The sequence below is a fragment of the Sceloporus occidentalis genome, unplaced genomic scaffold, assembly GCF_023333645.1.
Source record: "Sceloporus occidentalis isolate IW3139 unplaced genomic scaffold, rSceOcc1.0.p SCAF_7, whole genome shotgun sequence".
NCBI classification, from domain to species: domain Eukaryota; kingdom Metazoa; phylum Chordata; class Lepidosauria; order Squamata; family Phrynosomatidae; genus Sceloporus; species Sceloporus occidentalis.
In genome coordinates, this window is record NW_028316987.1 from 50194269 (window position 1) to 50266357 (window position 72089).

General features: G+C 39.5%; 1 protein-coding gene across 3 annotated transcripts; it reads right to left on the reverse strand.

Moving 5' to 3' along the window:
* Window positions 1-2549: 2549 nt before the first annotated feature.
* LRRC3B (leucine rich repeat containing 3B) lies at window positions 2550-58564 on the reverse strand. 3 transcript variants are annotated; one of them, XM_089531324.1, is made up of 4 exons: window positions 57697-58564; window positions 23483-23532; window positions 8629-8791; window positions 2550-3768 (listed from the first exon to the last, which is right to left on the reverse strand). In XM_089531324.1, exon 4 carries the CDS (start codon window positions 3609-3611, stop codon window positions 2835-2837), a length of 777 nt encoding a protein of 258 aa, XP_089387450.1. In that variant the 5' UTR covers window positions 3612-3768; window positions 8629-8791; window positions 23483-23532; window positions 57697-58564; the 3' UTR covers window positions 2550-2834. The 3 variants fall into 3 exon arrangements, with proteins under 3 accessions (XP_089387450.1, XP_089387451.1, XP_089387449.1); XM_089531325.1 differs by lacking the exon at window positions 23483-23532 and having other exon boundaries at window positions 57805-58564; XM_089531323.1 differs by lacking the exon at window positions 23483-23532.
* Window positions 58565-72089: the final 13525 nt, after the last annotated feature.

Below are 72089 nucleotides of genomic sequence, written 5' to 3' on the forward strand. Positions count from 1 at the left end.
TCAGCAAATACTATTATGGTTCCTTCAATACAGTCACTCATTTTTTTCACAACTCAAATATATTTCAGTAACAGTCTTCTAAGACACAGCACACAGTTTTTATACAAGGATTTAAACTTACTCAAAAACTGAAGCAAAAAACACCACCACCATGTTGAAACATGCTTTTTACCATACAGTAGAAGTGCTGAAAGAAAACTGAGTAACTTTTTGAAAACTTGATTATAAGGATTTCAGGCACAGGTAACAGCATAATTTGTAACTGTTTCAAGCCTTTGGCTAAAAAGGCAAATCTTTCTGGACCACAGAGTATGACTGTAAACAACACACACAGACACAGAGTCTACTCATATTTCAATAGACACATCCAGACACCCAACAAATGGAAACATTGGGTGGGAGAGGATGAGCTTGATTCAGTCCCCCACCTTCCAAAGATGATGTGCTAGGTAAGTAGTATTGCTACTGATCACCTGGCTGGGAATAGCTCTAAATCAAGTGTAAGTAATCACAGACACAGACATAACACTCACACATATGGTAAATCCAGAGTTCCTGTATACCAAAAAAGCAAAAACACCCCCAACACACTCACACAGCTAAATTCTGTGCATATTGTTGAGCAGATATATGCCTGAAACCCACCTGCATGTACAATTCATTTTATTGCATGGCAGTTGTCAATTAAATGTACAAAGTATTTAAAAAATACACACCCTAAAACTGAAATTGGAAAAACTTGTAAATTTTGAAAAAGCCAAGAGGGACAATTTCTGCATCAATAATATCTGATGTGCATTAGTCAAGCTAAATGCAGTGTGAATGGAAAGCCACAGGCATGAACAAATTCAATCTCCTTCAAAACGGAGCTACAGCAAGGTATTGAAAGATCAGATGAAGACTTTGAAGGCCTGCACCCCACACCTCAACCACCTTCTGGAGGATATGGGGGCAGATTCACCACATTTTTAGGCTTTACCTGGCCATTTTAGTCCCAGAGGATGACTCTTTTTAACACATGAAGTGAGGATGTTACTTGCTCTTCACTTGTTTCAAAAAAGGCCTCTCCTAGGTTTAAATTAACCTAGGACATCTGGGGGCATTTTGAGGGGAATCCATCTACCTACTGCTGTTTATTTTGGTGCAGGAGACTATTCAGAGATATTAGACAAGGAAACAAAATCTATGGGATGAAAGTTTTAAAAGAACAATATAAACTGAGAATTTATGTGGATAACCTTGTGATAATGACATAAAATCCACTGGACTCAATGGATACTCTTTTGGAAAAAAAAATTAAGAAGCTTGGGACATCTTCTGGATTTAAAGTGAATTGTAAAAAAATAAAACTGCTGCCTAAAAATATGACTTTAGAAAATGACAATAAACCAATTGCTCTTTTAAATTTTATAGAGTGGAAAAACAGGGAATTAAATATTTGGAAGTTAAAGTTATGAAGAACAACAGCTTATTATTTAAAAGCAGCTATGACAAAGTCTGGAAAGAAATTGACCCATACTTCATTGACCCAAGGATAAGTCCACTCAGGTTTGGGGTTATTTTTTGATTAAAATTTCTACACTTATACATGAGTATACACAGTACATCACAGGGACTTCAGTATGATTGAATGTGTAAGTGGACCTTTATTACTGAATTCTCTGATTACATTTTCTGACTATACTCAAATGGGAACCTTTAGCTTACCAGTATCTGGACTATATTTTCCAGAGGTTAAAATAAAGCTGCTTTGGGTCAATACAGACAGGGTAAAATAAATCTGCTTTGGGTCATTTTGGAGGTATGCTGTTTAAATGATGCATGCATCCTAAGAGTCCAGAAGCCACACCAAAGCCACACTCCAGTCCAAGAAGAAGTTTGTAAAGGCAGTAGTTGGGGAGTTACTTGGAGTCTTGAGGTTTATGGCGGTTCAATTTGTGGTCACTTCAAAAGGGGTTTCCACAAGAGAGTCTCTGAATCTTCTGTAGAAGCTAAGCAAATAACATTTCTAATATTTGTTAGAAAATCCATTTGACAACATTTTATATTGCAAAAAGCGCCTTACGATTTCTGGAACAGCAGCCAAGCAAGGATCAGAACATGCATTCAATAATAACAATCAATGCCCTTTTACAATTAATACAGCACTTACCTTTTATGTAAGTTCATGTCCATCCTTAATGGCCTTCAGATTCCATGTACTTGCATCAAATACTGCTTCAAAATTATCATGAACTCTTTAGAAGGGGAGCTTGCAAAGAAGCAGGAAGAGGGGCATTCAAACTGATATGACTCCAGTTACATTATGTGCAGTTGATGCACTATAAGGCACATTTTTCGCTTAAAGTTTTTCAGGTGTTTCCCCCCCACAAGCTTACATCTGATAGGATTTTTCAGGGTGAGTAAATCTGTTCTTTATCATAGAATTTCTATGAGACTCCTTTGCTATAGCCCCCACCCCCCACCTCCCAAGTTAACTGATCAGGCAAGGCTTCGGGTCAATAAATTACCCAGTATTTACATGGTTCAAAGTTAAGCTTTTATTCGGTTTTAAATTAAAAAAATAAATTTCATTATTAAAGAGTGGAATGGGTCTAAACTAATGTTTACATATTAGTTTACTTGGTTTAGAATATCACCAGAGAAACAATAAAGGTGTACTGTATCACCCCAAACAGAAATCATGTTTGTTAGAAAGTTCGACAGTGGTAGAATTCAGTTTAATTGGAAAAAGTCTTACAGGTTTACAACGAATGCTAGAAGTAAACATCTGGCATCTGTGCCAACCACTTCTAATTTCCATCTCAAGTGAGCCAATCCTTTTGTTCTGCGCACTATACGACAGTGCTAATATCATCTGCTTCATCTGGTTTCTTTTGCCTGCTTGGCAGGGATTTCAAGTACTCAAGGTGCCTGCGTGCATCCTCTTGATTTTGCCGCACATAGTAAACTACATAAGAGATCACCATGGTGAACCAGCCAAACATGGTGACAAGCATGGCATAATCAGTAGTCTTTTTAGGAAGGTTGCAGAGGTCAGCATCGGCAGCATTAAGGAATGGCCTCCCAGCATGTTCATCTAAATCTGAAGTCTTACAGATGACACTATTGGCTGTTTCATGGTTGGAGGCCATGCTCCTCAAGACCTGCTGCAGTGTGCAGTCACAGTGCCAAGGATTGTTTGCAATTCTAGCCCTACCCTTGAGGTTGTTAAAAGCATTTTTGTGCACACTTTTGATCCGGTTGTCAGATAGGTCCAGCGTCTGCAAGGTTTCTGCCACCCCTTTGAAGGAGTGTTCATCAATGAACTCAATAATGTTTTTGGACAAGTTGAGGACTTTCAGTTGGTGCAAATCCTTGAAAATTTCATTGGGGATGGATGTAATCTGATTGGAGTCTAAATAAAGTAAGACAGTCTCCGGAGGAAGATCTCTGGGTATTTCCTTGAGGTTTGCATTGCTGCAACTGACATTTAAGCCTCCAGAATGGGAACAAAGGCAACCTTTGGGGCACATACTGGCAGAATGAAAGCACAGTATCATGAGGACAAAGCTTTGTAAGAGCAGACACATGGAGAGGGAGCGAGTTAACCACAGGTCTACCAGATGCATACTGGGATGTCAGCATAATCACACAACCACTTCTCATTTACCCAACAATGGTGGCAAAGGATCTCAGGCACAAAACTCTAACTTCACTTTCTTCAGCAATGTCATTGAAAGATGTGTAGACTTCCTCATAGTCAGTTTTCTTTTTAAAAGAACATCCCTGAAAAATTAAAACAAAGAAGTAAAAAGACTGTTATCAGACTTGAAAAGCGAAATTAAGTACAGTGGCCCTACACATTTGCTGGGGTTAGGGATGCAGGACCCCCATGAAAGTGGGGGGAAATCCAAATAAAAAACTGCTATTTTGTTTTTAATCTAACTGCTGGTGAAAGATTGCCATGAAATCACACTGAAGGACCTAGAGATTCCTAGAGGGAACATAGTAAAAAATCTGTGACTAATCAAAGCAGCTGAAGTCAAAGCCACAAAGGTGGAGGGCTGACTGTACAATTTATAATATGGGTCTATAGGGGTCAAGAGACCTCAGCTGGCCTTACTCCCAGATAAACATGTATAGTGCTGGAGATCTCATTATAAAGGTCTATAATTTTATTAATGTTTGAGTGGAATCTTACCAATCGGCATTTCATACATATACCCTTAAGAGAACAAACACCATCCCAATCTAATATGACAATTCGTGGGGGAATCTTTCTTTTTTTAACACAGGTTTTCTAGAACAATAGTAATAAAACCTAAGTGCTTTATTTCTTATACAGTAGCAGACACATTAATAAGATTTACAGTGGGATTTCAGCAGCACTAACAAATTGGGCAAGCACTTTTGTGGTTAATGTCCTTGCAACAAAGTATTCTTAACTGCTTTAAATCCAAATTAAACTATTTCTGAGAGGAAGCATTTTTAGTAAAATAATACACTAATTATCAAGAGAAACCAGATATTTCTGGATTTTATGGCAGAAGCACAACTCTCTCCCAACTCCAGTTCATTGCCAGTTTCTTTTTGTTTTTGACCATGCATATGTGCTGGCATAGCAAGATATTTTGTTACATGTTTGCAGCGGGGGATTTGGAAATAATATTTCATAAGATTTCAAATATCAACAGCTATCAAAGATGGGATATACTATTGTAAATACATTAACTAATAAACCAAACAAAACAGAACATTATCTAAAATGTCACTGTATCCAAAGCACGAGAATTTAAGTAGTTCTTCCCCCTCCATTAAGTTTAAACGTAACAAAAAGACAGACTGTGGAACACTAAAGTGCAAGATTTAGCAACACAATCTCTTTAATTTTCTTCCTTATTAAGAACCACAATCCATTTTTATACTCTTGGCAGGTCCATTTATCTTAATATACATTTTCTTTCATTTAGAAGCAGAGATATTTGCATACCCTTCCAGGTTGTATTTACATATAAATGAATCTTATTTTAACATTAAAAGAAGTTAATGCTGATTAAATTCTCATAATGCGAGATGCAAAATTCCACAGAAAAAGAATGAAATCTGAATCACTTCAAGTTTGGGTCAGTGGACTATGGGAGGGACAATTTATTCATCATTTGTCCTTTTAATTTAAGAAATGGTCTACTGCATGAGAAATCTCTGTCTGAGAACATCACAAAGACAGGGACATAAATTTGTAGCACCTTTGATAAAAAGAAATTCCTAGCAGAAACTCTCAGGGATTACAGTTCATCAGGTACACAAAGCTTATGCTAGAAATTTCTTTTTTCTAGTTTGTCTCCTAAGTACTGCTGCATTCCTTTACTTCTTTATATGCTAAAACAGACTGAATATGGCCATATCTTTGAAAGTTCAGCCATAAATGAGTTTTAGCATTACAACATTTAAGCCTTAGTTTTTCATATGGGAAACAACTAATAGCCCCACTGTATAAAATATGAGTCAAAATTTCACAATATTTATTTATTTAATTTTTATCCTGCCATTCTCCCAAAGTGGGACCCAAGGTGGCCAACAACATATATAAAACACAATAATTAAAATTGTACAATTAAAATTGTAAAAAAATATAAAATATTACAAATATAAAATTTTAAACATACAAAGTTAAAATTAATAATTAAAACCAACCCTCTCATCCCCTAATAAAACCAAGCCTAACAGATCTTAAAAGGGCTGTTTAAATAAAATGTTAGTATAGTCAGCCTTCTGTATCCACGGATTCTGCGTCCATGGATTCAATGACCTACAGGTTGAAAACGTTCCAACAAAGAAAAAGAAATCCAAAAAGCAAACCTTGATTACCATTGTATATAATGGAACTTGAGCAGCCATGAATTTTGGTTTCCAAGAGGGGTCGTGGAACTAAACCACAGTGGGTACCAAAGGACCATTATAGTACTGAAGATGTAATCCAGAGTCTGGAAATGTAATCATAACTCATAGAATCTTTTCCAGTGGCCATACTGGCTGTTGGATTTGGTTATAGGGCCCTTTCACACCACACAATTATAGTGCTACATTCATAGTTAAGGCGCCAGTTCTGACTATTGGAAGGTTGGCAATTTGAGGCCTAAGTGCTACATGTCATTAGTCCCAGCTTTTACCAGTCTAGCAGTATGAAAGCATGCAAATGGAAGTAGATAAATGGGTACAAAAAGAAAAAGCATTTTAACACTAAAACCAGAAAAAAGAAACACGAATTTAGGAGAACGGGTGCTTGAACATCAGGAGGTTAAGAACTTTTGAAACATTACATATTCAAACAGACGAAATGTGTCAGATGCTGCAACTTTTGCAGACGTTCATAAACAAAGTGTAAGGTCTTTTTGTCTAGAAATGTGAAATATACTGGGGTACACAGAAGAAATGAGTCACAACCATAACATGTTTATGCATACTCCACAACATATGCAGATGAGTGGACAAATCTGATTTTCTGGGTGAAAACCCGTCACAAATTAAGAATACAGTGGGACCTCATTATCTACAGGCTTATCATCTACGGATTTGAGCATCCATGGACAGCAATCCTCACTGTTCCAAATGGTGGCTCGTGCATGCATTAGGGACAACAGGACCTCTGTGTATACGAAGGTCTGAGTGTACAAGGGATTCTGAATTCTTGTTTTAAGAAATATGACACTGAATACCAAAAGCACAGAACACCACCGGATAATGAGAGGGAGTGGGTAGCAGTGGCAATGATGGCTGGTGCTCTTTCCTCATGATGTCAAAGGAGATTACCACATGGGGGATGAGACGTCATTGTCCCATCTCATCCTTTCCCAGTCCCATCCTTTCCACACGATAGCGGGAAGGACTTTCAAATGATGTAGTGCTTATCCAGACATTATCCCATTCAGAAAGCATGAGTGACAGGGTTCATGCGAAAGCCTTTCAAACGGCACTGTGCTGATTCTGTCATTGTCCCACCACTGAAGTGGCATTGCCAGGCATTTTGCTTTTACAGGAGTTAATGTTAATGCAATGCTGCTTCAATGACAGGATAATGACAGGATGAGCACTACGTTTTGAAAGTCTTTTGCATGATTGTTGTCATGGATGGGATAGGAGGAGTGATCCAGTCCCTATCCTGTCTGTGTCTGATAATCTCCTAAAGCTGTTCTGTGCACATTCACACAGCAGCTTCAGGCTTCAGGAGGGGGTTAGTTGTGGTGACTGTATTCATGGCTTTCCCACTTTTGCAGGGGATCCTGTGCCCCTAACCCCTATGAATATGGAGGGCCAATTGTATAGTGCTCCATTGTTATCCATGGGGAATTTGGTTCTGCCCCCCCCCCAACACATACATTACAAAAAATGTGCACGCTCAAGCCCCATTACAGTCAATGGGCAGCAATGTGTGTGCTGTTACTGACAATGATGGGGCAGGATGACCCATAGACACTTGATTCTGCAGATGGCTACCCAACAATACAGCAGGCCCACTGTACTATTTAATTTACAACCATACATGTACCATGGCAGATCTTGATAAAAATCCTTGATATTCATTAAACTCACTGGTTGATCATGGAAAACTTATTATATATTTCATGTGAGTCTACTTTTTTCTAACTTCCCTTGTAGGCAAAGGGATATTATAGCACCTTTGAGACTAAGAGAAAGAAGTTGGTAGTGCAAGCTTTTGTAGACTTAAGTCTCCTTTATCTAATGCCTGGAATGAAGTGCCACTCCATGTATCTGATGAAGTAAATTTAAATCTATGAAAACTTATGCTACCAACCATTTGTTTCAGTTAATTTCAGAGGTGCTGTAAGATCCCTTTTAACACTGATTCAGACTAACATGGCCATGCCTTTGAAATCCCTTGTAGAATTTCTGTAGGGATAAAAATAAGGAAATTCAAAGTAAGCTGGGAATTCCAGCCTAAGTGTGTTACTATACATATACTATATGTATGTTTCACAAAACTGTCTACCAGATTCTGTCATCACTTTGCAGGATATGAAGTCAAACAGCAATTTCAGCATCTGGCCAAGGATCAGATTGGGTGATACAATGTAAGCATAAATTTAAAAATGGTGGCATTCATGTCCCCCACTGCTGGCAGATGTAGTTTTGGTTTTTTATCCAATGCTTCCTATTCAGAAGACCAGATCAGAGAGAGGGCAGGATGTATTGTTTATTTCTCCCTCCTTCACTCTGATCTGATTTCAGGGCAGTGTCCCACATTTAATAGCACTGACAGTCACAACTACCATGCTACCACATCAAGTTGTGGAAGTGAAATGGTGAAAGAGAAATGCTTTGATTGGCTTTTTTCCCCACTCTGTCCCACAACTCCCTCATTTTAATTTAGAAACTTCTCAAAACAACTTTTGGTTCAGCCCTAATGTTTAAAAATATTTTAAATAATAGCATAATTGAAATGATGATGTACATAAAAATCAATACATTCACATTACTGTTTCTCACACTAACAAAATAATTAAAATACTTGGACTTTGGACATAGGTTTTGCGATGCAACACACAACTCATTTAAAGAAATGTTTAAAAAGTAGTATTAGGTTCAAATAAAATCAGAGATACAATGTTGAATAAAAAACAAAAGAACCTGTCAAATTAGGGCTGCTCTGATGTTTTGGTGAGGGGCTTTGGAAGTTGTCAGGTATCTTCATAGGTATCCTTGTAAGATGCTCCTTTTCTCTGTCAAAGAGGTAGAACGATATCTTGCTGAATGAATCACATGATGCCATCTCATATTTTATGTTATAGGTCTTTGGGACAAAAAGAAAGAAAATGTTTGTTGACAAGGTTGTGCAAAATTGGTTCATGTCATGCTCTGGAATGTAAAATAACAATTAATAAATCATACATGGAATCCTATCCCAGTCTTAATAAAGAACTGTACACTAGTTAGTTCCAAAAATTTTAAATGGGAAAGGCAGCAGGATCAATAAGCATTTGAACAAATAATTAAAAAATGACTGAAATGAACAGAAAATACTTAATTGTTCCACAAGATATCAAAGAGAAAAGAAGGGTTTGTATTTAGAATTTTCAATAGAACATATTTTGGTAATAACTTTAAATAACATTAAAATATAGTCCCCCCCCCCCCGGCAAAAAAATTGTTTATCTTAAAACAGCAATCTGTATTCTGAAGGAACGAAGACAAAATTTTCACTGTATGGGATTCCGCCCCCCCCCCCCCCCCCAGTTTTCACAATAACATTTTTTGTTGTTCTGCAAAGTATAAAGTTTAGTTTTATAAAGAAATATTATACTGAGGCTTAAAACTGCTATCATCAAGATTTTTATTAATATTAAAATTAAATACTAAATGATAAAAGAGCAGTAAAACAATTTATTTATTTTCTTACTAAAAATGATTTCCCATTAACCCTCATGCCAGTATCCCAGGTTCACTCCATAGGTATACATTTTTTTAATGAAAGCAAAAGAATTTTAGAGATCTTAATCCTCATAACAAAATTTGCTTGTATGAGATAACATAGTACTAGGCCCTTTAAGGTGTTGTCAGCAGCAACAACAAAATGTTTTTCTGTTACTTTACTGAAGTTCTAGCCATTTATCAGCATGTGAGTTTCAGAGATCAACTCTTTTCAGCATTGAAAAGGTATGTTTCAGAGGTCAACTCTTCAGCAACCAATATACACACACTGGCCTTCTCCCTGGCTTCAGTTTCACATTCCTAAATTTTAAATTTATTCAGCAAGCCAGAAAAATAATAATCTAACTCCTACTTATAGAAACTGGACCACTTAATGATCAATCACATGAGATTTTAAATAATCTCTGAAGCCTTTTCAGATTTGTTATTGTGTGCCTTCAAATTGCTTTCAACTTATGGCAGACCTAAGGTGAACCTATAATGTGGTTTTCTTGGCAAGATTTGTTCAGTGAAGGTTTTGCTTTTGTCTTTCTCTGAAGCTGAGAGAGTGTGATTTGCCAAGGGACACCCACTGAGTTTCCATGACTCAACAAGGATTCGAACGCTGGTCTCTAGAGTTGTGGTCCAGCATTCAAATGCCTACACCATGCTGGCAAACTAGTCCTTTCCTAAGCATAATACTTAGAAGAGAAAAAATGCACAAGAATGTACAAATCACATTTTGCTATGTTCAGAAACAGCCCAAACTGCTGTATATTTATTATAACTTATAGCCAAGAAGCCAGACATTGCTTTGAACAAAAGACCCTACAAGCAAGCATGGACTCAAAGAACTGTTCGCTGACTGTTTTGGTCTTAACATCAAGTGAGGGGCCATATTGATAGGATAAAAGGGAAAAGGTTAAATGTTTCTTACTTTAAATAAAAAGTCAGACTTTACTGGAAAACAATCCTTCACCAAGACATGAAAAGAACCTCCAAGTTAATAAGGGCCCAGATACAGTGACAAAACAATTAAATTAAGTCAGGAAAATTGGAAAGCTTAGTTCTATTATTCAGCATCATGAAATCATTAGAATTAATAAGGAATACATAAACTGTATAGTCAAGAGAGAGTAGCTTGTTCTCTTAAAGAAAACAGAACTACATGAGAGAAAGACTAACTAAAAGAAGAAATTGGCAGCATGAGTTTTCATATACTTGAATCTCCTTCCTCAGATGCTGAGGAAGTAGATTTTTCAATGAAAGCTCATGCTGCCAACTTTTTTTCAGTTAGTTTCAAAGGTACTACGAGATCTCTTTACATACTGATTCTACAGACTGACATGGCTATATTACTGAATTCTACATGAGAGAAAGTGTTCCATCACAAAATCATACCAGGGATGGGTATTATTAATGTTATTTTTAATGCATAGAAACACAACAGTGTTAAATTGATTACATTTTTAATTTTAACTCTGTATGTTTTAAAAATTTTCTATTTGTAATTTTTATATTTTTATGATTTTAATTGTACAATTTTAACTTATGTTTATATAAGTTCGCTGCCTTGGGTCCCATTTTGGGAGAAAGGTGGGATAAAAATAAAAGTTCATCAGGCAGGGTCCAGCTCCATCAGGACTAGCGTGGAAGAGCCCTCCCTCCAATCCATCTGCCTTGATCCAGGCCTCAGAGGGAGAGAAGAACCACTGGACCTCATCCCCTTTCCCTCCATCATTCCCTTCTCCTTTTGTTTCGTGTCTTTTAGATTGTAAGCTTGAGGGCAGGGAACTGTCTGATTAAAAATATTAATTGTAAGCCGTCCTGAGAGCCATTAGGGCTGAAGGGCGGGATATAAATACCCCAATAAATAAATAAATAAATAAAGTATAGCAATAGGAACATAGAGTGGCATCATCTAAACGCAATGATGGCTCTGAAATGTTAAGGAACATCAGGATAGTTAAAATTGCAGAAAGTACAATTAGGATGAGAAATTTCAAGTTATCACAATGTTCACTATAAATTGTATTAATTGTTGTTACTGTTGTAATGTTGTTGTTGTTATTCGTCACCATCATCATCCCACTTTTCCCTCAGTAATAGAAGACAATTTGGCTTATGACTATAACTTGGGAGTATGCAATTATATGGCCAGCAAACAAAGAATAAAGTAAGACAAGTCTATCTTTAACATAAAGATCTCCAAAGGAGGTAACTGGAACTAAACTGCTAGTAACAATTGCTTGGATGCAATTAAATGTAATACCCCCATAGGAAGCAAACAGCAAAACAAACAACCCAAAAGTAAGACATAATTTCAGAAGGGAACAATAAACGAATTGTTACATAGTCTCAAATTACCACTTAGAAAGCAGCTAATATGAGCAGACAAACACATTCAAACTGCAAAAAGATTGGTTAAAACTACTTAACACAGGGACTTGGGGAGAATGTATGTCCCAAATTCATTTATTTTATTTTTAAGTATGCCATCTGCCATATTATGAGGCCAGCTTGCAGTGTTCTGAAAACTGTTACATTGCAATTTTTTAAAATATATATTTTATTTCCAAAGTCAACAAATAAGACTTCAGACAAATTACAATGGAGTCATTCTAGTTACCTCCATTTAGCGTCTTCTGGACTCATGAGGAAAGATCGGGGCTATTCAAAGCTTAAAACTGATTCAATCTACTGATTTACATGGGGGTGGGGAGATGCACCTCTCTGTTCAAGGCCTTAATAGTCTAAAGGTATCAGATCCTGTCTGATTTGAAAGCTAAGCAGGTCAGCCCTGGTTAGTATTTGGATGGGCACCAACTAATACCAGGTGCTGTCAGCTATATTTCAGAGGAAGTAACTAGCATGCCATCTCTCAGTATTCCTTGCCTAAGAAAACTGATGAAAAGTGCCACCAGTGAATGAGGATGAGCAGGAGGAAGAGTGAGGAAGAGCAGTGGTGGTGGTGGCAGGGGAAGAGAAGGAGGGAGGAAAAGGAAGAGCAGAGGCAGAGGCAGGGAGAGGAGGAGGAGGAGGCAAGGAAGAGGAGGAGGCAGCCCCCTACTGCAGTGAGAGCAGCAAGGTGGCAAAGTCCCATTGTCTCCAATCCCCCCCAGATACCAAGGACCTACTGTGTTAAGAACTTTACAGGCGGACTGAAAGTGACCTTAGCTCATCTTAGATTATAAATCTGTAAAATCGGATCCCATAGTTGCTTACATGATGAAAATTTTTTTTCACTATGGACAACACATCATCTTAATGTTTCAGGGCCACTTCCAATTCCTAGCACTAAGTAGAAACTAATTTATAAAAAAAAATGTAAATAGAAGCCAGAACATGTAAGTTGCAAACAAGATATATGGGAAATCCTGCTATTTAATGTATTTCACTGTTGTGTTTCTATGCATTAAAAATAACATTAAATGTAATTTCTTGGCCAGAAGATAAGCTAACTCCTTTTGCATCTTCTAAGCCCAATACAGCATCCACAGTTCCAAAAATGAAACAATGACTATGTTGATATATATATATATATATATATATATATATATATATATTGGAAAGTGAAAATCAGCAGTGACATAATTACCACGATGCTCCGTTGATACAGTGTAAATAAATTAGATATGGTAGAGAATCAAAAGATGGCTCTTATGCCATAATCTATTATGTAAACAAGACCAGAATCTATGTGAGAAAGTTTGTGCTGCAGTTAATGGAAAGCCAGTAGAAACTACTGTATAACCAGGATAACTTTCACTGAGATAAGCATCAATATTGCTACAGTTTTTAAAAAATATTACTAGTGTTGCTTTTTAACATTTTTAATCATATCTTTAAAATTACTTTTAATATTGTTAATAGGTTTATTCTGTGTTACTGTCAAGCTCTTGTATTTTTTAACTGTATTGCCTTTTGTCAGAACAAACCAAGTTAGAAATAATAACTGATGGTAGAATGGCCACCATCTAAAATGTGATACTAATCGTCACTAGCTTTTGCCAGAAAATATTCACAGTGTAATCAGATTCCAGAATATGTCCAGAAGAGCAGTGGAATAACTCTGAGTGAATGAATTGGTGAGGAAAGTTATGGGCACAAAGTTTTATATGATTCATCTTAGGAGTGTTTCAGATATTTGCATCTTGTCTTAATATTCTGGAACAAAATGAAATATTAAACCAACCACAGTTTCATATTGAACCTTCTTCTGAAGCTGTTAATCATAGTTTTCTGTTCTGACAAAACAAAACCTATTTTACGTCCACCTGGCTTGGATGAAGGACATGTACAGAAGCTCACAAAGTCTGTTCATGTACCAGCTCATTAAGACAAGATATGAATGTCCAAATGTGACCAAAATAACAGATCCAATCAGTGCCTTTTTAAGAGATCCCTTTTGCTGCAAAATGGCTTTTTCTTTTTTTATTACCATTGTTTAGCATCCTCCTCTAGTGATAAAATTAGTTTTATTATCTTTCTGCAGATAAACTGAATGTCTACACTCTAGCTATTATTTCATACTGCTCCAGTGAGAAGATCTGAGACTAATAAAATTGCTGGTTCAACCCCACAGATGATCTTTCAGTTCTTGTGACACAAAGTTATTTATGCAGTATAAATAAGGGCCGCATCTAAAGCAGACCCATATCCTTGTGAATTACATGCCTGGAAGTTTCTGTACTATATAGGAACAAAGGCTTAAGCTTGCATACTTTTTCAGTCTGCAAAACCTAAGGGCTGAAGCAGATGGCATGGAAGGAGCAGCCTCTGGCCTCTCTGTCCCTGATTGGCCTGGGACCATGATGATCAGGCAGCTTGTTCCCAAAGTGGACCACCACTGCAATCCCAAATGGGTCACCAGCAGGAGCAATTTAATCTGCTTCTGAAAAGTCCAGCTCCTGCCACCTTGGCACAGCTTCGGCGCAGCTTCCAGCGACTTTGGGGGTGTGCATCATCTGAGCGCCATGGCCCCAAAGTGGCTGGAAGCCACTTCTTTTTGCCTGTTTGGGCCTAGGTTATATGTATTTGCTTCTTCATTTCCTTGCCTCATTAGAATGTGTAGCACAAACAAGCTGTAAAATGTGCTAGAGAGGACATTGTTCATTGGTCCAATAGCTGAATGCAAAATATGGCCAACTGCATGGAGAGCAAGGGAAAATGTTTCACTCTCACAGCCCCTTTCACAACCCCATGGCAACATGTCTGTGTGCACTGGAACTAACATTAAATCACTTCCTGACACAATTTTTGGCTCATCCATCACTGAAAATGAGGGGATTTCAGGAGTAGCTGCTATTTTTTTTAGTGTTTTAAGAAAACTGACCAATGGTTTCTTAATCTGGGTGCTCAGGAGACCGATGGGAGCATGGGGGCTCTGTGTGGCCTGCAGTCTGTACTTTCTCCACAGATAATCATACTATAGTATTCATCTTATGGGTTCATATAGATCTGCACAGTCAATTACACATCAGCAAAGGAAACCACTGCTATCCAAGTTAGACCCTACATTTTTAAAGCATATTGATATGCATATACAGTTGTTTATTTGGCATGCTATACTGAAAAAAACACAAACCTAAAATTATCTTTTGTATACAACTGGATGTCTATTCATATCAGGAAGTGTCTGAATTAGGAAATGAACATTATGAACAATTGGAAAGTGTTCTGGCTACCAAGAGATATGTCACAGTTTATGTATGTTGTTATTTGGCTACTGTTTACAAGCGAGAAATAATTAAAATTGAAATGATTCATGAGAAAATTCATATGCCTAATAAGATGGCTCTTTCTGAGGTTGAAGCAAAGCTCTGCAGCATGGCTATTCCATGCCTAATGTAATTTGAGAAGGCTGCATATCCATCCATACAAACAAGTTCATCAGAATTTGAACTACAACTAAGATGCATCATAACTAAGCTGAAATACATCTATTCACACACACACACACACACACACCTTCACAGCTGGTATGAATGTGTTCATTCTACTGAATATTTTTATCCACTGAGGACTAAGCCAAAGACTGATTCCCATTCTTTATAACTAGTTTTCCAGTTTTCCACAATGCAGTGTTTATAGACAACATGGTGATCTCCCTCAGCTACATCAATGGGGGAGAGGGAAGAGGGAGAAGCAATAAACCAATTTACAATTACACAGAAATTTTTGTGAAACAACTGAATGGTAGATTCACCTCACAAAGCAGAGATCATAATTTCAGGTTCCAAAATTAAATGTATGCTATTTCCCTTTGTAATTTCCAAACATCTTCAAAATCATACTTTTGTCTGCATTTACAGAAGTAATAAATAAAACCATTGTTAAAAATTCTCAACATGATATAAAATTTGTAAAGGAATGAAATTTCTGAAATATTAAAATGCAACTCACATAGAATCTCACTCTTGATTTTTTTAGCCCCTGTAAAATTTTCATTTTCACAGTGAGCTTTAAGTAAAACCTAACAGCAAGCAGACAAATGGAACTGGTTATCACTTTATGCTCACACGATATTAAAAACAACCCTGGGCACCGGAACCCACAAAGTGCAAGCATGCTTAATACATTCCTTGATGTCCAATCAACTTAGGGTTTGACAGATGGCCATTCAGCCTTTGTTTAAAAACCTCTAAAGGAGATTCCACCACAATCCGAGGCTGTGTATTCCACTGTGAAAAAAACTCTTACTATCAGAAAGTTCTTCCTAATTTTTTGGTGGAATCTCTTTTCCTGTAGTTTGAATCCACTGCTCCATATCCCTGTCTCTGCAGCAGCTGAAAACAAGCTTGCTCCTACTTGAACATGACATCCTTTCAAATATTTAAACATGGTTTTCATGCAACCTCTCAGCCTTCTCTTCTCCAGGCCAAACATACCCATCTCCCTAAGCTGCTCCTCATAGGGCATGGTTTCCAGTCAAGTAATCACACAGTACCATGGTTGGTCACCTGTATTCTGATTTAATTACTCATGCATATAATGTACAGAAGAACCAGAAATACTGCACTTACTTCATTTTAAGAGTTTCCATGGTGCACTTTAGCAAACAAGGTGCCCAAAGAAATTTTTTCAAAATGAAATCCTATTAATACCCCTTTCAAATACTGTTACTATCTATACATAGCTTAGAACAGTCAAGTCATCTTTCCCATATACTGTTTTCCTATACAAAAGTAAGGGCAGCACTCAAAATTATCATTTGTCTTTGTAATAATAATAATAATAATAATAATAATAATAATAATAATTTATTTACGTTTCCCCGCCTCTCCCGGTTGGATTGAAGTGGGGTTACAGACTAAGTAAAATCACAATATATGCACTAAAATTCTCTAAACCTCTGTATCCCCATAGATTCTTTATCCATGGCTTGAACACACACACACTTTGATCAATGACCATAAATTATATATATATATATATATATATATATATATTCCAAAAAACAAAGCTTAATTTTTCCATTTTACATAAAATACACAAGACATCATTTTACTACATACCATTATATTTAAAGGGAGTTGAGTATCCACAGATTTTGGTATCCATGGGGGAACCTGGAACCAAACCCCAGCGGATACCAAGGGCCCAGTGTAGTGCAATTCACAAAAGTCTTCCTACTTGATCAGAGCTGGGGAAAGTTACCCTTTTCAGACTACAACTCCCAGAATTCCATGGCCCGCACATCCAGAAAAGTATCTTTCCTAAGGTTTGTACTTGAGTCTATGGAACATATAACCTTGTTGTGACAGTTTGATAAGATTGATGGTAGTCTGGCTTAGAGTCAGGCATTCACTTGTATCTCTGTTTGGAGTAGCAGTCTACAAAGTACTAAGTGCCATCAACTTCTAATGAATGACCATAACACCTTGAAGGACAGAACATTAATGAAATAAAGGAAGTAATTTTTTAAAAGCGAACAGGCGATTAGGCAGAAAGGAAAAAGTTCAAGAGATCAGTTATTCATTGAATAATAGAGTTGTCATAATTAATCAGTAAGCCTTGCTTTCAAATTATACAAGTCATTATTTAAGGAAATAACCCAAAACATTCCAGTATAAGGGTCACATTTAGGAAGGACACCTTTCAAGCCAAGAGATTTCCTTAGAAAATTTCTGGAAATTCTTCTGTATTGACAATATTTTCATTTTCTGGAAAGTTTAATGGTAGGAAAGAATTAATGACCTCACATCACAAATTGTTAGCTCCAACAATTATGGAATTATAAAATGATATGGAGATCCTACATGAACATTTAGAGCTGTAATTATAGCTTGACTGCATGATCATGGAATACATTGCAGATAAAAGACTTACTTATACTTTGTGTAGAAGTGAATCAGGACTTTCCAATCGATGAGTTCACTTCATCTTTTAAAAAGCATTTGGTTTTTTTCTCTACTTCTCAAGTTATTAATTATTTTATAAATGTTACTTAACAATTAACTAAATCTTCAAACACACACAATAAACAGCTCTCATGCAGGGGAAGGGTATTAAAAGTTCTCCTTTCTTTTCTCTTTTCTTCTACTTCAAAGTAAGTTGTAAATAAACACACACAGTTAATGGTTTTTATTCAGAAAATCTAAAGTAAGCAGAAATAAAGAGAAGCATTCAAGGATTTTCTCTTAAAATAAAATCACCACTAAAAAAAAGCCACCTTTTAAAATTTTAAACTTCCATTGCCATTCAGTTTCTAAAAGATCTGCACTGCCACTTCCTCCTCCTGTCTTTCCCATTTCTGCCTACAGTCAGCCTTCCATATCCACAGATTCTGCACCTAAAGATACAACCATTTAGGGCTTGAAAAATATTTTTAAAAATCAAAAAAGCAAAGCTTGATTTTGCTTTTTTATGTAAGGGATACCATTTTACTACCTCACTGTATATAATGAGACCTGCGCATCCATGCATTTTGGTGTCCATGGGGGCTCCTGGAACAAAACCGCAGAAGGAAAACTTGTACTTTAAAATAGAATGTCTGGAATTAGTGATAACTAAATAGTGACCATGACTGCACCATGAATTCAAGAGTCATACTCTCAGGGGGGTTACATGTAGAGCTGGAGTGAGACTGTCTACTGGTGACCTTGAACAAGGCTCACTCGCTCGGCCTCAGAGGAAGGAAATAGCAAATCTCCTCTAAATAAATCTTGCCAAGAAAACACTGTGATAAGTTACCCTTAGAGATGCCTTAACTTAGAAATAACTTTAAGGAACCCAACAAGAAACACACACAATTTACCTTTCTCATAGTGGGCATATGTGGTAAGCAAGAAAGTGCTTGCATAGGTTGTTATTTTTAAACAAATAATAAAAAAGCAATTTTCTAATGCTCTGGTTGGATAGAATGGTTCGTTTTTAACTGCTTTAAAACAAGCTAGGGTTATATATTTCCTGTCTGAATATATCTGATTTTCTATTTGGCTCTGACTGGCTAAAAACAGTACCTGCAATGTGCTAATTACCTCAAAGTGATTTACACAGGGAGGGGATGAAGTTCTGTTATAAAATCAGAACTTCACTTTCTGTCCATATCTAACTTACTACACAGAACATGTTGCATCATACTGTTTATGCATCACTAACCTACAAGTTTTTCAAGCTATGTCATACCATATGCTATATAATGAGATAGTGAAAATGAGAACATTTCCGTTTTTAAAATTTCCATTTAAAAACAAATGAACAAACCCTACAGGAACAGTAGTTGCCCACTGGGATGTGGGAATGCCAATGCAGTTTGTCACAGGTTTAAGCTTGGCTTGATATAGCATTTGACAAAGTTGGCTGCAAGTCTCAGTAGGCTGGATCTGAGTCTTAAGGCATGCTTAATGTAGATATATTAGAATCAACTGGATGTGTGTTAGTCAAGAGAAACTTAAGTCCAAAAATTTCAGTGAATCTACTCTAATAAGACTAAGCCTAGAGCCAGTCCACAGAAAATAAAATAATTTTGCAAATTCTGTCATGACTATTGACATGTTTCTATAAGTACATTCCAGCTAACACTTATTAAAATATCAGAGACACTATGACTCTGGTGGAGAGCTCAAGGTGGAGGATACAGCTGCATTCAAGTCTTCTTGGTGGGCTTTCCAATGGCAACTGACTGGCCACTGTGAAAAAAAGAATATTGGCCCAGAAAGGCCTTTGGTCTGTTCCAACATGCTTTTTCCTATATTATACCATTCTACTTCTTAAACCTTTTTTTAAAAAAAACAACTGTTTACTTGACTCCATAAGTAGAAGAATTTTAGGTATTGGCTCAGTAGTCCACTGTACTACAGTTTCTTCCTCTAGTACTGTATGAGATATCTTTTATCTAAGTAACATGGAGGGATAAAGGAAGTTTGCTTGCAGAGCAGCAGGTCATTAAAAACCTACCTCTTCCAACAAGCCTACCCTCCCAATTCTCTCTGAGATTGTACTCCCCTATCTGGTAATTTTATCTAACTGTGTTATTCTTAGATGATTTATTGAATTGTTAATATTTTAACTGTGATTTTAATTGTATTTCTAACTGTTTTTACATTGTATTATGGCTTCGGTCATAATTTTAATTGCTGTAAACCGCTTTGATCTCCAGGAAAAGCGGTATATAAATAAATGGTTTATTATATTATTATTATTATTATTATTATTATTATTATTAATCCTTCAGGAATTTGCTTTTCTATTCACAAAGCTGGAGAGGACCAAGACAGATGGACAATAGGTAGACTAGGGGTGCTTGAGGAATTCCATATCTGAGAACTCTAACATAAGCTTGTTTGATCCAAAGGAATATAGTCTGGAAATGAATTATTAATCTATATGCCCAGATGGACTTCTCAACTCAACTCAAAAATTGTAATGTACATTTTGAAAGGAGAAATTATAAATAGTTTTAATTGCAATTTTCTTTGTATGAATTTTTTTATTTTCAAGATTATTTAAAAATAGGATGGAAGAGAATTATAAGTGAAATGATATGAAAGTAACATGAAGTAGAAATAGACTGATCTGCCTTTTGAATAATGCAGAACATAGCGTTGGTAGTTTTGTTCTCATATTTCCCCATTCCTAACTTTCATGTTTACAGAGAAAGAAAAATAAGTAGAGACACTAACATTTATTATGCTCTTCATCCTGCTAGATGGAGCTAGCTCATTTTTTGCAATTAGCAATTTCAGATTATGCTTGCCACAAGCAGAAGTTTCGCTTCTGCACAGCACTGCTCAACGTATATTGAGGAAGACAGAGACGACAATTCAAAACTGCTGTTTTTGTTTCAAATAGTTTGTAATGTTAGCTTCTAACCTGGCTCTGTCATTCATGTTTATTGTCAATATTATGGTACTCATAAATTCAGGGTGTATTCATAAATACCTGATGAGTGAATCCTTGCTACAAAGTGTAATTTTAATTGTATGTAGTTATAACGTGCCACCTCCTCCTAACCTCTTCAGATGAAAACAAGAAAAAATCTGAGGGATTTTAAGAACTTTTCTCCCTGGGACCAGAATGAGCAATCTGCCATCCTCTGCAAGGAATTACTCCACTCCTCTGGGGGAAATCTATCTATTTAAAGTAGGGGGGAGAAAAAGAAGAGGTTAGCAGAAAAAGATTGAAAATAGAGGGTGGGGCCTGGCTACTTTTGGTTTTGGCTCTACTCAGCTCCAGCACCAATTGCATCAACCTGCATGTACCCCTGACACATTATGGCCCCTAGAAGGGGAAAAAGAGTTTCACCAACCAATAGCATCACTAGACAGGATGGCACTCAGTGCGGAGAGTGTCATCCAGGAAGGGTTTATGTTTGTCCTTCTGCACTTCTATCACTGAACCTCTGCCCCATAGACACAGTGCAGTGACGGAGCAGCTGGCAAGAGTGAGTATTCATCCCCCTTCTCCATTACCAGGCTTCATCCCCAGGAACAAAGCCTCTCAATGGAGCAAATGGGAAGGTCAAGGGTTCACACACCCCTCCATCACTGGGCTTCCTCCCCAGGGAGGCAGCCAGGTGAAAGAGCAGCTAGGAAGGGTGAGTGTTTGCCCCTTCTGCATCAAATGAGGAAGAGAGGCGCACCAGGTGTCACCCCACCTCTTTGGTGTGGCCTGGTGCAGTCAGCACCCCAGGCGCCCCTCTAGAAATTCCACTGCCACCAACCTTGTTTTATGGGCACATGTTTTCTTTCTTATCTGGTCACCTTTTGTCTTCCTTTATATCCCAAATTGTGAACTGTTATATCGAACTATGAATACAGAGTACAGGAAAAATGGCAGAATCTCTAATATAAACTGGATAAAGTGGGGTGCAGCCAGTGCCTCACTTGCTTTTTCAGATTAAACTGAAATAGAAGTCAGAATTAAATCCTACCATAGCCTGTAGTGACTCACAAAAACAATTGACAGTTGTGCAACATTAAGGAAAATGTATAAAGCAGCAAACCCAGGAAAGTAATAAGATGGAAGTGAAGCACTTCAGCACCTGCTAGCCTATCCTAATTAGCACATGTTTTATACAGCGCAAGTGTCTGGAAGGAATAATGAATGAGTTGCACATACCAGTAACTAAGAACAGGAAACACTGAAGAAAGCACCACTGTAATTAGGCTAAGAAAGGTATGTTGATAATAAAGTCAGTGAGGTGGAAAAGACGTAAACACCAGAGGGATCTATTCAGCAAGGAACACATTAGTACATAGTACCTGGGAAACCTGGCTCACTGTGGTAGCACAAATCGTTCAAGTAAGATGACTACACCAGCCATCAGAGGATCCCCTGCAAACAGGGAATTCAGGATAGCGCAAGAGGAAAAATGAAATGGAGGTGGCTGTCTAAAGAAAGGCTAAAATGGAACTACATCTATAGTGGCATCCCTGAATCAAATATCATAACTCTAGGGGCTTATTACTTTGCTGGGCTTGTCTATGAACAGCTGACACATATTCAAGTACACAAGGCTACCATCCCGTGCATGCAAAACCCACTAGTTTACTTCTAAATAAAAATGCATAATTTCTTGACCTGTAATTTAGGAAGAGTAACCTAAACCTGTAATTTAGGAAGCTCCATTTTTAACATTTACATTGAAAAGTCACTTGCCTCAGCCGGTAGCCACCAACACAAAACAAGCAATCACCACTCTAGGCAATACACTTTACTGATTGAGAGCTAACCTTCTGAAAACCTGGAAGGGCGAAACCAATTTAGACAGAAGGGAGGCCCTTTTTGCACTCTCCTCCTTCACAGGTACATCTGGTAGGAACATGGAAAGAGGACTTTTTAATGGCTGCTCCCAGACTTTGGAACATCCTCTCAAGTATGCCTTCCTCCTTGCTGGAAGCTTTTTTTTTTAATTTCAAAACGCTTTTAGGAACTGGCTACAAAGACTTTTGAAGGTGTGCTGTTTTACTGACCTTTCTTCTGATTTTTCTTAAATAATGTCTTATAAATATTCCTAATTCTGAAGATACTTTGAATGCATTTTAATAATAATTGTTTGTTACATTTTTCTAATGTCTTGCAGGTTCTCTTATCTGTATACATTTTAATTTTTGAAACCCATATTGGTGAAAAGGTTGAATATAAATGAATTATTAATTACAACAAGTAAAACAACATGATGCCTTAAATGAGACTCAAAGCTAGACACCAGCAGCTTGCAGTCTGAGTGTCCTTTTGGGGTATGATACCTCATTTCAGGGTAAAGTACTGCCTGTCCCTAGTTGGACATTAACTTGCCCCAGGAACTAGAATGATGAAGAATGGATTACTCTGTAAAAATTCATGACTTTCCTATAAAAAGAAAGAAGCTTAAAAGAAAGATGTCATACAAAAAACAAACAAACCATGAAAAAAACCTACAGCCTGGAAAGGATATTGCAGAAAGAAACTATGGCCTGTAAAGCCCAGAAGGAGGCAAGGGAAGCTGAGGCCTGAAGGATCCTAAAGACCAGCACTTACCATCCACCGGCATCACCCTTCTGCTCTGCTTTAAAAACCTTGCAGGCAGAAGAGACTAAAGGAGGCAAGGGAAGCTGAGGCTTGAAGGCTCCTAGAGACCAGCACTTACCATCCATTCGCCTGGCCTCACCCTTCGGCTCTGCTTGCAGGCAGAAGAGACTGTAAGGAGACAAAGAGAGAAAAGCACTGCTGATTTTTTAATTATTATTATTAGTCTTTAATGTTTAATGATTATTGTATTTTAGTTAAGGGATGAGAGATGGAATTTTAATTGTATATATTATGTTTTGTTTAGATATTTTATTTGTTTATGCAAATCATTTATGTATTTTATGTAATTGTTTATGTAATTTTGTTTAATATTTAATGATGGTTGTATTTAGTTAAGGGTAGAGGGATGGAATTTTAGTTTGTATGTGTTATATACTGTTTAGGTATTTTATTTATTTGCTTATGTAAATCATTTATGTATTTTATGTGTTTTTATGTAATTTTGTAAACTGCTTTGATCTTTTTGGAAAGGTTTATAAATAAATTTCATTATTATTATTATTATTATTATTATTCAGGTTTGAATCCAACATCTGGGCTGAATGTGTATATCCCAATAGGGACTAAGAGTTGGAGTTAAGCCAGTGCCTGCTAGATTGTTTCACAGTATTGTTTCTTCTACTTCCCCATCTAATAGAAGAGTGTGATGTTTTTATAAAGTTATGTCTTCATTTTCCCTTTCTTATAATGGCCTCTACAGACTGTGGGTGGAGTCAGGGCTGATCATCCCCATGCTCACCGCCCTTATGACATCACCAGGGTGCCATTTTGGCATGTGCTGTTCCACATGGTGTGCGCCATGATGATGCCCCTTCAGCGCTGCGTCCAAACGGCGCAGCACCAAAGGGGCGTCGTCATGCTGCCCCGTCGCAGCTATGACACCCTTTCGAGGGCACAAAAAGGAGCCGGGTTTTCCAGCTTCTTTTTGCACTCTCTAGAGGCCAGATTGATTACTTGTTTTACTTTACTTGGCATGCAGTGACACACTGGTAATCTCTCGCTTAGATTTCTGTAATGCACTCTACATGTGGCTACCCTTATTCCAAGTTCGGAAGCTTCATTTGATCCAAAATGTGGCAGTCAGAGTGGTCACTGGTACATCGAGGTTTGACCACATAACAACAGTGTTAAAATCTCTTCACTGGCTGCCAATCAGCTTCTGGACACAGTATAAGGTGTAGGTTATTACCTTTAAAGCCGTACATGGCTTGGGCCTGAGTTACTTGAGGGTACGCCTCTCCCTACATAATCTGCCCCGCACTCTCAGAACATCAGGGAAGAACCTATTAGAATATCAAAAGGTTAAACTAACAATGATTTCCTATAGAGCTTTTACTGCTGCCACTCCCAAACTGTGTAACAACCTACTGGAAAAGATCCGTCTTATTATTACCTTGGATGCTTTCAAGAATGCACTTAAGATGGATCTCTTCCAGCGGGCTTACCCACCTGACTTTGTATAAGAGTTCTATTAAAATGAAATGCTTCACTTACTAGATCATGACTATTATGGTGCTATACTTTAAAAACATGTGTGTACATGTTTTATGTGTGGGGGGGGAGGGTTGGGATGTGGGATTGTTTCAATTGCAAATTTATATTTTTATGATATTTACTGTTATATTTCTGTTGTAATCCACCTTGGTTCCCCTGGGAAAAGGCGGAATCTAAATAAATAATAATAATAATTATTATTATTACTACTACTACTACTACTACTACTTGTGGTTGTGTACCTTGAAGTTGTTATGACTGAGAGCCCGAGGTCACCCAGTGGGTTTTTACGGCCAAGCAAGTAATCAAGCCCTGTTTTCCAGAGTCCTATTCTATGCTCAAACCACTGCACATGTCGGCTAACATGATTACTACTCCTGATTAAAAAAAAAAAAAAGAGGAAGGAACCTAAAAAATCAAAGGGACTCGGCCCATATTTTATTTCTAATTCAAAATGAACATTCACCATGAAAAAAGTTTGTATCTTTAATTTATGTGGTAACATGACTACATAGTCAAAATACATAATTACCATTTGTATAATTATAAAGTCCAGTTGCATATCCATCATACCATTCTTCAAATGCTCTTGTATAATTAAAAAAATTAATTCAGTGGTCTATTCAATGTAATTGTCACAGGAGGCTGGGCCAAGTTTTTGCACACTGACTTTACATGCTCATTTGGTTGGACAAGCTGTTACAATGTTCTTTCTAAATTCACACTGTTAATTGAGACAAAAGCAAATCGTATAACGTTTATATTTCACAACATGCAAATTCATTCTGTATGTAATTCACAGACATTTATTAAGGACTTTTTTTATTCATCAGAAGCAATTTTTCCACTGTACTTCAAAAGCAATCCTGCCAAAATTTAAGATCTATGGAGAGTTTTCTCTCAGTCCCATCACCACCACTGGCATGTTTGGAGTAGATACGGGAAACAGCCTTCTCTGTAGCTACTCCCAAGCTGTGAAACTCTGGGCTGAAACAGATTGGCCCAAAAAGTGGGCCGCAACTGTTCCGGCACAATTCATGCTGGAGCTGTAGCAACCACATATGCCTGGCCCTGATGTGGGCCAGCAAAAGGAGTGGTATTTTACTGCTCTTTTTTTGGCACAGTTCTATGAAAAGGCACGGCCTCAGCATGCATTATCTAAATGCTATGCCCTGAATGCGGCCGGAAACCGGTTTATTTGGCCTGTTTCGGGTTTTCCTTCCCTGGGAGATCCGGTGGTCCACCTCCCTACTATCTTTCCTCTAGCAAGATCCTTTTTTATTTAGAGAGGTATTTGGTTTTTAATATGTTGTGGTAGACAGAGCTTTTAATTAGGAGGGGTGTTTCTATTTTATCATGTTTTAAATGTATTCCAAAAACTGTTTTAACATGTATTTTTAACTTGTTTAGTTTAAAACAGAACTGTAGTTTAATTGTATTTTAACATTTCTGTTAATAATTTTTAGTTGCACTGTATTTTTTTAAAATGTGCTGGGAGAAAGGTAGGAAAATAAATAAATCCTACCTTGCAGGGTTGTCATAAAGATAAATTAGATAGGGATATAAAATACATAATACTGGTTACAAGGAAAAGTTTCCTAAACATCAGAACTAGGTCAGTTCCACTGGGATCATTGCACTCAGTGACTCTTACAAATCTTTTTCAATATGAATTACAAGAATTCCTATTCCTTCTAGCATATATATATATATAGAGAGAGAGAGAGAGGGAGGGAGAGAGGGAGAGAGAGAACGTTTATCTGAAGCCAACTGACCTGAAAAATGTTCTCTTTCCTATGACACACATCTTAAATACCAGGATAGTTAGATCCCGACTTGAGTCAGTATACTTAAAATTGTCCACAATCTGAAGTTTAATTCTTATTCTACAAAGATGAATACCCTGTACTACCTTGTGAAGCCTGAAAGAGGTTATATATGTTTATCAAATAAGGAGTTTCTGGCCATGGCTCTTAGTATTAAATGCAACCATAATTTGCACTTAGACCAAAAGGGCATCATTTTAAATTTGGCTCAATAAATTGTGCAGAGAAAAAAATATTAAACCTTCACCCTTGTGCCACTTTTCCTATCAAAAATAAGTCAAAAATGGTCCTGAACATGCATGGAAGGAAAATATAGGCAACCAAAGAACGAACAACAGCTTTGGGCCTTCATATATCAGGAAAAGAGCAGGAGAAAGAGGTACACAGCCCCTTTCCAATATCACAACTCCTATCAAATTTGCTTTATGTTCCCAGTTGCTCTTGCTATGCGCCCTCAAATCAATTTAAACTTTTGGTGACCCTCCCATAGGGTTTTTGTCATTGCCTTCGTCTGAAGCTGAGAGAGTCTGAATTGCCCAGGATCACCTAGGATTCTTCTGATGACTGAGTGTGGGTTCAAACTAGGACTTCCAGAATCCCAGTCCAACACTCAAGCTACAACATAATGATGGCTCTCTCTGTTCCCATATGCTACAGTCAGCCCTATTACCCATTTGCAGCTTTGACATCTGCGGCTTTGATTATCTCCGAGTTTGAAATGTTCTCTCTAGGAATCTCTAGTTCATCCAGTGCAACTCTGCTCCACATTGACCATACAGTCACACTCAGAGTGACCTGATGCCCTCCTTTTCCAGGACATGTCCTACATTTCAACCTTCTGTCCAGGAAGAATTCCAAAATGTCCTCTATTCCGAGCATGGCTAAAAACATTTATTTTAGTGTTTTTAGCTTTTATTTTGTAATGTCCTTCATTTTTCTTGAACGCCCTACATTTTGCAGTGCCTTGTTCTCCTTTGCGGTTAGGACATTTGGTCACTCTGGTCACACTGGGTCCAGAGAAAACAGTTTTCTAAGCATCTGTAGGTCCTCCAGTGTGATTCTATGGTCAACCTCTGCTGGATGTTGATCACAAAGAGGACCTAGAGGTATTATCTCAGATAAAAGAACAGTGGAGTTTTTTTATTTGAAGTTTTCCCACTTTCATGGGGGTCCTCCATCTCTAATCCCAGCGAATGCGGAGGGCGCATTTTACTTTAAATTAAAAATGATTTTCTGACAGCCTATATACTGTGCAAATTGCCCCTTATAAAACCATTTAAAACATATGAAGATGCATGAAAATATACTAGTGAGAAGGATATGAATGATTCCATGTAATCTAACAATCAACCACAATTAACTAGTAACTTAGAAAAAGAAGCTTTTACACACACACACACACACACACACACACACACACACTGTATATACTCATGTATAAGTCTAGAGATATAGGTTTAAAAACTGACCCTAAAAAACAGTCGACTTATCCATGGGTCAATGTAAGTACTGTACTGTAACTCATATGTATATGTATATAAAACCATCCCCTGGTGAAAGGCAAGAGTTTAATCTGCCCTAGAAGCACTGACCCTCTTCTATTCTCTCATCCATCCAGCCTTTAGTATGTGCACAAATAGTTATGTCTGTTGGAATTTTGTAAGTTCTTTAGTATTGTTTCCCTCTTCTTCGTCCTTTACATCATTCATTACGTGGCCCTAAGGTTTACCCTCAACTTTTCCACAGGGCATATCAAAATCCTCAAAACTAGCCCTTGAGTTATATATGAGGTCAACTTATAGTCATATATATATATATATATATATATATATATATATATAGTGTGTGTGTGTGTGTGTGTGTGTGTGTGTGTGTATGTGCTGTAGTAGTAATAGTAGTAGTAGGAGGATCCCAGTTTCTCCCAAAATTGGCACTCAACGCGACTTAAAAATAAGATGCATTACTAAAATATACCATCTTAATTTCCATTTAGTGCTGAATGGCTCAACTGGCCATAGGGATGCTCTTTAAGACTGGCTTTACTGATAGGTAGATGAGGTTCCTTCTTAAGAGCTCAGGTCACTACCTCGCCAAACATCTAGTTTGAGAGAAAAGAGACTTTATATACTATACAGAAGATCACCATTAACCTTATTGCTACAGAAATCTCCCAACATAAAAACATTGTAGCCCTACATGTGTACCTCTGATGCCCTCTGCACTTTGAATTTAATAAGAATCAATACCACAGGTGTTATGTGTGCAAGCTGTCTGCTGCTCTCCATGGGGGACAGTAAATGTACCACATTTTGTGGTGCTTGAAGTATAAGCCTCCAGAAAAGCATTCACACTCCTGAAGCCCCAGGATCACAAAACCATTTTATTCCTTATTCTTTATCACTCCCAATTTCAAAGAAGATCTCTGCCAACAGCCACCCAGTTTTCCAGTATGCTATAACATAAGTACATTTAGGCCATATTTATTGAGCAAACAATGATAACAAAGAGCGAGTTCACACCATGCAGCTCAACAGTTGTGAGTGTGCATCAGCAGCCATCACAGGAGGCTGGCCATCTGACACCACTAGGAGAAATCTAAAAACTAATAAATAATACTGAAACAAAACTCATGGAGCAACACTTGCAATATCAAACAGGCAAAGCTACAAAGCAGTGCTGAGCAAGGAAACAAAATTAAAATTTACTGAAGCAAGTAATGTGAATTATTTTGATCCTTCAATTAAGTCTCTTCCAAAACATTTCCTTTTGCCTGTAGGTCTATACATCAAAAATGCAAACATAAAAAATGAACTAGTATTAACAAAAATGTTCCTTTACATGGTTTAGCCATGCATGGCTTTACAAAATAAATAAGGTTGGTTGCTCTTTTTTAGCTTAAATAATGAAGTGTGAAATCATTTTTCATGCAAATAGCATCTAGTGAGCATGCACTTCTTTGTCTTCAAAAACCAGGTCCTCATGGAAGACTGCTTATCCTACTCTGTAATTTATAATCTTCCTTGCAATAAAAAGAACTTTAAAAGAACAACAATGTAATCCTGTATGTGTCTACTCAGAAAAGCAAGTTCTACATAGTTCAAAGTCTCATACTTGGTCGATATAGGATTGCAGTAGTTTCTATATAGTTTGGAGAAACTCCAACTAAATACAGATCTTAATTCTGATTTAAGCATGCACAAACGCACACTAGGCATCTACAATCCTGTTCAAACAGAGCCAAATTGTAAGGTGACAACAGTAGACTAGTTATTGGGGCATATTTGCCCGAAAAAGCTATACAGTGCAGGCTGAGAGTCTAGTTTCAAGATCAACGCAAAAACATAGGTAGAGGTTGCCAGTTTCTTGCCCCTGTGGTCTCATCCAACTCTATGATCCTATGATTCTCTGCATACAGATTACCTCATCCCAAATTGTCCCCGATGAACTTTTCTTTGAAGCTCTAATATTACATGTGTGAATCGTTGGGGATAAGCATTTAGGAGAGATAGTATGGAAGAGTAAGTAGCATTGACAGGGAGATTTCAGCACTTCTCATTCATCTACCTTTTTGCTCTCAACACTGAATTCCCTGTCCTTTTTAGATGCAACTGGAAATGACCTGCAGGACTTCTGCCCCTCCACTGTTATTTCTTCCACCACATCATGGACAGGAAAGCCTGCTAGAGGCTCTCCACGATAAAAGAGAAGGGTAGAAAATCAGCACTCTCAATGGGGTGGAGCCTTCACAGAGATATATAGTTTTCCTGTTATGAAAGTGATCTTCCATGTGAGGAGAGCAATGGAATCAATACTGGAAGGATGCAACTTGCATGCACCCCACATTTATTTCTCCATTCTTAATGCATGAAGATAGTCATCTAGTTTTACCCTCAGTTTTCCAAAAGTGAAGCAGACATACTGTGGAAGACCAATGAGCAATTTTTGGTATCATTCCAGAGAAAAGAAATCCCTCTGTTGCAGTACAGGAACTATCCTTGGACGTTTTTAACATCTCATTAGATAGCTATTAGACCTTAGGTACGTTAGTAGATAGAATCACGCCAAAAAAAGGCAGGAAAGCAAAAGAGTGAGTCATCAGTCTCCTTGCTGAATAACATTTTGCATTGTATTTCCAGAGCAAAGCAGACACAGCAGTTAATGAAAACCCAGTTCATAAAATTACACCTTTGGGAAAGCAATATATACAGCGAGCATATAAACATATACACACACTGCCCAGGATGAAGTAACAAAAATAAAATAAAATAAAACAAAAGAAAACACTATCCTAAGTGTTTTAGAAACTGTTCATTCTTTGGATGGAAAACTACTATTTCAACAGAATGTTAGTCACATGTCCAAAACAATCATGCTCAACCTGGTCATTTCTACTGGAGGGAGGGCAAGGGGAAGAGCTACAGGATTCCCATCCAGCATGTGATCCTGATGTAGAGCACAGATCTGTACTTTCTGCTGAAATTCACTTTGTCCTAGCTCCTGTTTTACCCTAAAAGTGGTATTTATTGCAAGGTGAGGTCCAAACAGCAGCAAGGTAAACGAAAACTTTCAAAAGGAAGCCAGAACAGAGTCAAACTGGGGAAATATGTCAGGTTGGGACCCTATGGCAGTTCTTCCGACCCTGCCCCTACAAAACAGCCAAACGGAACACAGTTGCTTAAAGGAACAGCTAACATGACATGTAGTTCGGTATCTGCTTTGTCTGTCCACTCTGGAAATAACTTCAACCCAATTATATGGATAATGAAGATGTAAGTCAGGATTGGACAAAGTGCAGCCTGGGTCCCAATGTTGTTTTGGGGCCTCTCAGACACAGAAGACTCTTATTTATAGCTTTTAAAGGGGTGATCTGCCTCAGCCTCAGCCTCCAGGAGGAGCAATGCATCTTTTAAAATGTTTTAACATTTAAAAATATACACACAAAACTAACATTTTTTTCAAAACTAGAAGTAATCTTCCAGGCCTCCATTTTAAGTCCTACAACCCACTAACTGAAAGAGAGAAATTGGTAGCATGAGCTTTTGTAGACTCATGCTACCAACTTCTCTCTTTCAGTTACTTTCAAAGGTGCTATAAGATCCCTTTGCTGCTATGTCTTTGAATTCTAGCCCAGAGAGAGTCTCAGTGGCTCTCTATTCCCCACAGTTGCCCATCCCTGAAGTAAATGCTATGCAGGTTGACTTGAAATACAATGGCTGGGATTCTGAGTCATCAGGCAGTGGATCTTAAATCCACCCATGGCAAAACTCATTTTACATTTCAAATGACTCAGTTCTTCTTCAGCGATGAAGTACTGCTTCAGTGACAACGAATTTGGCCCATTACAAGTTAAGGAAAGGACACCCCACACACATATTACATAGCAAAGGTCAGAATATCAGTCAATATTCATTCAAAGTATTTTGGTAACTGAGCAAAAGAGACATGACCCGCAGATACAAGGCTACAGCAAATGTGATCTGCTACGAATAAAAAACCCAAAAAGCCCTGCAGGATACTCTTTTGAATTAAAATTGAATTAAAGTCAACAGTGTGGTTGTATATTAAAAGATTTAACTTCTTATTCATGGAGCATTTGCACCATGTAAAAAGATATGACTAGTATTTCAATACACTGCTTGACAAGAGCAGAAAAGTGAGGGTGACGCAGGGGGATTAAGCCCCATGACTTTCCTTCTAAGTAAATATGGGTAAGATTTGACTGGCAGGAGCATGTGTTACCACCTTTACTAAGCTGAAGGATTTACAATAGTATTTATTTACAATTATTTACTTTGACTTCCACTCAGAGAGACTACCATGGCCTTCCCCAAAAGTATTTCTTGTCATTTACCAGCCCTGTACAAAGTTCCCTCTAGTGCATCCTAGCTGCAGAACAAACCCTACAATTATTGTCAGGCAGTTGATTTTGAATGTCACCACATGGTTCTACAACTAAATTTTGTTAGGTATTTAATTTATTTTAACTGTTTTTTTAAAAAAAAATAGCAAAGCAGAGAGAGGAATGTATGGGATTTTCTCTCTCACCTACCAAAATAATTTGATCTGTACTGGCTGTGGGGTGGGGGCTGTTTGTACAGATGTAAGAAAGTTATTTTTATGCGGGAGGTATCCAATGTGTTATTTGGGAGGATGAATTCAGCACATTACAAGAAGCTATCCAAAGTGCTGGACCTATTCGTCCAGTATCCTGGACAGCTCCTTGAAATCTCAGACTAAAGCCCAAAGTGGATTCACTGCTCATTTACATCAAAGCCACAAATTCCCAAAGCTTTAGCTATTGTATATATTGACTTGGGAAGCAGGTAGGAGAAGATAGCCCATTTTCTACCAGTTTATACAGCAAACTATCTTGGGGTGGCTGTGCCATCAGTGGTTGTATGTGGCAAGCAGCAGTGCTACACAGCTGGTTCTATTCAAAATTTAAATTTTTCAAAATGTTCCCAAAGCAGTGTCACTCCAGGATACTATGAAATATATAGAGATAAGTTAGAATCAGATTCATTTTGCTGCTCAAGACAGTACAGATTCAGGTTTAGCTCCAAAGAAGGATTCAAGATCTGTCCAGCAGTCCTGTCAGCTCCAAGGAGGCTGGGAGTTGATGCCTGTTCTGGCTGATGTCAAGTGATTCCACCAAGACACTGGCTGCACACAATGGAACTGCATTACGTGTCTTTCAAAATAGATACACAAATATCCCACTGTTTGGCTCCAAAAGAGACTGGTCTTTTGCAAGTGTCAAATGCTGAATGCTTACAAAAGGTTCAAAAACCAACTTTGCTTTTTGAGTTGGCAAGAAATCTACGTGTATTCTACAACATGTATGCAGTTAGAAATGCATAGTAACAATAGTGTATCATTCTAGAATGTGCACAGTTGCACCTCATTTAAATGGTGCACACAAACAAAATGCATGGAAAAACATACAGATTGCTATGTTGAGGGGGAAAAAGAGTTTCAAAATGGAAGTAGAAGAAGAGGTTGAGCTTTACAAATGACTATCCAGTATCTGCTGCCTCCACTGCTGCATTTGTCTTTACTGTGCCCAGTGGTAAGTTCAATTTGTGCAGGAATGAATATGTCAGCCTCATGACATCTCTGCTTCAGAGTGTTCCTTGGGCATAATTTAACTCTGAAGATATATAGACAATAATTTCTTCACACATTTTTTCAGCTGTGCTGCTAGCCATGTTTTGCTATGAAACTTAAAAACGCAGCCAGTAAAATACTCAGGATCAAACTCAAAAATGTATTTTGCATAGCTTTAGACAAAGTGCTTCTTCAACTGGTAAAAGAAATATGTTTGTCTTAGTATGTGATTTCTCCCACATACATATCTTGCATTTTGCATACTTTGCTATGTAATCCATCATTGGAACATAAGCATGTGCTGAATTTAAAATCTGTCAGCTGAAGTATGTATCTCTGATGAAATCCTAATGCTGGAGAGAAAATGTATTTTTCCTTAATGTTAATCTGACCCATTTTCACAAACACATCCATACATACAGAAAATTACCATGTTGAACAAAGTGAAGCTACAAGGCTTTCATTGTGTGGGTAATGGGTCTCAATCAAATGAGAACTAGCTCCAACCTGCTGAAACTAATGGGACAAGTGACTGCTGAATAACAAATCCTATTGATTTCAATGGGAGACAGAACATAACTGGGTTTCTCTGGATAGAAGACCAAGGATATCAATACCTTCAATACACAACATTTGTTTTTCAGCTGTTTCTTTTGAGAAAGATGCACATAATAATTTTTGCTTAAGTTTTTGACACTCCTGATCTGCAAAGGGTATTTATTGTTTATAAGCTATGTTTACATTAATGGAGCCTATATCTGCCCAGTATCAAATCAACTTATATACTCAGTCTATCAAACTAACTCATGTTCTTTGAACGAGTAACTTTGCCAACCCTTTTACAGACAATGTATAAGTAGCTAAGAGAAAAATTCTGTGGGAGTTGCTTTGTGGAGAGCATGGAATATCAATCAAGCACAAGCCCTCACCTATAGCTTCAAGGAGGATTGCTCATAAACATCAAGCCTACAGCAAAAATAGGAATAGATAGTATGACTGCAAAGGAAACTTGCAAATACAAAAGTACAGTTTACGCGGGACTCCCCCGCGTAAAATAAATACTGCCTATGCTCGAGCTTGTGCACTCAGTGGTGCAGTGGCACATGTGCGTCATGTGTGCGTGTCCCATTCATCCCTACAGGACGCATCACCCCTTCCTCCCCACTCGGCTTTCAGCGTAAAGCATGTCAGAAAGTTGTGTGCATCTAAAAGTTGTGAAATATCCTCATTATATCCAGGAAAACAGATTTTCTTACAAATACACAAATTCCAACTGATGGCTGCAGCCAATCTTGACTCTAGATACAAGTGTCTCAGTACACTTTGTTGTTGCCGTTGTTATGTGTGCCTTCCAGCCGTCTGCAACTTATAGAGACCCTAAGATGAACCTATCATGGAATTTTCTTGGCAAGGTTTGTTCCAAGGGAGTTTGCCATTGCCTTCCAATGAGGGTGAGAGTGATTGTCTTGCCCAAGCTCACCCAGTGGGTTTCCATGGCTGAGCAGGGAAACCTAGTACAATACACAAACCACTACACCACACTGGTGCTCTGTCAATGCAAGACATATCCTTTTGCTTTAACTGGGTGGTGTAAGGGAGAGTATAACATTTTAATAGTGTGCGGTACAAAATATTTTATTAGAAAGCACCCTGGGATATATTTGCAAAAAGGAAGGCATACAAGTACAAAATAGATAATAGCATTCACACATTTACTTCTTATAGACCCAACAAATGTACTTGTGAAATGGCTTAAAGATTTTTGAGTTTGAGTGTTTTACTGGACATCTCATTTTAAACAGGATTTTTGCCTTTACGTTATCAGGCATAATTGTTCCTTCTGTTAAATTAATTCACTTTTTCCATCTTGTGCTCCTTTTTTTTTTTTTTAAAAAAAAAAGACTTTTTCTAGAACCTAATTGCTTCAATTTTCAAACAAAATCTTTACTTACAGCTCGAAATCAAATTACTGAAGTATCACAAAGAAGTATCATCTGTAGGCATCTTTATACAGAGCAAGGAATTGAACACCAAAGAATAGAGATAGAAAGGCTTATCAAATAAAGCATAATCCAGAGAATTGTAAGTTTACTGCTTTATACTTTTTTTTGCCAAGTCATCTTTTTAAATGATTTCATTTATTATAACATAATTCATAACAAGCTCACAAAAGGCAACTTTAGACGAATGTACATTAAGAGATAAAGGGATTATTTTCTCAGGATTGCAGTGCAAAACAACCTAAAATGAATGTAAGTTTTGACTGTTTGAAGCTGCAAGCACATTTACAGTAATGATCTCAGAACATTGTTGACTGCAATATACCAACACAAATAAAATCTGATGTTCAGATGCTTTTATTTGGACTAAAACAACTTGAATAGAACATTTGTTCTGTATGAATCTTTGTACTCAACACATCACAGTATTCATTTAATTCTTATGGATAAGACACAATTGATTTTTTAAAAAATATTCTAAAGACTTCAAAATGACTAGCAGAAAACCTTCTTTTGCTCCTGACACATACCATTGCTCCTAGTGCATTATTGCTAGTAACATTATTAATAATAACATTGACTAGACAGGCAAGGGTTTGGCAAGATTACTTTTTTGGACTCCAATCCCCAGATTTCTCAGCCTGGAAAACCAGCTGATCATGATAACAGAGAGACTTGGGGAGTTACAGCCTCAGACATATAACTCTTTCAAGGTCTCTTTGGGGATTGCTGCAGATGTTTTTGGTACACATTTCTTCACCTTCCTGAAGACCTCTATTCACACTATTAAAAGGCTTCCAAAACCCCTAGAGAGAGAGAGTAAAACTGGACTGGGAATTATGTATCCTTCCAAGTATCATTAGAAGGCAACTCCCATCAGTCCTATCCAACATAGCTAATAGTGGGGAATGCTGTGACTTTCAGTACAACAATGTGTAGAATTCAAAGTGGTAGTCTATGTACTGATATTGGTCTGCAAGCTAGCAGCTACTTTCCAGAAAAGAAGCAAACAACTATAGCTAGTGAGTACAAATATGGTACCAGTCCCTGGCACACTTGGGAGCGGGGAACGGCTAGTCCCCCACAATGGATACCTTTAGAACCACTATTCTAGGGTTGTCCCTTTACATGCATGTTTCCCATACCTACTCTAATGGAAGGTTATGTGGATGGGTGGGAGAACTATTATAAAAAATTAAGGAAAATACAGTGTGCCCGCAGGTGCACTTTACGCAGCTTTCAGCATAGGCTGAAAGCCGAGCAGAGAGGAAGGGGTGGCGCATCCCATAGGGATGAATGGATCGCGTGCCTATGGCATGTGTGTGCCACTGCGCCACGGCAGCACCACGTGCACGAGCCCCATTCATTTAAATGGGGCTCGAGCAAAGGCGTTTTTTGTTTTATGCGGAGGAGTCCGGGCACACAAATTAAATTTCCAAAATTTGAGGGTGCACAAATTAAATTTTCAAAATGAATTTCTTGCAGTAATTTCCACAAAAAACCAAACTGGTAATCAATCAGGAACTAAAGTGGTTTATTAGGAACCAATCAAGAACAAAACTGATGGATTATATCTCCCACTGAGATGAGCCTGACTGTGTCTTGAGATCATCTGGGAAGGCCCTTCTCATTGTCCTTTCATCCTCACAGATACATCTGGTGAGAATAAGACGCTCTTGGTGGCTGCTCCCAGGCTCTGGAACTCCCTTCTTAGAGAGGTTATACTGGCACTTTTCTTGCTATCCTTTTGTGGGTGGCTGAAGATCTTGTTTCGGCAGGCCTTTGAGGACTGACTGCTCAAAGGAAAGGACATTTCATGTACTGTGTTTTTTATGTTTGTTTTTTATTGATCTGTTTTAAACTGGTTTTAGTTGTATGAATAGTTTAATTATATTTTTGTATGATACAATTTTAGCTGTGTCACAGGTATTATTACTAATTTATTCAATTCTTCCAGCCAGAAAAATTAAGAATACTGCTTCCCTTTCTACATACACATACAAACATACACACAAAGCAGACCAAATTGTGCATGAGTGCATGTTGATGCTTAACAACACTCGCTACCATCACAATTTTTACATCTTAAGTGTTCAAAACAGCACACATACATTATAATGCTACTATCCTTTTCAACAACCCAGAAAGGTAAGTAAGAACTTTGTTCCCTGATGATGATTAAAAACAGAGACTATAAATAATTCACTTATAACGTTTACATTTCTTTCTCTGCCTCTGTAGTTTTAATTAAGGATTAGTAAAAATTAGTTTACTTTCAAATTATTCAGTTCAAGTTGTTGTGGGACGTATACATAAAGAAGCAAGCTTTTGGATGTCTTTCAAAAGCTGAACAAAATATTATTCATGCCAGTACCAGAAGTTTTGCTATGTTGCATCTTATAATAACCTTTGTTTCACTTCATCACTTTCCATCATAAGCCTTGTTGCCTGAACAGGAACTCTACCCATACAAAATGAAGAATACGGTTCTGACTTAGAAAGCAGGATTTTTTAACACATTGCTGATCTCTTCAAACTAAAACAACAACAAAACTCCCAAAGAAAATGGAATAACACATTTGAAATAAATCATAATTGGTTTTGGGCAGGCAATAAAGAAGAGGTGTCCTTAGTTCCTTGCAGTGTAAGAAATATTTCAAATCCATAACAAACTTGAAAAGATGGGTCATAACATGGAATACAGGAAGTTTTTCACACAACATTACTGCCAAAGTGAAATAACGCGAAGATAAAGCGAAGAGAAAAGGGACAAAAATGGCAGTTTTTTACTTTCGGGAAGTTCTGAATTTAATTTAATTTTAAATCCAGTTTCTGTTCTAGTGTGATAAGATCCTATGTAAATATATATTGGACAAAAGAATTGATTCAATTTCTGTATTCACCTAGTTTGATATAAGTAGCACCAGGAGTGTAGCAACTGCCGTGGGTTAAATGAAGGTATTGCCCCACCCAAGAAGAATTCTGTCCCCATCCCATGAAATTTGCCTTCATTCTCCAAATGTCTTGCATTGCAGTTGACCATTTAGAAATTTAGCTTAAGAATCCAAAAGGAAGAAGAAAGAGAAGGTAGTAGAATCCTGCAAAATCCCAGTACTAATACTTCTTACAGTTATTAAAACATTGTGTATGTACAAGGAAGCTTTCCTTTCCACACATATACAGTTTGTATGCTGAAAGACTCAACTTTGGTGTATCATTCTATAGCTATGTGAAAATTCATTAACAGTGCAGATCATTATAATAGGATGCACAATTTACTCCCTAGTTGTTTTTTATTCAACTATTTTGCATGTGGAAAATTCTGTGTTTTAAATTGATTTGCTTTTTGAAATTAGATAATACTTTCTAATTAAAATGTATTAATTGGATATTTTTGTCATTATCTATAAAAAGAATTCTGACATAGTAACCTCTTTTACAGTGACCAGTGTCCAAACCCTTCTGCCCCACTCAATGAAAACTGTCTCAATACACCCACTGAACTCGGTGGGACTTGCGTCTGAACAGAAATGTGTGGGATAGTACTGTTGTCAGATGGATGTTTTGAATTCAATACACACTACGTTACACTGAACTAAGGCCCTGTACTCCCTGGCATTTTGAGCCAGTTGAGGGGCAGAATTGAGGTGTAGCGTCTCCCTGACATACGCTCTGGCTTTGGCCCCAGGTTGCCATGATGCCATGCGCCACTCCACATGGTGCATGCTGTCATGGTGCTCCTCCAATGCTGTGTCTATACAATGCAGCACCAAAGGAGTGCTGTATAGCTGCAATGTCACAGCTATTGCACCCTTTCCAGGACGCAAAAAGGAGCCGCTTTTTGTGGCTCCTTTTCATACCCTGGAAAGGCCGGATCGGGGTTGTGGCACACAGTTGTACAGCCCCAAAGGGACTTTAATTAAAGTAGAGAGAAGATACTGGACAGGATTTGGAACACAAGTGCCTCACTAGCCAGGAACTTTTTAAATATAGAATTTTGTTCTGACTTTGCAATAGGAACAGGGAATGTATTACCTACTAGGCTTTTTTAAGTGCAATGCTTGTCAGCCCAAATCTGCTTATCCAATGATGTGGGATAACTGAAGCAGTACAAAATGAAGGCCACTATTTTTTCAACTCATAACATTTTTTGTTTACTTGTCATCTCTACATTTAAAAAAATCTATATAATTACATATTACAAGCATCAAAAAATAAAAATGAGACTGCATGTATCTACTTACAAAATGGAGTTAATCCTGCATTTCCTCCATGCTACACTGTCACTCTTGAGTTCCATTGAGAGCTACAGTGACCATACATCCCAAATACCATTATTTGTAACCAGATGGCTGCTTGCCTCTAGAACATCTCTCTGCACTGGTGTAACCTTGTGGTGGCTAATTAAAAACAGCTTTGCTGGCAGAATTCATAAATGGAACAGAACAAGGACACCAACTAGAAGCTGACCTCTGTTTATATCCAAATAACCAATAATATATCATGATCTATGGAATTACAGCAAGACCTAACCAGAGAGAGAGAGAGAGAGAGAGAGAGAGAGAGAGAGAGATACTTTCAACAGAAAAAAATGGATGTCCTTTTCAAGGATAAAGTTATATTTCAAGCAGACATGTTCCAAGGTTCTAAAATGTCTTAAGAAGCTGGTGGTTGAGGTGCATAAAAATCAGAAAGAGAGAAACCTGTGAATGCTTATTTAATGCATTCTCATACTGGGATGTTAACAATGGTTGTGCAGCAGTTTATCATCTCATCTGCTAACAACTTTGCCAAACCAAGAACTGCATTTTTGAAAATGCATTAGGGTCATATGAGCTGCAAGTGTTGTGTAAGTTCACACATGGTAATGTAAATGGAGTTCAATCAGACCTCAACATATGGGCCTAAACTCAATTGCTAGTTCCAGTTAGAGCAGACTCACTGAATCTATGGGAATGTGGTAAAACATGTATGTAAATTCCACTAAATCAATGGTATTACTATAAGTGGGATGAGTAACAGGAATTAAGCCCCCAAACATTCATTATCAGCATAAGTAAGCAATTACAATAAACATTATGTAAACCTATCCCAAGTTTTACAGAAACTAGGGGATCATTATTATATGTCTTCTTAGCATTAGCTTTATTGATTACAGAACAACAGTTTCAGATCCTTATCTAAGGAAATCTGGGTTAATTTTAATCCCAACTGATACTAGTGAATTGCTTAAACATGTAAGAGGGACCAACTACAAGGTGTGGACACTTGTACTTCTGAACCATAGCTCCCAAATGACTAAAAAGTTTTATAGCTGAATCCACCCAATTACACTGGAACCAGACTCCAATAACCTGGTGCATTAGTACAAGATTATGAGGGTTTTCAACCATCCCTTCCTCCATCTGAACTATGACATAATTAGACTCACTCAGACCAAATGTACAGAAACCTCTGCTGCTTAAAAATCTTCATGAATTTGATTAACAACTGCTATAGACCATAAACCCCAGTACAAGCCACTTCATAAACTCCCTTACTACTTCTCACATTATTTTTCCTAATCAAGTATTACTTCCATATACGCTCTACTCTGGTAACATGACTATATTTTTTGAGCTGTACTCTGGAGTTTTCCTCTTGTATAAATGACTGTAGTTTGCATCCACAGATGAGAAGAGAAGCAGAGTTAAATGAGGTAAACATTCCACACTAACCATTCACATCACCTATAAAAGCAAGTCAAAAATTCTACAAAGGAAAACCGCTTTAATCTGTGGAGACTCTTTTTGATATTTTGTAATACTGGAAATTTCGATTCTACAGACCTCACATAGACAGAGTAGGTTGATAAGAACAGGATCAATGGGAGTACAATTACATGCACACATTTCTATTCTTGTCATCATATGCAAAGTTTACACATTAGAATGCCTGAAAACATTGTAGAGAAGGGAATAAACAGCCATGCACTAATGATGCATTTTACACAGGTTTGGAAAAGAACACACATATCAGATTGACTGCAGGTACCTGCAACAGGAATCTTTAACTTCTACCAACTTGCAGGCACTGAAAATAAGTATTTTTAAAACTTTCTTCCAGATGGTGTATACAGAGGTTGTCTATAAGGAGTCTTTCTCCTTGATTGCATGAACAAGAGCAACAGAAATTTCCTCCCTCCACATTTGCAGCTTTATCTTTTGAGGATGTGATTATTCACAGATTTTATTAATATGTTCTTTCTAGGATTATCTAGGTCCTCCAGTGCAACTCTATGGTCAACTTTAATCAAAAGTCGCAGTGAAGGACCTAGCGATTCCTAGAGAGAACATCCCACTAGGCCAGTGATGGAGAACCTTTTACAGACCAAGTGCCCAAACTGCAACCCGGACCCCACTTATTTATTGCAAAGTGCCACATCCCTCTGGCTTTCTATTAAGAAACTCTGGCAAACTCTGTGCTAGGGCAATAGCATGTGTGCCCACAGAGAGGGCTCTAAGTGCCACCTCTGGCACGCGTGCCATAGGTTCGCCATCACTGCACTAGGCATTTGTAGCTCCTCCTATGCAATTCTATGATCAATGTCTGGCAGATGTTTACCACAGAATTGCACTGGAGGACCTAGAGATTCCTAAAGAGGTGTCCTCCCAGGTAAAAACATAGTGGTTTTGTTATTTCTGGTTTTTCCACATTCACAGAGGGACAAGTGTATTCAGTTATATTTTGGATTTTGAAAGGATGGCTACAAAGCTTAAAATCTTACCCATCATTTGAAAAGAGGCACCATTAAAACATTATCAAGAAAAGTGCCACTATACTGCCCCAAACACACCTTATCTCATTTGTTTTCAGAAGTTCAATATGGTTATGCCTTGCATAACCATACTTGCATGGAGACCATCAGGGAAGATCTCTCAGATGGAATCTCCGTGAAATATAAAGACTGAAGACCCTGTAGTCACACTAAGTAATCCTTGGATAGATGGATCAGGGGTCTGTTTCAGTATAAGGCAGCTTCCTAAGTTGTTATATGCGGCTATGACATGTCTTAGAATCATAGAGTTGAAAGAGACCACAAGGGCCTCTATCCAGTCCAACCCCCTCTCATGCAATAATACATAACCAAAGCACTCTTGACAGATGGCCACCCAGAAATTATGAGCAAGACTGTAAATACTGATCATTATAATTCTGTTCTTGCTCAAGGGAGTTCTGACAAGCATACATAGTTCCCCTCACCACCATCTCACCACTTATTTTCATTGGAGTTTAGGAAAGTTACTTTCTTGGGTTATAACTCAGAATTTCCTAGTCATCATGGCCACTGGTCATACAGGACTGGGGCTCTGAGAACTCCGTTCTTGCAGTCTTTAGACTTGCGTCCCTCGCTTATGCACGAGGGACAAACGGTCGGAGGGGAAATGAATGGGGTGCATACCCCCACCTCTATTCAAGGCAATGGGGCTTGAATGTAAGCGAAACTCCATTTTCGTGAGGGGGTCCAGAATGGATCCCCCATGAAAAAGGAAGGGCAACTGTAAGTTTTCTAAGCTTTGTTTTTACTCTCACAAGTTATTATTTTATTTATTTATTTAATTTCTATGCCACTTTTCTCCCAGAAAGTTACCCAAGGCGGTTCTAAAATAAAAAATCTTAAAAAATCTTTTTACAATAAAACAATTAAAACATCACATAAAAACAATATAAATTACAAACATTAAAACCGCAATAAAACCATGATATAAGCACCCCATATTAAAAAACCATCCCATGATTACTCATTAAACGCCTGCCTGAATAAAACTGCTTTTCCTTGGCAACCAAAGGCAAGCAGGGATGGGGGCAGCTTCGCTTCCCGTGGAAGGGCATTTCAGAGAGTATAACCCATGAAAAGTTTGGCTAACTGAATATAGCCAGTCCAAAGTCACAGAGTGAGCTTTACAGGTATAGAGGGAATGGAAACTAGACCTCACTTGTTTAAATTACAAATACCAGCAAAATATTACCCCCAAGTATTAGTAATCACGTGGTAATTAGTCTTTAACAGCCTATTAATTCACAAACTCTTATAATCATAAAGCATTTGTAAAACATAGGAAGCAATTTAGTATATTATCTATTGTCAGGCCTAAAAATTGTCATAAGACTATACACTGGACATTCAAAGTAGTAGCTATTTCCCCATTAATTCTCCACTTGTTTCAGTCAGTATCTTGAATGCAATTCACCTATTAAAACTAGCAGCTATCTGAAATGAAGTCCTATGTAGACAATTCTCTCACACATTCTGTGAAGAAGGGGGGCATGCCTCTTGGCCTCCCACAAACTCTAAGGAATGCCTAGGTACAAGTGTAAATAAACATTGAAGCTGGCTATGTAATTGAAAACCACCATGTACTTCTGTAAGAGTGTAAATGTCTCTTTCAGATCTTCTGCCAAATGAACTGAGGTCAGGAGTGAAGTAAGGGGAAGAATCAAGCTTCCCCTCCATACACTTAGCAAACATGCGGGAAAGATGGAATGTTTGCGCAGGGCTAAAGAGTAAAACTATGTTCAGCACAAGATTTTGGGGAATGAACATGATATGACATTATCACAATTTACTTTTACAATAATTTTAATTGTCTTGGCCTATGCTCTGAACAGAAATAACTCGACCAGAACATTAGTCTCGAGGAATACATAGCTCTTCTATCAATGTGGGATCATTTTCAAGAGAAAACTGCTATGTGGACATGAGTTTATGGAAATTGTAAGTATACTCACCATATGTCTAAGGCCAGAGTGGTAATGCTATGGCTTAATTTTTCAGTGGAGTACTAAAATACCTGTGTTACAAAATTAGTAAATTTGTTTAGCATTGTTACAATTTTAGGAGCGAAACAGAGACAATGATTTGAAAGATCCAGAGTTACACCTCACCTGATTCATACTCCAGTTTTAAGAAATTTACTCTCTCTCATATTTGAAATCTGGACAGATTTTCCCCATAAATGAAAATTACATGAAGACATGGCGATATGAGTTTAGCATGAATTAAGCATCCAGAGGTATTTGTTCTTTGAGCATAATAATGTAGTGCACTAATTCTCCAATTGCTCCATGGGATCTAAACTTATGATCATGTTGTTAGACAATCCTATTTTGCCCTATTTTGTTTCTGACCTGAGGGTATATCTGCTTTATTAAATTCTATCCCTTTTCTGACTGAACAAATTCTTGTTCTAATACCACATTATATAATGGACCCTGACTTCTCAAAGCCATGTCAGCAAAGCACAGACAATGTAAGATCCACGAAGTGTGTAAGGCTTTGAGTATGCCATAGCATCAAACTGCCACCCATGGAGCAGAATCTAAGTACAGAGAAGCACGAAATCAGAAAAGCTATTTTAATTTTTTTTACAGATTTTGCTCTCTTTCTCTTTCCATATCAGTGTTTTCTCATTGATGTTTCAGAGTATGCATTATCTCCACTACCACCACTACCATCATCACCTTATTCCTTACTGAAATGCTTCATGATGCTTCAGAAATCAAGTATCTACCTGATGTGATACATTCTTCAGGAGAGCCTATACTGAGCAAGAATTCTTCAATGGGTTTATCCTACATTGAAGCTGGTCAGCTTCCCAAGTCCTGGAGGTTGCAGATGGGATTTTATTATGATCTCTTCTGATTTGATTTAAGCACAGAAGGGACCTTTTTGCAAAACTACAAGTGATCTAGAAGTCATTTGCATTTTTTTTTACAAAACAAACAAAGAACAATTGCCTCCACTCTCTAAAGGGTACAAGGGGACATCCTATGATTAAAAAGTAATAATAATAATAAATAATAATAAAAATTTTATTTATATACCGCCCTTCCAACAGATCAGGGCGGTTAACAACAAGTTAAAAACAGTAATAAAAAATACATCAATACATACAAACATCGCAATTTCAATAAAACAACAGAAAAGCCCCGAATTAGCCAGTCCCCTTGCCAGTGAAGAGGAAGGAGGCCCATTGGACTTTAGTCGGGGAATGCAATACAGAAAAGGAAGGTCTTTAGATCCCTTCTAAATTGGGCCAGGGAGGTGGCCGAGCGGAGCTCTATGGGCAGCGTATTCCAGAGGGCCGGGGCGGCGATGGAGAATGTCTTCCTAGTAGTGGAGACAAGCCTAGCCCCGGGAACCCTAAGTAATTGCTGCCCAGATGTTCTGAGGGTGCGGGACGGAATGTATGGGGAGAGGCGGTCCTTCAGGTATCCTGGGCCCAAGCCATTTAGGGCTTTATAGGTCATCACCAACACCTTATATTGTGCCCGGAAGCGGATCGGCAGCCAATGCAGATCTTTTAACACCGGTGTAATGTGGCTGGCCCTGGAGGTACCAGTGACCAGCCTGGCTGCCATGTTTTGTACCATTTGTAGCTTCCGGGTTTGGTATAAGGGTTGCCCCATGTAGAGTGCATTGCAGAAATCCAGTCTCGAGGTTACCAGAGCATGTACCACAGTTTCAAGGTCCCTCTGGGCCAGGTATGGGCGCAGCTGGCGAATAAGCCGAAGCTGATGACAGGTGCTCTTGACCGCCGCATTCACCTGAGCAGTCAGGTGAAGGGACGAGTCAAGAAGCACCCCCAGACTGCGCACGGAGTCCTTCACAGGGAGCGTGACCCCGTTCAGGACAGGTGGAACCACCGCCATACCTGGGCCAGGGGAACCTATCACAAGTAGCTCCGTTTTCTCTGGATTCAGCTTGAGTCGGTTTTCCCTCATCCAGCCCATTACTGACTCCAGACAGGCCACGAGAGGAGAGACGCCATCCTCAGTCACTGCATCAGTCGGAGACATAAAGAAGATTATTTGGGTGTCATCAGCGTACTGATAACCCCGCGCCCCATGTCTCCGGATGATCTCTCCCAGCGGTTTCATGTAAATGTTAAATAGCATGGGAGACAGAATGGCTCCTTGAGGGACCCCTGTTTTAAGGGCCCTCTCATCGGAGCACACGTCTCCCAGCTGCACCATCTGGGACCTCCCAGAGAGGTAGGACCGGAACCACTGGAGCGCAGTGCCCCCGATTCCCACCTCTGCCAGGCGCCCCAGAAGGATACCATGGTCTATGGTATAGAAAGCCGTTGAGATGTCCAAGAGCACCAACAGGGACACGCTTCCCCTTTAAATAAGTTAAAAATTGGGTTTGAGGGGGTCATATTTTACCTCCCCTCTCTATACCTTTATAGAATTCTTCAGTTGCAGGAGGTTGTACCTAGAGACCAATTAACAACAAAGGTACAGCTGATAAGACTATAATGAGGAAGTGGAAAGAAATAAACAAAACTCTAGGGAAAAGAGTGATTTGCAAAGAAGTTTGAACCTAAGGAAGGAGACGGAATAAAAGAAACCTACTTTAAGACAACTCCAGAAAGATTTCCAGACTGAAGACAAATAAAACAGTCTTGAAAGACAGAACGAATACTCCCAACAGAATAAGCAAGTTGTTTACATATACAGGTTTTTCATCATTTTTGTCATGTTCAAAAGCCTTCACTCTCTTGAACAGGGTGGGAGAACAAAAAGGCTCAGGGTTCAAACTGGACCCAATGCAAAATGTCAGGGACCACCACTGACATGTGATTCTGTCTCTGCCCCCCTCCAAATACATGTTCAGAGAGAGAGAGAGAGAGAGAGACCTTTTAACATACCATTCTCACTCAATATACACACCCATCCACACAGTACTCTCACATTCATGCAAACATTTATGTACATATATGTGCATACACCCTTCCCAACTCCATGTCAAGGGGAGAAGAAGCATGTTCCCTTTTCAGTGCTGAGCAGGGAAAGGGGCTTATCTCTGATGCACAGTTTCTACTCTGAGGAAATAGATTATAGCCAATCTGGTAGAGATCTGCTTTCCTAGGACGACAAAAACTTCAAAAGCTGCAGGTTCCATTTCCAGTTAGTGATTGTACATTGTGAACTCCAGCGTGCAAGGACAGAAAAATCATTTTCAAATCAACAAATAACAACTATCTACAAACCACTGAACTAGTTAGGAAAAAGTCAAGACCAGCTCTTCTTCCCCACAACTTTATTACGTTTTTAGTGTGACTATATTTGTGTTTGACAAAACAAAATAAAACATGTTGTATGACCACAGCTACTCTGAAAATGTTTCCTTTTTTTTTTTAACTTGTTTTCTTACAGACTGGAGGCAAGGGAACTATGCTAAGACTAAAGTTAACTAAACTTAAAAGCTTACATTAATTAGCATGAAGTTAAGTAGGAGTAAAGAACCTTTCATTAGTGTTCTATTTAGAGATGGGAATATGCAACTCTCCACATATTGTTGAACTGGTAAGGAATGCTGGGAGTTGCAGTCCAACAATACCTGGAAAGTTTCATGATTTCCACTGCTAGTTTAAGAGAATGAACTGGAAGCCTGCCTCTCAGCCACTCAAACTTCTGCCCAGTCATGTACTCTCACACACATCCCTTTTCTATCTACTTTGCAATCTATAATGAGCGTATAAATATTGGCTTTCCAGTCCTTGCCATTAGATTTGTACAGATAATACATGGAAAGCATGCTGAAAAGCTATACACTTTAATCAACTACAACAGCCTTCATTTCACTGCACCATTGCGAGTCTTCCTCCCTGCTGTTCTGTACATCTACTTTTCGTAACTAAAATACAAGAACTGGATAACCGGACACCTAGTTTCTCCTTGTTCTAACAGCCCGTTGAGTTGAAAACAGCACCTGCCACCTGCATTCATTACATTTTTATGTATGCACCTTATCGATACAAGTTTGGGCAGCATTTGATCCACCAAACTGAACATGACATTACCCATGAGCATTTCCACATGCTTCCTGTTTCTGATGTATATGGCTGGAATGTCAAAATGAGAACCTTGTCACTGAAAATCACAATTCTAGAACTGCTCTAGTCCTCAGTAACTTTTCAAATTAAACTGATTATAAAACTGATGTAATTGATTACAGAACTGATATAATTAATCTTAGCGCCCAAGGTTCCATTGAAATTTTCAGAAAACTCCTACAAGTACTATAATTTTAAAAGCAACCTTGTAGGAAGATATTTTCCCAAAAAACATTTTTTGAATTGCTGGCTGAGTGCTCTCAGTTGATCTCAAAAAAGAGTGAATTACTCTGTAGTGAGGATATACCTCCTGTCTTCAAAAACAAAACTGGGAAACAACAGGCTAAGGAAAAAGTTCACCTAGCATATCTGAGCTCAATTCCCCTGTATACCTTGTACTCTGAAAGGGTTATTCCCAGAACATAGATTAGTAGTTTGTAATTGTGTACAAACATATACATACAAACATGATGGGACATGGTGGCTCAAGCAGTTCAGACACTGACTCAAAGACTGCAATATCAGCAGGTTGGCAGTTCAAGGCCAAAGTGCCATGTGATAGAATGAGCTCCATCACATTCCCAGCTTCTGCCAACCTAGCAGTTCAAAAGCATGTAAATAGGTACCACTTTGACGGGAAGGTAAACAGCCTTCTGTATAGTCATGCTGACCACAGAGTTGTCTTTGACAATGCTGGCTCTTCGGCTTAGTAACAGAGATGAGCACTGCCCTCTACAGTCGGATATGACTTGACAACTTGTCAAAAGGGAAACCCTTCACCTTTACAAACATATTTGCCCTATATATGCAAAGTAACATTGGGGGGGGGGGGATGTCACAAACTTTATTGGACTTCCTTAAAATGTAACATCTGAAGTAATCTTAAGATTAGAAAATGAATATGCAACATTTATACTGCATAGTACTACCTAGCCCACCAAGTTTTTATGCTAAGCGAAGCAGTTTGTTTGTGTGGGGGAGTGGGACTCATCTTTGCTTAAATAGTCTCCAGCATTTATGGTTGTCCTGAATAAACATATGTTAAGTAAAATAAGGCTTTTGTATGTCATTGTCAAAAACAGTAGGCTGAGTAACCTCCAACAAATTGCAATATGACTCGATCCATGATAGCAGAACATTCTGTCATTCTGCCACAGCATGACTGAAGTGTAGGCCATCTGTTAGAGGAGCATCACAACAGCAATAAATATTGTAACATTTAAGTTGGGAATTTATGTCTAAAAAGAAAAGCAATGTGGTTCAAGTCTGCCTAGAAGCCACATCCTCTGGCTCTTTAGCAATAATTTAAGAGAAATGCCAGCAGTGGGGACAAGGATAACTGCTCCACCACCTTCACATGTAGATGAGTAGAACCAAGACATTCAACACAGGATGGAAGACCAAGACATGAATCAACAACAAACCTCTTCCCTCCCTTCTCTCTTGGATAAGAAAGAGAGGCCTCCTATAAATGCAAGACCATGAGACTCTTTTTTGCTTCTGTTATTTAAAATTTCTGTCTACAGCAAGAAATAAAAATATATGTGCAGTGGGACCACATAAACAAAGCAAGATGGAGCAGTAAGAAACAAAATATGTCCTTTCAATTTCTTTTATACCCTGGCCTGCAAAAATAGGTCTCTTGCCAGCGAAGGTGAGGTGACCTCTCTGTTAACATGATACAGATTCTCTCCTCTTTGATTTCCCATTACATGGTATTGATACTTCAGTTTTGCTTCAGGTTTCATGAATATCTACCTCACATTACTGGGAGGCCGCTAAGGGCTATTCTTTATTTATGGGGCTTTAACTGGTAGACATCTGAGTCCTGATTTAAGGTCATCACAAAACCATCATCCCCAAACAGCTAACACCAAGAAAAGGTAATGTAAAAAGTATGATGGTTAGTTCTACGGACTGGTAATGTAGTTTCTAAGCCACATAAGACAACTGTATCAAGTCAAGCATCTGCTCATCCTTTCTTAAGAGCCCACCGTCTCATATTTGCTTTTTTGATCCTTCAAATGATCCTCGTACAGGGTTGAGAATCCCTTATCAAAAATGATTGGGATCAGAAGTGTTTTGGATTTTTTCAGGCTTTGGAATATATGCTTATATATAATTAGTTATTCTGGAGATGGGACTCAAGTCAAAATATTAAAGTCATTTATGTCCCCTGTACACCTTATACATATAGCCTGAAGGTAATTTTATACACAATATGTTTAATAATGGTATGTATGAAACAGTTCATGTACACTGAACCATCATAAAGCAAAGGCATCACTATCTCAGCCACATAAGTGGACCATTTTGGAATATTTCCGATTTCCGGGTAAGGGATACACAATTTATACTGAAAATAAGCAATTGTTTCACTTGGACCACTGCTGTTTCATTCATGAAATTCAGTGCACTAGAGTTGTGATTATACTGTGCTGTGAAGGAGATGTGTCCTAATGATAGTAAGTCATAGCATGATCAGAAATATGTAAATGATTAAAACCTGATAATCTTTCTAAGACTCAACAGAGAAAAACATGAGCACAGAGCTGCTCTACTGTCCTAAAGCAGGACAGTTCCATTTTAACCAAATACAAATCTTTGCAGACCAGTTCAGTTTACAGTACTGCACAACAAGTCACCAAGCCATAATTAGAAACAATTACTGCATTGTGCATTAAGACTTTTTCCCTTAGTCATTGTTAAGTAACATGTAACAAAGCTCTGGGCTTGACAATCCTCTAAATCAAGAGATACATTCAAACACTACCTGAAAATTTGGCCTGAAAAACCATGTAACTCTCTCCACACAAGCTAAAGCTCGCACATTCTTGGATGCGAAAACTGAATCAGGAAGGTGCTTAACATATTTTATATGGACTGCAGGAATTTTTTAAAAACTCCTCCCCAAAACAAAACAAAAAAAAAACACCAAAAAAACCAGATGGTTATGTATTTGGTTATGCATTTCATAGAAAGCAACATTATATTAACACGAGGGGGGTTGTCTGTAAAATCATGGGGAAATGTACTCACTAACTGACAACTCTTATAACCCAGAAGCGCAGCTATTTATTCTTTCTGCCCACTTTCATCAAACACAGTGAGCTTAATCCAAAGATCCTCATGTGAAACAACAGACTGTACACATGCGGCTGTGTGTAAGAGTTTCCTCTGCCAAACATATGGTACTGTCAGTTTTGACAGCACTCATCACCTCCTTGGGAATGGGAGTAAGATGCCTAGAATAAGTAGGTTTTTTTTCCAAGTGGTCAGCGCTGGGAGCTGTAGTCCAGGATAAATACCTTGTTGCCATATAATGAAGTAAACAGAATACAAATGAAAAGTTTTGACAAATCTGAAGACTGAACATCAACAAAATGGACTTCAGTGACTCAGCATGACTGTGTGGTTTCATCACAGTCCCACTGATTTAAGAGTCCTGATTTCAATGGGAACTATGTGCAACTAACTAATAAAGAGGCTACACTACCTAGGTACAACAGTTTGATGCCACTTTAACCATAATGGCTCTAGTGTATGGAATCCTGGGATTTGCAGTTTGGTATGATACTTAAACCTCCTTCTAGAGAGCTGGTGGAAAATGTGCCGGAACTACACACTAGAGCTCTCTAACAAACAATTCTAACTACCTCAACAATAAATCCTTGGATTCTGTAGGACGGAGCTACAGAGGTATGAAACTGCTATAAACTGCATCATGTAAGAGGTAGTACGTAGTTCCTATTAAATTAAATCTCTGAAACAAATGATAAAAGGTGTGTTTGGGGCAGTATAGTGGCACTTTTCTTGATAATGTTTTAATGATGCCTCTTTTCAGTTAATGATGGATCATGAGAAACATGGAAAACCATGAGTATGGAGGAATCTTTCTGCTAGCTGGTTTTCTGTAGAGAACACCCTTTTTAGGAATATTCATCTAAGCCAAAGGTGGGCAACTATGGCCCTTGAGATGGTTTTGGCTCATAAACACCAGCAGCCCTAACAGGCATAGCCAAATGTGAGGGATTATGGGAACATCAAAAAGGGTACACCAAAAGATCTAGAGGGCCATAGGAGATTATCAGATGGGGGATGGGAGTGAAACACATCCTTATCCCATCCATGACAGAGATCACATGAAAGACATTCACACATTCACACTGATTCGGTCATTAAACTGTCAGTGAAGCGGAACTGCATTAACACGTTCTTCCATTAATACAAAATGAAGGGCAAGAATGGGACAATTCCATTTCACTGATAGGACAATGACAGGATCAGCAAGATGTCATGTGAAAGTCTTTTGCACAATCGTGGTCAATTGCAGTTTAATGATGGGACACTGACAGGATAAGTGTGACGTTGTATGAAAATCTTCTCACGATCACACTATAAGAACAGGAAAAGGATGGGACAAGGACGTTCTGTCCCCCATCTGATAATCTCCATAGTTGTCTGTCCTTCATGTAAGGAGAAAGAAACACCCTGGCCTTACCTATTTGTGTGCAGTATAAAGACAAGCTGTAATGACTACCTGTAATGCCCAAATTGTAATGTCCAACAGCTGTCTGCTATGAAAAAATATATATAATCGATATAAAAGTATAATTTGTATTTCTTAGACCTCCAAGATAATATCACTCAATAAACCCTTGTTCTTACAAACAATACACCTATGCCTGTATCTTCTTGACCAAAATATCTCCTCCACTGTACCATTGTATGGCCAAGTTCAGAAATATGGCATTTGACCACTGGTGCTGTATCTTTGACTCTCTTATTCTATTCCTTCTTTCTATTTTTTAGTTCATTATAATTATAACTTGCCATTACATCAGACATGATAAACTATGGTAACTACAAACAAAAGTTTCTACTGTGTTTTCAGTTCTAGTTTGAAACAAACTAAAGATGGCAGTCTTCCACCCAAGTACTAACCAGGCCTGACCCAATTAGCTCCCAAGATCATGTAGGATCATGTGCCTTTAGGTATTAGTAAGTGCATACTTGGCCACAACTAACTTAAGTTCTGTTGAGTTCATGTTTACCAGTATATTCTAACCATGCAACTTTGGCAGCGATGCATGAATTCTATAAACTAAACACGGTGTCTACAGTAACCTTCTATGATTTAAAAAATCTGTATTATCAGTCCTCCGTTTTTACGGACCCAGTAAACCCCAAAGTATGATTAAATCCATAGAAATATTCTGATCAGGCTATAACCAAGGAATACAAATCAATGAAGGAATGAGTAAGCATTTCTAAAGTGATACTAATAACTGTGGGAAAATATTGCTCCCTCCCCCCATCATAGCACAAAGAAAAACAAAAACAAACTCCATGCTGTTAACCAATGCGGTGATCTCCAGCTACAATTGGCCCAACTAAGAGTACAATCCTATATTTATTTATCTGGAATTAAGTCCCACAGGTTTCGATTCCCAGCTTGACCATGTAATCTTGGACAAGTTATAAACGCTCAGTCTCAGGGGAAGCAATGGCAAACCTCCTCTGAACAAATCTTACCAAAACCTCATTATAGGTTTGCCTTAGGGTCGCCATGAATCAGAAACGACTTGAAGGCACACAACACAACAACAACAAAATCCCACTGAACTCAGTGGAACTTTCCTTTGAATAAACATGTACATCTTTTCACAGTTAAGTCCCAAATTACTTAAGACTATGATTTCATTCGTTTCATGAAAACCAAGCTTCACTATGGTTAGATTACAACCTCCACTTTTGCAAATATGGAATCCTTCCTGAAATGCAAGACAAGATGCAGTAATGTACATCTTCCTTTGGTCAGTTAACTAACTCCATCTAAGCTTATCAACAGTTCCCATAAAAAGCCAAAGCAAAGGGATGTAAATGCAAAAGAAGGAAAACCACAATATATATTAAACAATATGCTGCCAGTGTGGTGTAGTGATTTGAGCATTAGACTATGACTCTGGAAACCATGGTTCGAATCCCGGTTCTGTTATGTAAACTCACTGGGTGACTTTGGGCAAGGCACAACTCTCAGCCTCAGAGGATGGTAATGGCAAATCCCCTCTGAAGAAACTGCCAAGAAAACCCTGTGACAGGTTCGCCTTAGGATCGCCATAAGTTAGAAACAACCTGAAGGCACACAACAACACTGTTGTCTTGTTTTGGTATAGACCCAGATGGGAATGTTTAATCTCTTCATGTAGCTTCCCAAGTTTCTGCCTTCAGAGAAGAAGATATGATTTGGGCTTCTGTTTGTCTTCAAGTCGTTGGTGGAAATTCTAATGATACTTTAGTACTTTCTGCAGGTATTGACTCAAGGGCTGTTACTGAGGAATTCTGTACTGTCAACTGAGGATGCTCTGGCAAGACACCTTTACTAATCATCTCAGGTTATTCATGCATCATCACAATATTTGAAGAGAACAAATCTCTCCACTATGTTTGCACAGCAGAGATAATGATTCTGTAGGTGAATAGGATCTCTTATCCTGGGTTAAAAGGGCAGGAGGTCAACAGCCCCTTGACTATATGTTTTCAGAATTCACTTCATCCTCCAATGCATCCCTTGAAATGTGTAAACAAACTAACAGCTGAAGTAAATTAATGGACTGTGATCCCAGGATAACGGATCACATAAATAAGCCCTTTGTTACAGATGGCCCTGCTTTCCAAAATAGTTTCAGGAGCTTGACATTGAAGAGACTTGGGTTGGCTCAGTTGGTTCAATGTATATTACTAAAGATACAACCTAGGCTTAACCATGCTACCTGAGTCTTCTGCCAACCCACATCAGAAGCAATGTAAACAAGAAGCCATCTTCGTCTGAACATATTCTTAGTTTCACTAACTTCAATATGAACTCATTGTCTGAAAATATGCTTGTTTAATTTATCACAATTGAGTCTTTCCTCTACCTGGTTTTCTGGCACAGAATGTGGTTCTCCAGCAATCATCTTTCTCAGCATCAAAAAGCTAGATTATGATTTTTCCAATACCTCCTAAAAGAAAGGTTTCTGAAGGCCCCAAACACTTTAAAAAGAAAAATGTGCCCCAAGAGGTCTAAATACAAGGCAAAGGTAAATTTAGATTGGACTTGAAGCTAGCTTTTTTCCTGGTAGAAGTTAAATGTGATATTACTCATTGTTTTCAGAGGTCAGGATGATTAAATCCAAATTGAATTTTGGATGCTAGCCTCATGTCATGTCAACACTGATCTCACATTCACATTCGTGGACGAGAGAGATTCCACCTTTTGCTTTACATCATTCCTGTTCTAAGAGCAGATCCTCAATTCTTCTTTCCCCAACACCAAGGAATATTTGGAGAAACAAGGAATGAAACACTGGTCCACATGTTCCTTCTGTGATTCTGAGTCAGATTAGTACTAATCTGGAACTAATACAGAAATATCAGGAAACAGGTACTGTGTTGGACACAGTAGATTCTGGTCTCAAATCACAAACTCTACCTGTCATTTATAGTAAAGTCATGAGGACCACAAGTAAAACAGTTAAATGTGCACCCCAATGTACAGTATATTACCTTGGCTGACTTTAAAGGTTCTAGTTTTCACTCTGCCACAGCAACGCACACTTGGCAAGACGTGTAAATGTTGTCCATCTGAACTGTTCTCCCTCTTAGGAAGAGTTTTAACAATATACTTGTATCTCTCCTTTCAAATACAAACAGCTAAATGTCCACCGCCTCTTAGGTACCATTTTGTAGGGTCTTGGCCATATTTCTTCCCCTGAGAGAGGCGACTCCTGGAGCAATTAAGATTTCACTTGGAAGAACCATTTTGTAACCTTCTCTTAATAATGTACACCTATCTACTTTCTCCAAAGGTGTGGAATCTCTCAGCTCATAGACCTGGAAACTATACATAGAGAACTACACACATACATCTCAAGAGTAAGAATTTCTGCATTTTTTTTTTCTACACACAACTAGAAAAATCCACAGTTGAAGGGTAGGGGCCACCACACCCTGGGCATTCCCTGACTTGGGTTTCGCTGTTTGTTTTCCCCCCCCTTTCTTTCCCAACCCATTGTATTCACATTCCATAGTTCCACTGAACATACAAAATCCCCTCCACTAACTTGGACGCTGAGCCCTGGAGGCCAGGGTTTGAATCCCACCTTGGCCATGGAAACCCACTGCTCTGACCTTGGCCACTCTCTCAGCCTCTGCGAGGGCAGCCCCTCTGAAGAAATTTCCCAAGGCTCGCCAGAAAAGACCTGAAGGCCCACAACAACAACAACAACAACAACAAGAGATGTGGAGGGGGGGTCTCTTAACCCCTGAGACAGGGGTGGGGTCGCCTTAGTGACCCTAGAAGTCGGGAAGGACTTGGAAGGCACACCATGAGATGTTGGGGTAGCTCTAACTCCCCCTTGGAGACAAGAAAGGATCCCCTTAGTGTCCCCAGAAATCAGGAAGGACTTGAAAACAAACAACAACAAGAGATGTTGGGGTATCTCTAACTCCCCCTTGGGGACAGGGGATCCCCTTAGGGTCCCTAGAAGTCAGAAAGGACTTGGAAGGAAGGCATACAACAAGAGATAAGGGGTATCTCTAACTCCTCCTTGGAGACAGGGGTGAGATCACCTTAGGGTCCCCAGAAATCGGGAAGGACTTGGAAGGCACACAACAATAAGACATATCCAGGCATCTCTAACTCTCCCTTGGAGACAGGGCTGGGGTCGGGAAGGACTTGGAGGCACACAACAACAAGAGTCTCGGTAAGACATCTTAAAGAGATGTCGAGGTGTCCCTTAACTCCGATCCCCTTGGGGTTGAGAAGTCGGGAAGGACTTGAAGGCACACACACACACACACACACACTCATCCAAGGCCAGGGGCTGAGAGGGGGAACCCTGCAAAGGGGGCGACGCCAGAGGCATCTGGAAGTTGAGAGAGAGAGAGAGAGGCGTGAGGGGGGACACTTCCAAGCCTTACCAGTTGCAGCGAGGTGACTCAGGAGGAAGAGGAGGAGGAGAGGAAGGCGGCGAGGCGGAGGAGGCCGGCATGGAGGACGAGGGAGGGAAAGCAGCGGCGCCTTCTCACCTGGGAGTCGCCTCTATTGCCGCCGGGGCTGCAGCCGGGCTTCCCAACCTGGCTGCCATTTGTTGCGCGCCTTCGGGGGGAAGCCTCCTCCTCCGACGAGGAGGCATTGAGGAGGGAAGGAGAAAGAACCTAGTAGTCCCACCCCACATATAAACACAAAAACACCCCAACCCCACAGTTCCAGAAGACCCAAGAGCCCCCCTTTCTCTGTGGGAATGAAGCGACGCGTGTCTTTTCCTCTGCTCCTCAATGGGGCACCATCCTCGGTGGCCGGCTCCTTCTTCGCCTCATGGTGGGGTCGGGTGGAAGAAGGGGCTCCCTCCCACGTCTCTCCTCGGACTTCGCTCCCCGAAAGGCTGAGACGAAGAAGAAGAGCTCCTGCAACCCGGGCGTGGCAGAAAGGAGCAGCGCCTTGTGGAAAGAGAGAGAGACAAAAACACAAAAGGGACCACTGGGGGGGTTTCCCAAAATGGTGGAGGGGGCTAAACTTGGGGGGGGGGTGTTTGGGAGAGGCTTGTCTTCTCCTTCTTTCTTTCTTCCCTTCCTTCCCTCCTTCCTCCTCTCCTCTCGCTGCTTGGGGTGTGTTTGTGTTGTGTGCTTTTTCTGGGGAGGGGGCTGTCGTCGTGGAGGCGAGTCCGCAGCCCAGATGACGGGGCTGTTTTGAGGGCGGGCAGCCTTTCCAGACCGAGGAGGCACGGACTCGGAGGAGAAGCGTCTGGCGGGAGGCGAGGGCTCAGGGCAGGGAAGGGAAGAAGGAGGCGGCCTTTTCAGGGGGGATTTAACCCAGTTTGAGGGGGCTTGGAGGGACACGGCGGCCGGCTCTGGAATTCTGGGAATGGTAGCTCCGCTCTGGTGCCACAACCAACTACCATTCCCAGAATTCCAGAGCCGGCCGCCGTGGCCCTCCAAGCCCCCTCAAACTGGGTTATTTTTTCCCAAATGCCTTCCCTCAGCATCCCTTCTTCCTTCCCCTGGGGGTCTCTCTTTCTTTGGGAAGGGAAAAGGGAGAGAAATCCCCCACCTTCAATCCCCCTCCCTCCTTTCTTTGGGTTCTGAATATGCGAGGGCTCCTCCTCGAAAGCCAAAGGGAGGCTGCCTCGCTGGCTTCTCCTTTTTCCTTCCTTCCTTCCTTTCTCCACCTTCTTCCCAGGTTTTTCCCCCTCAGGCGCTTCCTCCTCCTCCTCCTCCTCCTTCTCTCTCTTTCCTCCTCTGGACACGCTTTCCACGGCGCTCCAGAAACTCCTTTCCTCCTGTTGCTCTCTCTGCTCCCCAGCTGTATGGGTCTCTCTGCTGCTGAAGGATTTCTGAAGATGCCAAAGCGCAACGTCAGGAAGCAACTCTTCTAGAACATGGTCACATCACCTGCAAAACTCACTCACACACAAAGTAACTAGGATTTTCCCCTCCTTGGCTGAGAACTGGGTGGTTTGTTGTTGTTGTCCCCCCCCCCCTTGGAAAAAGCATGGGAGTCTGTAGGGGTCCTTCCCCTCATCTGCAATCCTTCACTTCAATAAAACACACACACAAACTGTTGCTTTCCCAATTGATGCGGCTTTCTCTTTGCAAGCTCCCCTGGGTTTAAAATAAGATTTAATGATGTTAAAAAATGAGAAAATTGTGGAGAGGAATGGGATTTTGGGAAGGGAAGGAGAAGTGGAAGGGGGAATCTCCCTATCCATCTATTCCTCTTTCTTTCTTTTTTGGGCACATCGAATTGAATGTCAAGCCCCCCTTTTTGTCCACACTGAATTTGAATGGCTCCTCTTTTCCCCTCTCTGCGCCCGAAGCTTCTCCTTGCTGCTTCAAAACGCCAACTTCAAAACGCTGGATGGATGCTTGGATGGATGGCGGGGGAGGCGAGGATAGCTAGGCAACGGGGGCCGTTTACATAAGGGACGGTGCCTGGCTTCCACAGGCGCCCAAAGCCCTCTCTCTCTCATCCATCCATCCATCCTCACGTGCCGAGCCTTCCTTCCCTTGAGCCTCGCCCTCTGAATGAGGAGGGAAAGGGGAAAGAGCGCGCTCCTGCCTGACAGGAAATGCAACAGGCGCTGGCTTACCCTTATTGCCCAAGTCTTGAAGGAGCAAAGGCTTTGGCCTTCTGTGGGGAGACCCTTGGGGGGCTATGGGGAAAGCCTTCAGCTGCCAAAGGGGTTGGCCACCCACCCCTCTCCCCACATACACACACGGGGGGGGGAGTATTTGAGGGGGAGTGTGGGCCACACCTTGAGGTGGGGTGGCACCACTGCTCCCCAAACATCTGCATTTGGGGCAGCAATGGGCTGAGGCATTAGCCTATGATGTTTTAAGATGCCGAAGAGATGAGTGAACAGTGACCCAAGGGGGTGCGGACTGCACCAGGTGGCACCACTGCTCCCCAAACATCTACATTTGGGGCAGCAATGGGCTGAGGCATTTGTCTGTGTCCCATTAAAATGCTGAAGAGGTGGGGTGAACAGTGGACTAAGGGGGTACGGAGTGCACCAGGTGCCCCCCTAAGGTGGGGTAACACCACTGCTCCCCAAACATCTGCATTTTGGCAGCAATGGGTTGTGGCGTTTGCCTGTGTCATATTAAAACAATGAAGAGATGGAGTGAGACTCTGGGAGAAGAAAGAAGAGGCCCCAGAGCTGTTTCAAATTTTTTAAAATTATCTCTAAAAACATCACCTTTTACCATATTTTCACTTCAACTATATGAAACTATGTGTATGTCAATGCACAGAGGCCATGCCCATGGTATTGTAATTTAAAGGTATATTTTAAATTTGTGCAGGAATTACAGTTAATGATTAACGTGAGTACAAAAAACATGACTAAGGATTCTGTATGATGTGGGATGGGAAGTGAGAGAGGTAACGCTGTGAGTTACTGCAACCAAAGCAACATCACTCAGTGGAGAACTCTTGTGAGGAAGGCTGAGGCAGGGTGACCAGATGGCATAAAATGGCATTTACACCCTTTGTTACATGCCTCTAAGTTTAACCCTCAACTTATCCACGGGTCATATAAAAATCCATAATTTTGCCCCCAAAACCTGCCCTCCACTTGTACATGAGGTGGACTTATAGTCAAGTATATACAGTACTTCCTCATTATATGTAACTGTTATGTGTTCCACTGCCTTGACTTGGTGTAATGGTTTGAGCGTTGGACTATGACTCTGGAGACCAGGGTTTGAATCCCAGTTGTGTGACCTTGGGGAAGTCACACTCTCTCAGCCTCAATGGCACCCCCCACCCACCCCCTGAAGAAACTTGCCAAGAAAACACCATGATAGGTTCGATTTAGGATTGCCATAAGTTGAAAATGAATTGAAAGCACACAACAACACCATGACCCTCTGCCAAAAGCATTTCCTGACATTTTGCCAGCATCTGTGGCTGACATCTTCAGAGAAAGCATCTTCTGAAGATGCCAGCCACAGCTGCTGGTGAAACATTAGGAATAAACTCTTCTAGAACATGGCCACATAGCCCGAAAAACCCACAAAAACTATGGATGCCGGCCATGAAAGCCTTCGACTTCACATTAAAAATATTCTTGAGAGACCAAATTGCTGTGGAAATAAGCAGCTTCAGTGATGCTTGGCTCCATTAACTCTATCTGTAGTTCCTTTGTAGAACATTCCTTTTGATGTCTGAGACAATATTACCTCTGAAATTATTCTGTTCTTTACCTTCTGAATAAGCAATCATATGGCTTCTAAAAAAACAACCCTTTGTATGCTTAAATACTCGCATGACATAAATGTGTATATAATTATTATTCATCAGATCAGTCTAGTTTCCAAATACTACCTTACTCAGAATATTAAAACTGAAGACTCCTATTAACAATAAGATAAACTGTTACATTCACTTTCAAAACAAAATGGCTGTTGTTTTACTATTCAGAAAGGGTAGCCTTTTGGAAAACAAACTGTTAGGAACAAATGCAATACTCTCTAGGAACAAGTTCATATGGTGGGAAAATAATTACTGTACACTTATTAAATGGGGTATGATGGTGATCCTTTCAAGGAGAAATCAAACTTAACATGCAAGATACTTCTATCATCAACATTAATATACTATCTAAGGGTAAAAGGACATTCTTCTATCATTTATATTACCACACTCAAAATGAAGTTGTACCACTGTTACTGGAGTGGGGAGAAAGTGGAATCAATTGCACACTAATTAACTCTTAAGATCCATTAAACAACATCATCAGAACATTATGAACACCAGGATTATTTTGTATAGTAGGCTAGATTATTAGAGTATATATCTTGTATGGTCTAAATACTACTTTTGCCATGCTCTTTCCCTTTTTAACGAAGGGGTTCTTTAGACCACCCCTAAGGGGTGGTGCGATGCTGCCCCTTTCCTAATCAGATTGGGGTTGTGGCAACCACACACTGTGGCCCTGATCTGGCCTTTCCAGGGTGCAATAGCCATGGCACTGTGGCTATATGGCATTCTTTTGGCGCTGTGTCATACAGGAGCGCCGTGATGCCATGTGCTGTGTGGAGCGGTGCATGGCATCATGCCACCCTGGGGGAGTCAGGGCCTGTGTCATGTGGACATGACACCCCGACTCCATCCCCAGGCTGGTCTCAATAGCCAGTCTGAAGAGCCACTAAGTAGCAATAATTACTCCATTTGCACCACTCAAAACACTATGAGGCTTCAACATCATGTGCCATAGTGCCATAAATGAGTAAAGTTTTGATATGAATTTCCAAGTCTCATTATTCAAAAATTCCACAAATATTCCCAGATGTGGCCACTAAATGATACAAGGCTAGATGAGTGGAAATGTGTCCCAGCAGCAGTTGCTAGTAACATCTTTGAAAGAAATTTGTTGAGCCAAGAACCTGTACTTAGGCTGCATATAGTCCTCCCCGTACATATTTGGAACGACCTGCTGGAAGAAATTTGCCAATTATCCTCCCTGGAGGCTTTCAAAAAGGTGACTAAAACCCTTCTCTTCCGGCAGGCCCACCCAGACTGAAAATTGCCAGAACTGATTGAACCTTTTCCACCACCTCTTTAATCACGGATTGTGTAATAATTTTGATGTGTTATATATTTTAACTATGTACCACTATGTAATTTTAAATTTGGGTGGGAGGGTTAGGCACGGGTTTTAATGTTTGATCTCTTTGTACTATATAATCATGTTGTTACCCGCCTCGATCCCCAAAACGGAAGAGGCGGGATATAAATAAACGTTTCATTCATTCATTCATTCATCCAGGTTGACTCCACTTTTCTGCAATGGCTCAATGCTATATAATTTTGGGAACTGTAGTTTTGTGAGTTATTTAACTTTCTCTGTCAGAGAGGTCTGGTGCCACAACGAGGTACAGATCCCAGGATGTGATAGCATTGAGCCATGGCAGTTAAAGTGGTGACAGTCTGAATTGTTTCTGCAGCACAGGTGAAACTGTAGTTAAGTGTACTATGGGGCTGTACACACAGCCTCTAAGGGACAGCACAACACTGCTCCTTTCCTAGCCAGATTGGGGCCACAGCAACCACATGCTGCAGCCCTGATCCAGCCTTTCCAAGATGCAAAAAAGGAGCTGCAAAAAGCGAGTCCTTTTTGTGCCTGGAAAGGGCGTAATAGCCACAGTGCCACAGCTATAAGGCATTCCTTTGGCGCTGCATCATCCAGACGCAGTGCCGGAGGAGTGCTGTATAGCCACGCGCTGTGTGGAGAGCAATGTGCACAGTGTCATGGTGCCCGGGGCGGAGGAGTTGGGGAATTCGTCATGTGGATGTGACGCCCTGACTCCACCCTCAGGCTGGCCTTAACGGCCAGTCTGAAGAGCCTCTATGTTAACTAAATGGCTGATCTAGATCTTATACTAAGTATATGTTAACTAAGGCCCGGGACAGACCACCCCAAAAGGGCGGGCTGGCGGTGGTGTGTTTCCCTCCGGAGGGACGCCATAGCAGCCAAACTGCCTGGTGTCCCTCTGCCTCAAAAAGAATTCAGAAAAACCCATTGGCACACTTGTGACATAAGCGACGTGCAGCATAAACATGGCAGTGCCCGTGTGGACAGGAGGCCACCATTAGGCTGCCGCCCGCACATAGGATTAGGGGCCATAAGGTTGGTTCACAGTCCCTAACCCTAGAATTGGCGGAGGCACACCGCTTCGGGACCGTCTGTCCTGGGCCTACATATCAGATCTAGAAACCAATATCTTATTATTAAATCCATACTAAGATCTTTAGCAATTCTTGGAACTTCCGGAATTCCCATACAAACATGTCCAATTTAGTCAAAAAAGTTGTTTTTCTCCAAGATCAGAATTATGATTAACAGCCAATAATATAGAAAGTATTAAACCATAGGTTCATATTCTTGTTTGGTTGAAAGCCATTAATGATTATTTTCTGTTTTGGACATAATGCAAAAGATTCCATTCCAGTTAATCCTACTGTGGCCACCATTCAGAGCTGCACACTCTCACTCTTATTCACTTGTGATCCTTCTCTTCTGGACTCTGTAGTGCTGTCAGCATCTTCTACTGCACAAGTTGCTAAATAAATATTCAGACTATCCAAGTTCTATTCACAGAACATTACTGCTAAGTACATACGGCACTATACATAATGATAAACAACCAACCACTACTCTCCACTAAACATGTCTGTATTTATGCACCCTGTCCATGGCATGCTGTCCCCTCACAGGTGCCTGCATCAGCCTCGAGTCATCCTGGGCATGTCCTCCAAGTGGTGTGGTGATTGACACTACACCATGTCTGCAGCCTTTCCAGATGTTGCATCATCCAACTGCTTCCTCAGCTGCCGTATTCCATCCTGTGAAATTCCTAATACAATGGTGTACATACATACATACACTGACACCACATGAAGGCAGAATGGAGAAACTGATTTTGGTGTTGGGTTACATCAATGTGTTTGCAGTTAACAGCACAATACACAAAGCTTGAGCTGGAGAGAAGTGGGAAGAGCTGATCCCACAATAGCCACGTGCACATTCCTACAACAAGCAGGTTAAAAAGCAGCTGACTCCAGAATCACTTACTGAGCATGCATGAACAGCAAAACAGAGGTGCAGAGGGAAGAGCAGATAAGCCTGTTTCGCCAGCTCCCCCAACATGTTAAATAAACATAAGTTTATAGGTTTGGCCACCAAAATAGAATTCATAAGAAAAGTGAAGACCGTTGATAGAAAAAGTGATCCCTTGATACATTTTGGAAGAAGTCTTCAAATGGTCTCTGGAATGTTCACAGTATGATGATGATGATGATGATGATGATGATGATGATGATGATGCAAGGTTTTCCTGACCTACTCGTTTTATTTTACGTATCCATATTGCTAGTTTTGAATAAGAAGATTTCTGGAAAATGTTTAACTGCTCTTCCTTCATGGTGTAGGAGCCTCTCCCTATTCTTTCCATGTTATTTCTGTTCTCATAACAAATTTTCTGTTAAAGAAGTAAGGCCAAGAAAACACATATATTCACTAACTGAGGGATACCTATATGCCACTTGTCTTAGTTCAGTGGTACAGCACACAGGCTGCATACAGAAGGACCCAGGCTCAACCTTTGCCATCTCCAAGCAGGACTAAGAAAGCCCCATCAAAACCATAGAAAACTGCTGCCACAATATTAACAATACTGAGCTAGATGTAAAGGTCATAATATATATAAATATAACAGTTTCCTCTGAGGCTAGGCATGAACAATCTAATCAAATGCATCCTATAAGCTACACTTTCCTATTAAGCCAATACTAGTATCTGTGTTAGAGACTTGTGACAAATAAATGGAACCTCCATGCTTTCATATCTGGCATGTTTGTCTACATAAATTTATCACGTATACTAATAGCAAAGTCAGTTCTGACTGTTGGTGCTTATGTAACCAAACCAGCATCTTCCATGCAGAAGAGGCATACATCAACAGACTTGGGGAGGATGTACTGAGATTTAAAGAAATACAAAATAATTTTTGGGCAGGGAGCTAAGGATGGAAGGAAGATACAGAACTAACCAAAGAGGGCTAAACAACATACATAGGTATGGAATGCTGTTTGAAATCTGGGCAGGAAGCCTAGAAAACCGAGGCAATGGGATGAATGGAATGGAGAGGCTGGAAACTTGATCAGAAGCACTTGATACTGCAAGGTTCTTCTGTTCTTTTCTTGGTCCCACTCAACAATCTGCAGATCCATTGTTGTCTAAGAAAAATGAAGGTAATAGCTTTGTCAGTTTTTCAGTCAACTGTGTTTGTTCTGGGACTTGAGTGCCAGTGTGACTTGTGCAGGGGGGGGGGTCTACTGTGGGTCCATAACAGAAACCATCTATTTATGTGCATAGACTATGATGTGTCCACTGACACGTTGGTGAAGAAATTACAAGAATTTCACTATGTTCCAGATTCTTCATAACCCACATTCATCACTTCAGTTTTCTGGAACAGGCCTCCATCCATCATGAGATGTCAACATTACACTTTCCAAAAACTAGGTATGTTACTTACCAAATGCCTCCGATTCTGTATTGAAAATGAGATTCTGGAGTATGCAGAAGACTTGCATGTGATAGGTTTTTTTAACCAGAAGAACTAGTTACATTTTTGCAGAGCATACTTCTAAAGGTGGCTGTTTGCAAGTTTCCGCTCATTATCACAAGAAGCTAGCATATAGTTTTTATGCCATTGTAAGTAAGTAAGTAAATAAATAAATAAATAAATAAATAAATAAATAAAAATTTTATTTATATACTGCCCTTCTACAAAATCAGGGTGGTGCACAACACTCCACATACTACAATAATACAAATGTACAAATTATACATTCAATTAAAATCCAATAAAATAATAAAACATTCCAGCCAGCTTGCCGTTGCTGACGAAGAGAAGAGGGTAGGGTTATTCGGGGCTCATATCAGGGTATGCCTGTGTAAATAGAAAAGTCTTCAGCCCCTTTTTAAACTGGGCCAGGGACGTGGCCGAGCGGAGCTCAATGGGCAGAGAGTTCCAGAGGTTGGGGGCCGAGATGGTGAAGGCCCTCCTAGAAGTGGAACCTAATCTAGCCCCTGGGACCCTTAGCAACTGCTGCCCATTGTTCTGAGTGTGCGAGGCGGATTGTATGGAGAGAGGCGGTCCTCAAGGTACCCTGGGCCCAAGCCATTTAGGGCTTTATAGGTGATAACCAACCAAGTAAAGGAAGAATAATGGCGGAATACACACCGCCATATAGTACGTATTGTATACGTACTAGGGTTAGGAAGGGGCGGTGCTTCCGCACCCCCCTAACCCTAGTACGTATACAATATGTACAAGATGGCGGCGCCCCTTCCACATGGGCGCCGCCATCTTTACGTACTGGACGCATAACGTCCAGACGTGTCGCGGTGCCTATGACGTCGCGAATGCGCCAGCGGCACTTCGCGACGTCATCAGTGCGCCGCAAGAAGAAGCTCCGAAATGGAGCTTCTTTTTTGCTCCGCGCGGGAGCCGTGCGGTTTGGCTGCTGCAGCTCCCGTGCGGAGCAAATGGCGCCGGCGGTGAAGCGCCGCAAAGCGGCAGTTTGTATCCCGCCTAAGTATCACTTTAAAAAGGTATGTTTGGTGGATCAAATGAAGGTCGCTTGGCTTCTCCACAGTGTAGTGAGAAGCAGTAATATGCACTGCTTTTGTTACATATACCAGTAGTTATGAGAAAAGAAAAATGCAGAGAGCAAACCTCCTAGTTGTAAATGTACATCAATATAATGTTAATTAGTATTTATAAATATTTAAGGATCAATAATTAACCTTATGCACACTATAACTGTCTACGGGTATCCAACCCACTAATGCACAGGCAGCTGTGCAGATTATATCAGATTCTTAAAGAATGATAAATATTAATTAAATTACGATTTAATTATTTAAATTATTAAAGTATTTCAGGGGGTAATTAAAAAAAATAAGTAGTGTAGTTCATTCATTTTAGTCACCTTGGTTTTCATAGCTCTGTGTGCAGAAGTCAGCAAATATTGCCCATAACTTCAGTATGTGAAGAACTGCCAAATGACCTTCTCTTGAGCCATTCAATGTATATTCCTTTTTAATAGAGGATTAATCTGCTCACTTCTAATAGTGCTATAAAATGCATATGCTAGCTGATACCTTAATAGCCTGAATTATCCTATTGGCATACCTATACAGAAGAAAATGACAGAAGGCCTGTTGGTTTTAATGAAACTGATAGCCTGAACACACTGGCACAATATACTGACTTAGGGGGCAGTGTAGGGGTGTGGAGTTTAGATGATGATGCATGCACTGATGCCGCCCCCAAGCTAGTGTCACGCCATTCACCTGACCAGATGGCAGGCAGTGTTGCGGTGCTATTACAGCATGGTGTTTATACACCGCACGCTGCAGGAGCACCAAAAAGCCACTTTTTTCCAGCCCAAAAAGGAGCAGCATTTTGCTGCTCCTTTCAGGATGGAAATTGTCTATAAATAGTTAGAAAGCATCTGATGAACAAATCTTGAAATGAAATTAGCTAAACATCTGGAGAAATGTATAGGATATCTTTACAGTATGCTTAATAGTCACTCTAGTTGCCTAGAGTCCAGCTGCTGGGAGAAAAAAATCAACATATACATCTGATAAAAAAAATGCAATGCATTGCAAGAACAGCAGCAACCAACTCAAAACCATAGGAACATAAAGGGTGGTGATAGTGGGCAAGCAAATAAGAAGTGTGTTTCTGTGATTCTAATAAAGTGATCCTGATAAATCTGAAAAACAGCCAAGCTGGTTAAAAAAAGGGTGAATCTTGAGCAATAATTTAAAGGCTTTGAGTCTTAAGATATATTCCAGAGGCATTGGGCAGCTTTAAACGATATCAATTACCCAGTTTGGAACACTGGAGAAAGAGACAATTGTTTTTGCAGCAAACCATCTGAAGATAAAGTGCACCTTAAGGGGCTTTTCATGTAGACGTACAGCCACTCGGATTCTGACAAATCACCCTGTGCTAAAAACTGGAACACTGGTAAATTTTGCTGGGGAAGCATTGTAGAGAGAAGGTGGAGCCAGACTGCCATGGCTGTGCCAGCTGAACAAAAAAGGGAATTTGGGACAAGATTTGTTGGACATATGCTGAAAGAAACTGGCCTTTGGAAAAGATGCAACCGTCACTTAGCAAGAACGTGTATTGTAATTCTGCACACAGTTGAGCTGCATCTTTTTCCCCCTTGTCTTTGGCAGGATGTAATTTGTAGATTTGATTTGCAGCACAATAGCATCTGCTGCAGCAGGAAAGTCCTTTTATCAAAGACTACAAGTTCCAAAAGCAGAGGAGCAACACATTCAACTATTGTTATTAGGTCTAGAGCTCTTGGTGCAGAAATATCCAATCAGGCAGTAAGAAAAGATGGGTAAAGACCAGTTAAAGGCTACTTTTTAGCCAGACTCATATATATGGAGTGGATACAACAAATATGATAATCACTCAGAGATATGGAGCAATAATTCTGTAAGTCAAAGAAATGCTATTCACCATGAATTACTGATGAAAAAAAATAAAAAATCCGAAGTCCACTGTTAGGTCATACCTTTGGGCACAAACAGACAGGCCAAAGTAAAGCTGCTTTGGGTCACTTTGGAGGTATGCTGTTTAAATGCTGCATGTGTCCTAAGAGGCCGGAAGCCATACCAAAGCCACATTCTAGTCCTAAGGATTGAAGCACAGCTTTGGCACAGCTTTTGGCCTCTTAAGATGTGTGTGTCATTTAAATACATACCTCCAAAGTGCCCTGAAGCAGCATTATTTTGGCCTGTCTGTATGGGCCCATAATTAGGACCAATCAGAATGCCATAAAACAGGATGCACACTTTTGACTTCTCCAGAATGGTAGCGCTCACTACTTTTTGGTCTGCAGTTCCCAAAATCCCCACTGATTCTTGCTGGATTATCACTGATAAACTGTATAGAAATATACTTGCTATTGCTACTATTTCTGTTGCTATATCTTTAAAGGTTCTGTCATAAGGTCTAGTATATCAATAAGTCTTTCCAAAAAACGTTGGCGATGTAATGGGATTTTCCAAAATCCAACCTAGTTCAAACTTAGGAAATGAATGCTAACAGTACCTGAGGTTCACTGAGAACATTTATTGGCTATATTGATTGGCTTGCCCCAAATAAGGATACAACCTTTCTCCACACAGAGAATCAAAGCAGTACATCTTCATGACCATGCTTCGTTAGTTTAAAATATATGCCATCCCACAAACAAACTAAGCCCTGATCAGTGAGATCCCGCACAGGTAGTTCAGGGATCCCTTCTGAATTAAATATGGAACTTTAAGAAGTAGGTTGCTCACCTGTATTCAATTTGTTCAACTGCTGTGGACCTTGGCTAGCTAGGTTTAGGCTGAAACCCAGGGTAGATTCCCTACTCCAATGACCTGGACTCCACTAGATGACATTGGGACCCTCCTTATACAACTGCAGTGCTTATAAAAAGAGTGCCGACGCAACATACAGGAAAGACACAGGGAAGTGAACAAGCTTCCAGGAAATAAAAATAAAGGACAGTGTCCCACCTGATGTTTATAACTGCCTACTCCATCAAAAGATATAATGAGATTTTATGTGAGTGTCTTGGTCATGTATGGACAACTTGAGGCTTTACAAGTACTATTGAACTGCAGTTCCCATCAGCCCTTGGAAGCGTAGTCAGTGGTCAGAAACAGGGAGAGCTGCAGCCCAGCAACATCTGGAAGACTACATGTTGCCCACCCTACTCTATACTGAGGCAGTCTGCAGTAAAATCTAATTGAAATGAATGTGGCCCAGATTGCCATGGCAACTGCAATTTATAAAATTCATTGAGAAATTATATATGTTGCTACAGTATTAGCATCAGTTCACCTGCTTCTCTAATATCTGTGGCGTGAGGGACATGGCTTTTCCTTTTGCTGGAGTTTTGTTTGGAAAATCACCACTTACAGAAGGATGGGCAAAGTGTGGTTTGTAGGCTAGTTGTGGTCCACGAGGCTGTTTTTGTGCCCTGTTCAGATTTTTAAAAATTGTAATGTTTTTGTCCCCAAATGCCCTCTGCAGGCATGGAGGCCATTTTTTGCCATGTTTTTGGGCCCTGCTGGAACCTCTATTGGGTGTGAGACATCCCTGGGGGTATTTGTGGGGGAATAATAATTTGGGGGGGGGGCATGGGCTGTAGCCCTCCAAGGGCCATTAAAAAAGATTTAATGCTTTTAACAAATGAGTTTATTGGGAACTAGAATACACAGCATTTGTAGTTTTCATAAGCCTTGGTAATACATGCATTCATCATGTTTAAAATATGTGCCTTAAGAAAAGATTACTGGTAAGGTTTGAAAACTGGGGATGGATCCTGTATTTTTAATGGTTGTAGGGAAGTGGGAATTTCTGCAGGTGTTGCTTGTCATGCAACCAGGTAACACCAGCTGAAATTTCTTCTTCTATATCAGCATTAAAGGCACAGTATCCATCCCCAGTTTTCACACTAGCAACCATAATCACCCATGGTACATGAGATTGGGGTTACACAAATATCTAAAAAGGGAACAAAAATTTAAAATGTTATTTTGCCACAAGGCAGATGTGACCTAAAATCTTGGAGTAGAAATGAAAACATATTAAATATTGCTTAAAGAGAGAGCATTTCTGAAGGCTCCCCAGAGTGCCAATGATAATTAAAGTGAGATTTCTTATGTACCCTTATTCTACTTCACCATCTTTATCTGTTTGCAACACTTCTCTCAGAGGGCAAAATAACATGCTTTATCTGTCAGGATAATTGTCCAACAAAAATGCATGGCATGCCCAGGACGGGTCACATTTTGAATTCTATAGAAAGAGGAGGGGAGGGAGATCAAGACAGTTTTGGGACTTCCCAGTTTGGGAAGCTGCCATGGTTTTATCATAGCTTCTGGGAATTAATTTTGTTTAATGACTACCACTGTAAATTTGTGTGCCTACCTGTTTTCAATCTCTTTGATCTGTGCATTTGTAAATAAGCACATTACATAAACAGAAGTGCTTGGTTTCAAAGTTTTTTGCTTGTTAATTGAAATTCAACTCATTTGAAACTTCACCAATTTCAACTTATTTCAAATGTAGCACAATCAGATATTTATATCCACAGATTCTTCATCTACGAATTCAACCATCCAAGGCTTGAAAGTATTTTTTAAAAATATGAATTCCAAAAAGCAAACCCTGATTTTGCCATTTTATATAAGGGACATCATTTTAACATGCTA

Coding starts and splice junctions, on each gene's coding strand:
- LRRC3B (XM_089531325.1), bottom strand. CDS start 3,611: ATGCATCTGGTAGACCTGTGGTTAACTCGCTCCCTCTCCATGTGTCTG.